Source organism: Chrysemys picta, chromosome 4 (assembly GCF_011386835.1).
Source record: "Chrysemys picta bellii isolate R12L10 chromosome 4, ASM1138683v2, whole genome shotgun sequence".
In the NCBI taxonomy this organism is placed as follows: Eukaryota; Metazoa; Chordata; order Testudines; family Emydidae; genus Chrysemys; species Chrysemys picta.
Genome location: NC_088794.1, coordinates 7,666,290 through 7,734,573, shown reverse-complemented (window position 1 = coordinate 7,734,573; position 68,284 = coordinate 7,666,290). Strand labels below are relative to the sequence as shown.

At 50.8% G+C, this 68,284-nt stretch overlaps 1 pseudogene; it reads right to left on the bottom strand.

The window, feature by feature from the left end:
- Positions 1–27,409: 27,409 nt before the first annotated feature.
- Positions 27,410–64,078, bottom strand: LOC101942358 (integrin alpha-D-like; annotated as a pseudogene).
- Between the last annotated feature and the right edge of the window lie 4,206 nt (positions 64,079–68,284).

Sequence of the window (68,284 nt, the reverse complement as noted above, 5' to 3'; positions counted from 1 at the left end):
AATGCCGAGGTGCTGGACCTCATCGGCATTTGGGGAGAGGAGGCTGTCCTGTCCCAGCTGCGCTCCAGCCGTAGGAATTATGATACCTATCAAGGGCCATGACCGAAAGGGGCCATGACCGGGACACAGTACAGTGCAGAGTTAAAGTGAAGGAGCTGCGGAATGCCTACCACAAGGTGCGGGAGACAAACCGCCACTCCGGTGCTGCCCCCACGACCTGCCGGTTCTACAAAGAGCTGGATGTGATACTTGGGGGCGACCCCACCTCCATTCCGAAGAGCACCAGAAGAGCATTTCAGAAGACATGGCAGCCCAGAGTGCAACAAGCCAGGAGGAGGAAAGGGGGAGCGAGGGTGCTGAGGAGGAAGGGGGCCCAGAGGCAGAGGACGGCCTGGCATCCCTAGATGCATGCAGCCAGGAGCTGTTTTCAAGCCCAGAGGAAGCTTACCAATCACAGTATCCAGTGCTTAGGGAAGAGCAAACAGCAGAGGGGGCGCCCGGTAAGCGGCTTTGATTTTGTGAAGGGAGTTGTTGGGTGTGGGTTGTTGGGGCGAGGAGGGTGGCAGAAAGAAGGCTTGGCTGTGTGCATGCCTAGATGCGGAATAGGACGTTGATTTACTCTCTCACAACGCGGTAATCGGCATCAGTGATCTCATCGAAGGTCTCATGCAGAAGCTGGGCACTTCGCTTATGCAGGTTCCTTGGCAGAGTTACTGTGCTCCTTGTCCCAGTCAGGCTAACATGTCCGCACCACTGTGCTGTGAGGGGCGGGGGGACCATTGCTGCACACAGGCAAGCCACATAAGGGCCAGGGCGGAAGCCGCATTCTTGCAGAAGACCCTTCCTTGCTTCCAAGGTCACCCTCAGCAGTGAGATATCTTCCAGGACGAACCCAGCCTGTTGAAAAATGGGGGGACAGTGTTGAGTGTAGGGGCCCCCTGCATCCGTTGGCTCTCCCCAAGACACAGGACTCCAGGGGACAGTACAGCCCTGGAACAATCGGTTCCCCCTGCCCCCATGGTTACTCACCATTTTGGGGCTCTTGTGGGTTATGTGCGCTCGCCTTGGGACAGGCAGTTTGTGCTATTGTGTGAACTGTGCTTGTCTTTAAGTTCAGTCGAATCATTGCTCTGTCTAGCATTAACAATACTGCCTCTGTAAAATGTTGCATTTTGGCCTCACAGATGCAACCTTGAGATCCCAGCCCTGCTTGTTATCAACGGCCGAAAGGCTGCGCAGCCTCAGGAAGTGGCCGCGAAGAAGCCAAGAGGACCTTCTGCATGAAGTCATGCAGCAGTCCCTTGCTGAAAATCAAAGATTAAAGGAGTGGTGGGAGAACGAAAGGAGAGTCTGCCAGGAGAATGAGGCTTGCCGGCAAGAAATCCACCCCTGCAAACGCCAACCCTTATCCACTGCACTCAACCCCCATCCCCATGAAGTTTAGCCAGCCTGAAGTGCAGCACCCATTGCACGGCACTCCAGACAGCAAGGCTGCATATGATACCTGGACATTGGCAAATCTGTGAATGTTCTGTCTCCACCCTGCCCTTCCCTCCTCCCACACAGCACAGAGGTGTCAGGCCATGTGTGTTTCTCCAGCAGTTGTGTTTCTTTTCAATAAATGGATTTTTTTGTTTTGGAAACATTTTTTATTGCATGAAGTAAAAGTGAGCACAGCCCAGGAAAGCAGCAGGCAGCCCGATTTAGGGACAGCACTGCTTTCTTTGAAAGAAGAGGGGGAGAGAAAACAATCCCCAAACACAGCTTGTTCCAGTTGACTCCTGTCGGTTAACCATGACCAACTTGATATCCAGTTTTGCAGTCACAAGAGAAAACCAACGACTAAACAGAAACTATGCTTTGCATGCTGGTATGTACGCACACTTCTTGACAGAGATGATCTCCATGAACTCAGGTCAGCAATGATTGGTAGAGAACTTGCACATTATAACATAGATGTCACAGCCTTAAGTGAAACACACATCTCTGGTATCAGCCAGTTTACAGAGGTTGGAGAAGGTTATTCAAATTATTGCGTGGGTCATCCTGAGGGGCGTCCAAGACAAGCAGGAGTTGGCTTTGCCATCAAGACGTTACTAATTCCCCAGCTTGAATCTCAGCCACACACGCCATCAGTCCTCGCCTCATGACTGCAAAGCTTAGACTGACTGGAGCATGGACAGTGCCTTGTACTTGTTAGCACATACGCACCCACATTGCCTGCTGCAGACAATGAAAAGGAGACTTTCTACGAGAGCCTGAATTCAGTGATCTCATCATTACCTTTTAATTCCAAGCTATATATACTCGGCGATTTAATGCTAGAGTTGGTCAAGACTCCACCACATGGCACAAGGTGCTTGGACATCATGGCATTGGAAGTGCGAACTCAAATGGTTCCCTCCTTCTTCAAACTTGTGCGCACCATGAGCTTGCTATTGCAAGCATGTTCTTCCAACAAGCAAACAAATACAAAGCGACTTGGATGCACCCTCAGTCTAAGCATTGGCCTATGATTTCATTTAATTACAAAACAAAGAGACATCTCTGATGTTAAGCTGACTCTGCAATGTGTGTCACTGGCTCGCAGTCTGACCATTGTATGGTACGCCATGTCATCTCCTTGAGCCTCTTTCCACCAAAACATCATCATTCTGCTGTGTGCCAGAAGGAGTTGGATGTAGGTAAACTTGAAATGCCCAAGACATGAGCATTGTTTCAACTCAGTCTTGATGCCTCCTTAGTCATCAACAATGAAGGTCCAGAGCAGCGAGTCACTATTGAGGAGGACTGGATCAACATCAACGAAACAACCTATAACACTGCTGTCGAAGTACTGGGTTTCCAAACACGCAAACACAAGGACTGGTTTGACGACAAGGACAAAGATGCCTGTTCTCTTTTTGACGAGATCCATGTGACGTACCTGGCTTGGATTAATGATAAAGAGAAAGCCTCCAGGAAATCAGCATACATTTGAGCTAAGCAGAAGGCACAAATCAAATTACAGGAAATGAAAGAGGACTGGTGGAAATATAAAGCAGTCAAACTTCAAGATGCACCTGACAGACAGGATTTTAAAGCATTCTATGATGAGCTGTAGGCAGTCTCTGGGCTGTCCGATGCTGGCTCGACACCAATGCGCTCTGCTGAGGACAGCACTCTGATTACAGATAGTACTGAAATCCTTGACTGCTGGGCCCAAAACATTTTCACAATGTATTAAACCAGATACCAACTCTTGACATCAGCGTTCTTGAAGAGATTCCTCGGTGGGCTAATGATTCACAGCTGGTTACACCCCCAACTCTCGACGAGGTACAAAAAACTGCCAAGCAGATGAAATCTGGAAAGGCACCTGACGGTGATGCGACCCCATCAGAGATTTACAAAGCTGGTGGTGGCCAATCGATGCGCCATCTCACCCATTTATTCATCGTCATTTGGGAGAAAGAGCAAGTTCCACAGGACTTCAAAGATGCACTGATTGTACAGATATACAAAAGCAAAGGTGAGTGTGCATGCTGTGATCACCACCGAGGCATCTCACTGCTGTCTCTAGCTGGTAAGATCCTGGCCCGCATCCTCTACAATGGGCTCTTATTACATGTGTTCACAAATGGCATCATTCCTTAAAGTCAGTGCAGAGTTCGTGCTGGTTGGGGTACTGCTGATATGATATTCACTGCCAAGCAGAGCTAAGAAAAATGCAGAGAGCAACATCAGAATCTCTACATGATTTTCATCGACCTGACCAAGGCGTTCGACATGGTCAACAGACACCGGCTTTGGAAGGTACTTGGGCGAATGGGCTGCCCTGAAAAATTAATCAATATAGTTCGGTCCGTTCATGATGGTATGTTGGGTCATTTCCTTGACAATGGAGAGACATGGGTACCTTTTGAAGTATCAAATAGTACAAAGCAAGGATGTGTCCTTGCTCCTCTCCTGTTCAGCATCTAGTTTTCGATGATGCTGTTCATTGCTTTCAAGGATTGCAAGTTGGGCATACCCATTCAGTTCCAAACTGATGGCAGCATCTTCAACCTCCGAAGACTTCAGGCTCACACCGAAGTGTTCACTACAACCATCCGTGACCTCCTCTTTGCTGATGACTGGGCTTTGTTGACTCATTCAGTCGAGGATGCACAGAAACTTTTTGGAAAAACAACAAGGAGTCCTTGTGACACTTTAGAGACTAACACATTTATTTGTGCATAAGCTTTTGTGGGCTATAACCCACTTCATCAGATGCGTGGAGTGAAAAATACAGGAGGCAGGTATAAATACACAGCACATGAAAAGATGGGAGTTGCCTTACCAAGTGTGTGTGTGGGGGTCAGTACTAATGAGGCTAATTCAATCAGGGTGGAAGTGGCCCATTCCCAACAGTTGACAACAAGGTCTGCTGATACAGACTAACATGGTTACCCCTCAGAAACTTTTTGATCGTTTTGCTACCTTTGTTCACTGTTTTGAACTCACTGTGACCATCAAGAAGACAGAGATTATAGAATCATAGAAGATTAGGGCTGGAAGAGACCTCAGGAGGTCATCTAGTCCAACCCCCTGCTCAAAGCAGGACCAACACCAACTAAATTATCCCAGCCAGGGCTTTGTCAAGCCTTACAAACCTCTCAGGATGGAGATTCCACCACCTCCCTAGGTAACTCATTCCAGTGCTTCACTACCCTCCTAGTGAAATAATGTTTCCTAATATCCAACCTAGACCTCCCCCACTGCAACTTGAGAGCATTACTCCTTGTTCTGTCATCTGCCACCACTGAGAACAGCCGAGCTCCATCCTCTTTGGAACCCCCCTTCAGGTAGTTGAAGGCTGCTATCAAATCCCCCCTCACTCTTCTCTTCTGCAGACTAAATAAGCCCAGTTCCCTCAGCCTCTCCTCATAAGTCATGTATCCCGCCCCCTAATCATTTTCATTGCCCCCACGCTGGACTCTCACCAATTTTTCCACATCCTTTCTGTAGTGGGGGTCCAAAACTGGACGCAGTACTCTAGGTGTGGCCTCACCAGTGCCAAATAGAGGGGAATAATCACTTCCCTTGATCCTACTAATGAAGCCCAATATGCCGTTGGCCTTCTTGGTAACAAGAGCACACTGCTGACTCATATCCAGCTTCTTGTCCACTGTAATTCCCAGGTCCTTTTCTGCAGAATTATATCTCAGTCTGTTTGGAAAGAGCCCAGCACCCCAGTGTTCACTGCTGTTGATACTGTGCTTAAGGCTGGTGACAAGTTCTGCTACCGTGGAAGTGAACTGGAGCTCAGCAGTTTCTCTTTGGAGTCTGGACACCAAATTTGACACCATCGGATCAGGATTAAACAAAGACTGTGAATGGCTATCCAACTACAGAAGCAGTTTCTCCTCCCTTGGTGTTCACACCTCAACTGCTAGCAGAGCACCTCACCCTCCCTGATTGAACTAACCGCGTTATCTCCATACTGATTTATACCTGCCTCTGGAAATTTCCATTACTTGTGTCTGATGAAGTGGTCATTCACCCAGTTCATTTGCAAATTTGACACCATCAGATCAGGATTAAACAAAGACTGTGAGCTGATTGGGAAGGAGCTGCACCTGGGCCATGCCCCAATCCGGGCAGCTGGGCCTTATAAGAAGGCCAGGGCAGCTCAGAAGCTGAGCAGGGTCTCTCCTCTAGCTGTGGAGGGAGAGCGGCCTGGCTGCAGGGGAGGAAGAGTGTACCTGGGAGTGAAGCAGTGTGGGGGAAGAGCCAATGGAGCAGGGGAGCTCCAGGCTGCAGAGCCTGGTTCCAGGCCCATGGAGGTACTGGGTGGTAGAAGGAGGCAGCAGGTCAAACCCCCTTGCCTGTGAGGAGTGGCTTTTATACAGTGAGCGGGGGCTAGGTGAGGACTGGCAGTAGCCCAGACTGAGGTGAGGTGGGGGTAGTGGGTGGGGGTTCCCTGGGGAAGGGAGACCCACAGAGATTGTTGAGGTATTGCCGGGGCAGCACCTCTGGGAGAACAGGCACCGGGGTCTGGGAGGGACACGGGGGCCAGCTGTGGCGGATCACTGGCCTGCAGAGGTTGCTCCAGGCTGGAAATTGAGCTAATTCCCTGACAGACCAGCAGGAGGCGCTGCAGGGGTGTGTCCGCCTGCTTACATGCAAGTTATGGGGAGAGAGGAGACAGCCATTTCTTCCTAACCACACCCATCCCCCTTGGACACCAATTCTTTGCTCTCTGCTTGGGGCAGTGTTTGCAGTTCACATCTCAACAAAGCCATCTAGCCATGCGCCCAGGCCTGCGTGTGATTGTGCTGGGTTGGGCATATGAAGGAGTGAAGGGGCATGGATACAGGAAGGCTAATGGTAGGTAGTTGATTACAGCAGGGCAACCAGACTTGGGCAAATATCTCATTTTTGATTGAGAGCAATGCAGTTTATTTGGACTGATTAGTGTGTGTGTGGGGGGGTGTTTGGTATTCAAAAGGTACAAAGGCAAGCATGAGGTATGCGTACCATAGAGGGGACATTTGGGTTTTAAATGCTCGATAGAAGCCCCTGGGCATTCTGAAGGAAAGGTTTGGGTACTGTGTGGTTACTTTGTAAAAATTAACCCTGCATAGCCCTGACGACTCAGAGCCCACAAAAAGCCCCTGAGCATCCCAGGAAGCATAACCTTGGGCTGGATAATTGCATTTGTGTGTGTCCAGCCTTGGGACTGTGTCTAATACATTGGTCAAAGCCTGGTATTCCCCTCTATCTCTTTACAAGCCTGTCCAAAACCCAGTGTTTGTTTATGGTCCCACTATTCACAGCTCTTAATTCCTGGAAATCCTGCCCCAGCTGGCAAGAAAAATGAAACCTAAAATGTACTTTCATTGTTCTCCTTTTTTATTCATAGATTAGATCTCCTTCTTTGCTTTTCACCAACCGGAGCTGCATCAAGAAAAAAACAGCTGGCTGAATTAATCACAGTTGCCTGTAGCCATGTTGTAATTAGTGTTTAAAAAAATGACCTTTTATTTCCTAGGACACGTTAGGAAGATCATGGCAAAGCTCCTTGGAAACCAATAGGATTTTTGCCTGAATACGGATTGTAGGATTTGTCCCTGAGTGAGAAAGACTTGGCAGGGCCGTCAGTTACATTAGAAAACTGATTGTCTTTCTTTTATTTGTAGAGGCTCAGGGCACCTGTTTCTAGAGATTGATGGGCAGCTGGGACAGCAGAGGATGGAAAGACACCTGAGTCTCAGGCTATTGCACTGAGAATATTATAGCAACAGGTGCCTAGAAGATTGTCAGTTTGGCCCCAGCTTCCAGTATCTAATCTGTGTCTGGAACGTTAGACTCTCCCTCTCTGCCTCAGGTAAGTAAAGACTTAATAAGGTGCAAAACAAACCATGATTTACTGAGGGAAGTGTACAGAAAGTAGGGAAACCCAGTGGAAAAGATAAATAGCAAACGCCTCAGTGGTTTCACCATACAGGCATGAAGCCTGGATCCCAACTACCCTTGGTGACACTCTGGGTTTTATACTTGCAGCTCCTGATGGCCGAGGCAAGCAGAAGATGGACGGCAGCTGATGACGACTGGAACCAGTCCCCAGGCAATCCATGGGCTCCACTTCTACTGTCCCAATGTAGCTTGAGCAGGAGGAACACGGAACCAGAGCAGATGTTGTGGCTCAGGATCGCTCTTGGATCTTCTCCAGAAAAGTGATGCTGGTGTTGATGGTCTTCGATGCCCACACAAAGTGACTGTTCTCTGGTTGCCTCTGTGACGGACAGCGATAGTTGCTGTGCCCAGCGCCCTTAAGTTGTCTCAGTGGCGCAAAAGTTCTGAGGCTCTGGATCTTTCTGGAACCTTCTTCCCTTTTCCCGCCTTTCAGGGAACAGAGCGCCAAAGTCCATAGTGGTAGACTACCACGATGGGGTCCAAGCCATAAATGTGTTCCACAGTACACATGAATAATCCTGATATTAATTAGAATAACAATGACTTTAACAACAGCATTAACATATTATAACAGATGCATGAAAAATACCCTGACAAGGCCTTGTCCACACTACACGGTTGTGTCCGCAAAAGGCAGCTTTTGCTGACAAAACAGGGGAGGTGTGCACACTACAAAGCTGCTTTTGTCGGCAAAACTCGGCTGCTTTGCTGACGAAATAAAACCACCTCGACGAGAGGCATAGACCTTTTTGCGGCAAAGCGTCAGTGCAGATGCTGCCATTCGTTATATCACCAGAACTGGCCTCCCTCTGTATCCCACAATGCCCACCGTGACCGCTCTGCTCACTGTTCTGAACTCGGCTGCCCTGCAGGCATGGGCCCCTCCCCTTTCAGAGCTCTGGGAAGCTTTGACATTCCCCAGCGTGGGGAGCTCCCAGAGCTGCTGGGATGGCTGTGGGAGAACTGGAAGGGACTCACAGCACCATTACTGTGAAACATGGCTCTCCCCTGCCATAGGAACCCAGCAGCAGGCAGAGCAGGTTACTGCTGCTGGGAATGTGGGGGGAGGGAGGAAGAAACCATTCAGCCGGTTCTCTGAACTTAGAGACAGCATGCCAGCTCTCCCCCCACACACACTCTGTCTCTCTCACAGAGACACTCCCTCACAATGAGATGCCGACTTTCTAATCAGCTGGAGGGGGCTCGACTCCTGCTCTGCCCCAGGCCCTGCCCCCAATCCACCCCTTCCCCCCAAGGCCCCACCCCACCCCACCCTGTTCTACCCTCTACCCCAGCACGCCCTGCCCTCACTTCTCCCCCTCCTCACAGTGCCTCCTGCATTCTGCAGAACAGCTGATGATGGCGGGATGGAGGGGGAGGAGTTGATTAGTGGGGCTGCCAGCAGGCAGGAGGCACTGGGGAAAGGGGGAGGAGCTGATGGGGGGGGCTGCGATTGGGTGCCAAGCACCCACCATTTTTTTCCCATAGGTGCTCCAGCCCCAGAGCACCCACAGAGTTGGTGCCTATGCCCCCCATCACATACTTCCCCAACACACACACTCTTCCCCACCCCACAAACTCCCTATCTCACACACTCCCACCTTCCCCCCCACATACACTTCAGTTGAAAAGCAGCTGTCAATCTAGTAGGATGTCCATGGAACAATGGGATTGAGAAACCTCATCATGTGACGCTGTACCTGCCCCACGAGGCACTGCAAGCCCTTCCCAAAGCACCCTGTGGCCAGTTCCATTGTGGGATAGCTACCCATGGTGCACTGCTTTGTATCAATGCAAGAGCTGCTAGTGTCAGCAGAGCGCATCCCCACAAGGAGCATTGTGTGGACATGCAACGTCGGTTTAATTAAAGCGGCATAACTTCTGTCAACAAAATTCTGTAGTGTAGACATAGCCTCAGACTGTTCCTGCCTTTCCCCAGGGAGAAAAATCCATTGGCTTGAATGTTGTTCCTATGCAGGAGTTTTTCTTTTTGTAGCTTTCCCACAGCCCCTGTTGTATATACATATGTCCCTACATAGACACATCTCCTTACCCCTTTCCTTTTTATTTATTTTTCAATTCCACGTTTAGGCAGACTGCTAGGGCCAGATTTTCATAGAATTCAAGCACATGTTACCACAATTACACACGCAGGTGTGTTAAATGCAAGTACACATTGCCAATTCTGTTGTTCCTTTATGCAAATGGAGCTCTAGGGCTACATATACTGTGATGGGGCAAGAGTAGATGGCTATAGGAAAATAGTGAGAAACAGGTATGTTAGCCCCAGGCTAAACAAATCCCTGGTACCATGGTAACCAAACGGCAGTTGCTCCAGGTTAATCAAGACACCTGGGGCCAATTAAGATCCTTCTAGAAAGCAGTGGAAATAGCTAGGTTGATTGGGACACCTGAAGCCAATCAAGGGCTGGCTGGAACTAGTTAAAAGCCTCCCAGTTAGTCGGTGAGGCGCACGCCAGGAGCTGGAAGAGGAAGTTGTGCTGTTGGAGAGACTGAGCAGTACACACCATATCAGGCACAAAGAAGGAGCCCCTGAGATAAGGGTGAAGTGGAATTTGAGGAAGTGGGGGCTGCTGTGGGGAAGTAGCACAGGGAATTGTACGTGTCCTATTTCTAAAAAGTCAGCTACCATAGCTGCTAATTTTAGGGTCCCTGGGCTGGAGCCCAGAGTAAAAGGCGGGCCCAGAATCCCCCCTTTGTCCCCTGATGAATCACTGAAACTGGGAGACAACAGAGACTGTGCAAGGGAGGATAGCTTCTCCTCACCTCCCTCGCTGGCTTATGATGAATATGGCTCAGTAGGCTGTGACCCTTGCCTCTAGAGAGAAGGGCTGCGTGGAGGGTCACAGTGAGCCTCTAAGGCTAGCGAAATCCGCCTGAAAATGTGGGACTCACGGAGCCAAGGACAGAGCTTTGTCACATACCTTCTGAAATACAAGACCCAACACCAGATTTCTTAACGTGGTCTGCATATGTAGTTCCCACGTGGACTCTTATTGCTTTAGTTAACTTCCACTGACCCAACATGAGAACTGGAAATGCCATCAGAAATTATCTTCTGCACCTTTCAGTTTCCAGGCTGCTTACTGAACATTATATCAGATAAGCCACAGTAGATACTTCCTGTCACTCAGGCCCTCTCTATGATGTAGCATCTTGCCCTAAACGATTTCCAACCTTGATATTATGGGTCACAGCCAGTGAGAGGCGCATCTCTGAGAACTCTAGAGGGGACAAAGCTCCAGGGACTCCAGGCGTTGTTACCACCACATCATCTGAATCTGCTCACAGCAGGATCAAGCTCGGCCACCTCTTCCACCACAGCTGCTGTTGTGGCAGCCACACCAGGGCTAGATCAATTCTCAGTCCAGACACCAGGGCCCCTTTTGAGTGTGGGCCTGGTGCCATGGTGCCAATTGAACCCGATGTTGGTGGCAGTTCAATCATGGGAGGTTTCCCACCAATTGCCAGAGTAAATGCTGCAGACATGAGCTCTCAGCTCACCCCCTATGAATACTGACTTACAGGTTTAGCTCTTTACTTACTCAGCCACTTTCACTGCAAATTTCAACACCAACATCTTGGTGCTCCATCGTGTGGTGTTCCAGCAGATGGGCAGGGGTCGGTACATTACCTGCACTGATTTTTGTTGCACAATTCTTGCAGAGTATGCTGGAAAGAATTTTTCAAAAGCAATTCGTTTACCAGATTTTAAGCTATAGCTATTAACACATCTGTCTGTTAGATGCAGACGTGATCATTCCCACTAGAAGGCTAGGCCAAAATACTCACTGTGGGCAGATCTAGCACCCCTCCCCCCCCACATTCTGTAGCTCTCTTCCTCTGCAGGGAGAGCCATTGGAATGATTCATATTTTTTTTCTTTTTTACAGAAACAATCTGGCAATTCTGACATGATTTCATTAAATGTTGTGTTTGTCATGGGTGCACAGGGTTGATGCTCTGGAACGGCTCTGAATGAAGTTCAGACAGGACCCTCTTGCAGTGCCAGGGCACACTCTCCCTTGGCTTCAGCACCTCCTTGGATCTCTTCCGACCTTGGAGCAGTCAGCACCCCTGTGGTGCCATGAGCGCCCCAGGGTGGGGAAGCCTTACATGCCCCCAAAAGGGCCATGCACCCCAACTTCAGTCAGCAGTGACTCAGCCAGCGAGGTGAAGCAGGAGGGTTTATAGTCGTCTGGAACACGGCGTAGAACAGATCTTGTTAGCACAGAAAGCAGGAAGATTCAGCAAAGTCCATCCATTAAATTGTCAGCTTCAGTCTGGTCATAGCCACAGGAGCTCAAACTTTGTACAGTTTGACTTGTGCAGCAGGCAGGCTGCCCCAGGGCTGCGGCCAGAGAGGACTCCCCCACCTCCCGGCATTCACCCAACCCAGACTCCACTCATCCCACCTGGAGAACCAGAGTGCAGTATCCAGCCTGACTCATAAAAGACCTCCCCTGCCAGCCTCTGCTTGAACCAAAGCCCATCAGAAGAAAGACTTACAAAAAGCAATGAAATGTCAGTGGGAGACACACCTAAGCCCCTCCAGACAAGGGTGACAGGATTAAGGAAACTCCCCTAACCTCATTTGCATCAAAGATGGGACAGGGAGGCATCTCCATTAGCATACAGCAGGGAGACCAGAGATTCCAAGGCAAGAACCACATGGAACTCTGGGAACAGGAAAGAAGGGAAGCACTGCATCATGGGGGATCTCTGCTCCAGATGGTAATGATGCCATGCCTGCACACACCCACTTATCAGACCAATTCTAGTAATAAATCCTCTGTTGGTATCCAAAATACTGAAGCTGCCTAATTGCATTATGAGCTCCCTTGAAGGAGCATCACCAATAGCCAGGAATGATCAGTTCCTGTTGTCTACCCTGAACAAAACAACTTTGGTATTCTCCCTTGAGCCATCAGTTTATCAAACAAATCTAGTGTTATTTCCCTGCAAAAACCTCTACCCACTCTCAAGTATGGGCTCTGATGCCTGGATCCAAATTTTGCATCAGTTCCATTAGGACTTCATCTTCTCCTGACTGATTGTGCTGCGGGCTCTGCCTGTCTCCCGCACTCTAGTCACCACCTGGGAACCCTGATGGATTCATGCTTCACAGAATGGTGAGAACCCACCACCCTCTCTCTAGGTACAGCCTTCTGACCATGACTTGTGTGATCAGTTATAGTTTGCTAAACCTAACTTTGTAATCAAATTTAAGTTAGATTTAATATTATAACTATTTTGTTTGTTTGGCTCCCCTTGTATGGTTACTATGTAGTAGTAGGATTTTATGTTTATATTTTGTATAATGAAGGATAAAAATGTAGTAGGTATTAATGTATAAGAAGATTTGATTGTATTCTGCCAGCCACCCTTTCTGAAAGCAGAAAGGAATGGCCTCTGAGCCATTGGTAAAGATGCATCAGCCAGAATCGTGTGTCTGAAGCTGATTTCAAGGCAGTAATAGACCTTTAGGGTCACCACTTATTTAAGAATGCAAGAATTGGTTTCTCCTGCATTTCAATTAGATGTTCCTGTACGATTATTCAAATATGCTGTCTTGTTTTGTGTGTGAATGAGGAATGTGTGTGTAGGAAAATAAGTGTGAAGGACGTCACCAGACCAGATGTTCTAGAGAGGAACCGAGGACAGACTAAAGGCACCAGGAGATTGCAACATGCCCTTATTGAAATGTCAGAGGAGGGCAGATTGACGACTCTAAAGATGAGGCAGGCACCTATCAATGGGGACAAAGATAGCTATGATCAAAACCAGCATGGGATAACTCCCTGAGAGACTGATGAAAGAGCAAGATAAAGGATGAGAAGAACAACTTGAGAAAACAAATACTGATTACAGCATGAGGATGCAAAACTCATTGGTCCCAATAAAGGAAAATCACTATATAAACCGGGTGCTTTGCCATTGAAATTTGGGTTCGTCCTCCCAGGACTTCCCCTGGAGCATCGTGTCACGACTGACAGAACCTGGCTCCTCCCTGCCCGAGATCAATCTAGCTGGCCACTCGATTGCTCCTGACCCTGGACTGGTAACTATAACATCAACTGTCGGGAGTGAGTGTGTGTGTGTGTGTGTGTGTGTGTGTGTGTGATTGAATGCATCAACGTGACTGAATGTTGTATTGTTAATAAATGTGGCGTATTGCCTTTTCCCCTGAAAAAGATCCCATGTGCTTATAAGCAGAACTACCCAGAAATAGATAACTTTCATGGTTAAGCTGGTTGTTTTCCCCCCTCCTCCTCTCCCTTGTGGGTGTTTTTGGCTGCCCCATTCACTCTGCAGCAACACTCCTCATACCTGAGCTAAAGATCCCTGCAGTGCCCCCCAAAATCCGGTGGGGTTTGTCCCTCAAGTGGGTTAATAACAGAACAATTGTAACATTAAAGTGGGGATAGGGACATGCTGCATCAGAGCATGAGGGTGGCAGCTTGCAAGTGCTGTTCAACGCAGCCTACTGAGTTCAGGGACAGATAAGGGGTCAAGCTTGGGAGTGATGATTAACGCGGTCCTCTCAGATGGGTGTGTGTGTGTGTGTGTGTGTGTGTGTGTGTGTGTGTGTGTGTGTGTGTGTGTGTGATTCTAGGGCTAGAGGAACCCAGGTCCTGCAGGATAGCTCCATTGGGAGAGGACTTGCAGAAGGGAGAAGTAGAGCTCCATATGAGACCACAAGTGACACAAGCAGTACATTGATAGAATTACACAACCCCCCCCCGCCCCGAAGAGTAACCCTGATAAATGAGCGTACCCCAAAGTAATGGGCAAATCTGGTAACATTGGAGCAGCAGCTTCTATGGTTTCAGCTAGATTTTTCATAAAGGAACTTGATGGTTTGTTTCTGACATTGTTGCCAGCCCAAAGGGCCCGAGGAGGCAAACAGCGAGGTTCGTTGCCCGGTGTGCTTGGCGCCAATAAAGACACCGATGGGAGAAAGCAAGCCAAGTTTATTTCAGAGCTCTGAAATGGCACTAGGAGACCAGCATGTCTTAATTTAAGTGCAATCAATATAAACAAATTTTCCCTTTTATATTTTAAGCAATTTTTGTGCAAGCCTTTATTTATTTTACCTTTACCCCCCCCCCCTTTTTTTTTTTTTTTAGACAACAGTTACAGCAGGTACACAGTGTGCATGTTAGAACTTTTTTTTATTTACATGCTTATTTTTTGGCCTTGCAAGGCCTGTGCAGCAGGTTTTTTTTTGTTTTATTTTTATTGTGTTTGTGAGTGAGCAAAACAGCAACGCTTTGCTAGAAAAGCTGACCATTACATATTTTGCTTTAGCATTAAGGCAATTAGCATGAAAGTAGGTGAGAGTTTACAAGATGGAGTTCTGTGGTTCAGGTAGGCCCAGAGCAGAAGAGCTTCATCGGCACTTTTGGCTTCCACTCCCCTGAGTTACCTGGTAGCTATGCCTAGTGACACCAACAGCATGAATCCCGACCAGAGAGCAGTTTGAATTAGGGTTTATCCGATCTGTAACAAAACCCTCCCCTCTCAGAAAGGAAATTATTTAACGAATTACCATTGATACAGTCTTAGGTATTTACATATTGACATAGCACCTTTCTGTCAGGATGGTTTTCACACCAACTCCAATTTGATCTTACAAAATATTGCATAGAAGATGGGAGTTTTCCTGCTGTGCGCAGACAGCGTCCCCTCTCCATACCACAGTAAAAGCTATCTTCCAGGGTGGTTGTGTTTGCCAAATGATTTTCCAGTCATACCCTATGCTGATATCTAGGTTGTTCTGGAGTCCACTCCTGCAACCCTCCCCCCCCCCCGTTCACTGGTTCAACAGATGAGCCTGGAACATTTGCATTTCTGCAAGTTATGAGGAGAGAGAGGAGACAGCCATTTCTTCCTAACCACACCCATCCCCCTGGGGCACCAATTCCTTGCTCTCTGCTTGGGGCAGTATTTGCCGTTCCCATCTCAACAAGGACATGTAGCCGTGTGCCCAGCCCTGCGCGGGATTGTGAAATTGTAGTTCTGCAGTGCTGCTAACCACTGCCCCACCTGCCCCAGCAGTGTCTTACTGAAGATCAGCGTCACCCCCTGCAGGCCCCATCCAAAGAGACACATGGGGAAAGGATCAGCATTGACTGCCAGCGGAGAGTGCCTCCTACTGACCATCTTTCACACTCACTGCAGCACAGCGCCCCCTAGCACTGCTCTAGGGCATTGGGGCCAGCACTGACTGGGAGAGAAGAGCGCCCCTTACTGAGCTTCTACCCTGCCGCGCTGCTACAGAAATGCTAATTGTCACAGCATCACTGTCCCACAGCAATCCAGGCAAACAACAACCCCAGGCCATCCATCTTCCCTCTGGCTTCACTCCTCTTTCTTACCAGCCAGTTCATTGGGCAGTTATAGACCCATCCTCCATTCAGAGATGTGTGGTGCCTGGGGGCTCCAATTAGAACCAGGTCTGTGTTTCCACCTCTGTTGTGGTCCACAGCACACAATGTACCCCTGAAATATGAGCCAATCTGGAGAGGCAGATAAGTCACCTCTTCAATTTAGTCACTTCCTCCTTCTCCCACTGGGACCCTTCTCACCTGATGGGGATAAGGTTTCAGTCCCATCGTTCATTCCATCTTTAGCCTCACCCTCCCTCGGCACATTAGGTGGTGCGATCACTGTAAGTGTTCTTGAATATATAGGCAATTAGCTCTTGGAGGGTCGGGGGTGCTGAATGCTAATAGTGGTGCAATTCTTTTTAGAAGTTGTGCTAGCACGAGTAAAATTTATTCACTGACTGAGCCACTGTTACAAGTTATAAGTTTTGTTTAGCTGGAAGGGATAGGCAGTTGGAGTTTGGAGAAATGCACTTTGTTAGTGTAGTGTGATCCTTTTTAGACTGTTCATATCATTAGTAATGTTATTTTCCTTGCCTGAGTCTCTTTAGGCCAGATCAACAAAGGTACTCATATGCTTAACCACCTAAGACTTGGTGCCTAAGTTTTTGCAGTAGAATTTCCTTATGTTGCATCCTCAAGGGCAGGGCATGTGCACTGCTGTCTTATTCTAAGCATCCAGTTGCCCCCTTTTACACCACATCCCAGCATTATCCACAAACTGTGGGAAGACAGACGTTCCTCCACCTAATTCACTTGCAGGGCCCCTCTGGTACGTCTGATCAGAGGAGAAGGAGTTGAACAGGGGTCTGATATTTCCCATGTCAGAGTCGTAACCCCTAAACTGTATTCTGATGTGGACTCCTCAGTCTCTCCTGTTAACGTTGTTCCACTTTAATTGACTAATTAAGTATCAGTTGGGCCACAGAACATGTGCAAATCACAGCCACCCTACAATCCAGTGGTCAGAGTACTCCTTGAGGGAGGGCAGATCCCTGGTTAAAGCCTTCTTCCTCATCAGGGAAAGCAGGGAATTGAACCAGGGATCGCCCATGTCCTAGTGGAGACTCTAACCCCCAGGCTATAATGGAAACCCTCTCCTGTCTCCTCTGGCTGGTTTGTGAAGATCTAGCATGCCTATTGGATGAGGCCCAACACATGGGCAAGATGGAAGAGTACCTATCATCCCTCTCCCATTCATCGATTGCTGGCAGAGGGAGGTGCCTCCCAGTAGCATCACAATGCCTCAGCCTCTGTCCATATCCATTGTATGAGTTCTGTCTAGACTGCAAGTGAGATATTGGAGAGATGCTGAATGTCAGCTGCGGTGCAGTTCTCTACACCAGTCAAGTTTATTCCCTGCCTGAGGCTCTCTGACCGAATCATTCCTGAGGATGAAGCCAAACACAAATATTACACGATGTCAAAATTTATAAGCTTCCTCTCTCCCTCACACACACACCACTTATAACACTCCCCATACCTGCTCTCTCAACAGCTCTGATCTGGGTGTCCATTGCCCACTCTTGGTATCTCGGCTGAACAGGACGACTTTACCGGTATGTTGGTAGCGAGGGGCCCCCACCACGTAGTTGCTCTGCCCATTGGCTGTGATGACCTGAGATGAATAACCTCAAAGGAAGAGAGAGACATGGGGAGGTAAGATGGGAAACAGCCATACAACAGTGTGATGGGTTAGCCCACCCTGTTCAGGATACCACCTGATGTACTGGGGTTTCACTGAGCCCACCCGCTCCACCAGCCTGGATTCCCTCTCCCTATTTTGCTCTCTGGCCTCATGCAGCACACACACAGGTAGGGTCACACCCAGCTGCAGACTGACTGAAGTCAGCTCTGTGTGAGAGGACTCACCTGGAACTTGTGTGTATACCCCTATTGGGCTATAAAGCCAAAATAATACTGTCTTGCACTGTATAGAAATATCTGCACAGCACAAGCTCCTAAAAATTCGCCCTCTCTCTCAATTTGCAGAGCTTCTTGTCCCCCCTCCCCCGGATACAATTGGGATTATAAGGGGGAGAAAACAGAAAAAAGCAGATTACCTTAGTAAATAAACAAAACCCGCAAACTGAGCTTAACACACTAAGCAAAGAAAAATGTCTGTGAGTGTCCAGGGAGAGGGACCGGACACTGCAGAGAAACATCTCTGGGGAACTGGGGCTGCTGACCGTTACCGGGCGAGGCAAGGTAAAGACTGGCAGAGCTTTGAGGAATTGTCTGGAGAGGTGGACAGACAGGTGGCAGGGAGCTGCCAACCAGTCTAATCTCCAGTAAAGCTCACTCCTTCTAAGACAGAGGGGTGACATGGTGGCGCACAGTTGTGGGTGTCCTGTAAAGAACATCACACTCTGTGCCCCACCCGGAGGCATCTACATCTCTGTGCTGGGCAAGGGATCCCTGTGTAAATTCTCAGCGTGGAAAGTGTGTTGTTGTTGTGCAGGTTTGAAGGCACAAGGAGATGAATGAGAGTCCTGCTGTCTATTTTTGAATGGGGAACAGGGTCCTGGCTCTCGGTGTGGTTTTGCCACTTCCCTTTCTGTCTTGCAATTAGATGCCACAGGCTGGTTCCAGAGAAATTAGAAGTGGTTCCAGAGGGTGAGCCACTAGTTCCCCATTTTTCTGAGTGGCTGACCCTCTGCAGCCTTGCAAGAGAGGATGGGTGACCCTGGGATCCCCTCGGTGCCATGTGGCAGAGGGCCCCCTGTGACGGTACCTCCCATAAGGCTTTATGGAAATATGCTTATGAATGTGTGTATATATATAACATAACTAGAATGTGTTTTATGCTACATATACCATGTAACATATCTCAGTAAAGGTTATGATCTACTGAATGTATGAATCCTATTTGTATGCATGTATCATTTTTGTAATCGAAGTTATGAATGTTGGCTGTGTACTGGCTTGATTTCTAAATAACCTTAGTAGAGCATTTGGTCAGTTCCTGGAGAAAGGGATGTTGAAATTAAGGACCTAATCAAGAAACACTTAAAGGACAATGAATCTTGGAATGCTCCAATCCACATAAGAAGTCTACTTGAGGATGTTCAAGGTAGCATGTGACCCATGGCTGCTACCTGGTAAGAAACTGTGAGTCATGCATGGACATGTGACTTGCCCAGGTGACTCCAGAACTCCATCTTGGAGCTGGACTTTGCATAGGAGGGAGGAGGGGTTTCCACTCACAGGAGAAAGTCTATTTAAGTCCGTGGGAGACCCCCTTCATTTTGTCTTCAGCTGGCTAAAGAGAGAGCCTCTCCACCCCCCAGGATACCTGAAAGAAACTGGAACAAAGGACAATAACTACAGGGGGTCTGAGTGATTGCTGGACCCAGACTAGAAGGAAAGTAGTCTGTAAAAGGAAACTTACTCGGTGAGATTTTTACCTGTATTCAGTTGTATTACTGTATTAGGTTTAGATTGGTGTGGTTTATTTTATTTTACTTGGTAAGTCACTTTGCTCTGTCTCTTACTACTTGAAACCACTTAAATCCTACTTTCTGTATTTAATAAAAATCACTTTTTACTTATTAATTAACTCAGAGTATGTGTTAATATCGGGAGGGGGAGGGGGGCGGCAAACAGCTGTGCATCTCTATCTATCAATGTTATAGAGGGTGAACAATTCATGAGTTTACCCTGCATAAGCGTTATACAGGGTAAAACGGATTTATTTGGGTTTAGACCCCACTGGGAGTTGGGCATCTGAGTGTTAAAGACAGGAATACTTCTGTAAGCTGCTTTCAGTTTAAGCCTACAGCTGTTAGGGGACATGGTTCAGACCTGGGTCTGGGTTTGCAGCAGGCTAGCGGGTCCGGCTCAAACCAGGCAGGGCACTGAAGTCCTAAGCTGCACAGGCAGGAAAGCAGGGGCAGAAGTGGTCTTGGCACATCAGGTGGCAGCTCCCAGGGGGTTTCTGTGGTCTAACCCGTCACAGCCCCCATACTATAACTTAGTGGTTCTCAAACTTTTGTATTGGTGATCCCTTTCACATAGCAAGCCTCTGAGTGTGACCCCCCCTTATAAATTAAAAACACTTTAAAATATATTTAACACCTTTATAAATGCTGGAGACAAAGCAGCGTTTGGGGTGGAGGCTGACAGCTCGCGACCCCCCGTGTAACCTCATGATCCCCTGAGGGGTCCCGACCCCCAGTTTGAACCCCCTGCTGTAACTCATACCAGGCCTGATGCACTCACTGCCCCCAACACACTGTCATAATACCTTACATGACACTTTTTAGGTACGTATTGGATAGAAACTAGTGATGCGTTGGGCACAAAAATCCTTTGTGTGATGTACATAGGGGTTGTGTTCAGAGTTACAGATGTGTGCTGGAAATATGTTCTTGGAATGTGCTTGGGAGGAAGTGCCTGCCCCAAGCCCGCCCTAGACAAAGGAACGTGGATTTACCTGCCTCGCCGGCAAGCCGAGCACAATGAAAATACATTGAAATAGAAGTTAAATGAAGCAATCGAGCTAACAAGCAATGGAGGGAAGAGCTTAGTGAGCTCACCTGGGGACAGAGTCTGGCACTCCTGGGAATCTTCCTGGCTCTGGAGGCAGAGACAATGGGCTTTGGGGAAGTATAAGGGGACCCAAAAGACATTATAGTTTCCAGCACATTGTGCAGAGCACCCTCTGATTCTGTGACCGCTGGGACCCTGGGGCTGGGGAGAGCTAGAGATGCTGGTAACTGGGCATAAGTGAAAAAACGACTCAAGCAAAGATTGTAACTCACTAAGATTAAGTTTTAAGCCCTTGAAAGTGTGTTTGGTTCGTAGCCAGACCTGTCCCTTTTTCTCTTGCTTAGTATCACTTAAAACAATGTTCTGTGTTAATTAACTTAGTTTTACTACAAACCACCTCCATGCTGTTGTATTGACGTATGTAGAAAGTCCTCAGCTAAGCTAACAGGTTGGTGTGTGCACTCTGTCTCTTCGGAGGCAGCAAAGAAAAATGTCTGTGAGTGTCCAGGGAGAGGGACCGGACACTGCAGAGAAACGTCTCTGGGGAACTCGGGAACTGGGGCCGCTGACCGTTACCGGCAAGGCAAGGTAAACACTGGCAGAGCTTTGAGGAGTTGTCTGGAGGGGTGGACAGACGCGTGGCAGGGAGCTGCCACCCAGTCTAATCTCCAGTAAAGCTCACTCCTTCTAAGACAGAAGGGTGACATGGTGGTGCACAGTTCTGGGTGTCCTGTAAAGAACGTCACACTCTGTGCCCCACCCTGAGGCAGCTACATCTCAGTGCTGGGCAAGGGATCCCTGTATAAATGCTCAGCCTGGAAAGCCCATTGTTGTTGTGCAGGTTTGAAGGCACGAGGTGATGGACGAGGGGCCCGCTGTCTATTTCTGAATGGGGAACAGGGTCATGGCTCTCGGTGTGGTTTTGCCACTTCCCCTTCTGTCGTGCGATCAGATGCCACAGGCTGATTCCAGATAAGAACTGGGGAAATTAAAAGCCAGGTTGCCTCATTAGTTCCCCATTTTTCTGAAATGACCAACCCCCCTCCGTGTTTTTCTTTCCATTTCTGCATGTTCAGACAAAATATGTCAGACAAAAAAGAACGATCAAAGACGGTGTGGGTCCACTGCTCAGTGGAGAAGCTGAGCTGGTAACGGAAGACGATAAGAAGGCAGAGTTGCTCAGTGCCTACCTTGCTTCAGTCTTCCCAGAAAAAATAACATGTGACCAGATGACTAGCGAAGTTACCACAGGCAATAAAGGGGAAGGGATGCCGATCGGGATAAGTAAAGAGCACATCAGAGCTCTTCTGACCAATGTCAATGAATTCAAATCAGCAGAGCCGGATGCTATTCACTGGAGGGTACTGAAGCGATATTGCCAACCCCAACTGTTCAAAAATCATGAGGCAGGCTCACCAAAAATCATGAGATTGTTTTTTAAAATCATGAGATTATGTAAAAACAGTAAATTTTGAGTTGTTTTGATTTGCCTTTTGCGTTTTGAGCCTTTAGGCTGCACTGGGGTCACATTTTGAAGCTTTCTCCACAGCCACAAGGGCTAGAAACATAATTTTTTTGTTAAGAATGAAGGCTGAAATCATCACCTATCCACTTGACTCCAGGAGCTGGGGCTATAAGGAAAACAATAATTATCATGAACCTTATGACAAAGTCATGAGAGTTGGCAATTCTGCTGAAGGAATTAGCTGAAGAAACCTCAGTGCCACTAGCAATAATATATACAAATTCGTGGATGACAGGAGAGGTCCTGGAAGACTTGGGAAGGGCTAATGTGGTGCCCATCCTTAAAGAGGGGAAAAGGGAGGAGCTGGGAAACCATAGACCAATCAGTCTGACTTCGATACCTGGGAAGGTACTAGAGCAATATATAAAACATTCAATTTACGAATACCTGGAGAATGACGGGGTAACCGCCAGCAGCCGGCATGGAGTTACCAAGCACAAATCATGCCAAACCAGCTTGATTTCCTTCTTTGACAGGGTAGCTGGTTTGGTGAATAGGGGGAATGCGGTGGACATAATATACCTGAATTTCAGCAAGGCTTTGACACAGTCCCACATGACATTCTCATAAGTAAGTTGGAGCAATGCAGGCTGGGCAGAACTACCATTGTGTGGATAGTCTGTTTGTGGTTTTTTAACCAATTTTGTAACTATTAATGGAATGATATCAGATTGGAGGGAGGTCTCAAGTGGGGTTCCACAAGGATCTGTTCTGGACCCGGTGTTGTTTAACATCTTTATTAATGACCTGGAAGTACGAATAGAGAGCTTACTGATCAAGTCTGCAGATGACACAAAGCTTGGGGTCGGAAGATGCCAACACTTTGAAGGGTAGAGCTAAAATTCAGAGGGATCTTGATAAATTGGAGAACTGGGCTATAGACAACCAAATGAAATTCAACAAAGACAAATATAAGGTGCTACACATAGGAAAGAAAAACCAAATGCACAAATACAGAATGGGGGAAAACTGGCTTGGCAGCAGCAGTGCTGAGAAGGATCTGGGAGTTGCGGTGGGTCACAACCTCAACATGAGTCGGCAAAGCGATGCTGTTGCAAAAAAAGCAAATGCTATTTGAGGTTACATTAATAGTGGCATAGCATGCAAGTCACGGGCAGTGATAGTACCACTCTACTCAGCGCTGATTAGGCCTCAGCTGGAGAACTGCGTCCAATATTGGTCACTGCTGTATAGAATGGATACAGAGAAACTGGAAAGGATCCAGAGACTAGCAAGAAAGATGATGTACCTAGTGGAAAGCAAGTCATATGAGCAAAGGCTGAAGGAACTGGGTATGTTTAAGCTTAGAAAAGAGGAGATTATGGGGAGACATGATAGTGGTCTTCAAATACTTGAAAGGCTGCTATAAAAAAGGTGGAGAAAAGTTGTTCTCTCTTGCCACAGAGGGCAGGACAAGAGGCAGTGGGTTCAAACTACAGCATAGCAGAATTAGATTAAATCTCAGGAAAAGCTTCCAAACTGTAAGAGCAGCAGGACAATGGAACAGACCTGTCTAGTGTTACCAGATTTTCCCATTACTTTGGGGTACGCTCATTTATTAGCTTTATTCTTCTGGGGGGGGCAGTTCTGTAATTCTATCAGTGTTCTGCTTGTGTCACTTGTGTTCTCATACGGAGCTCTACTTCTACCTTCTGCAAGTCCCCTCCCAATGGAGCTATCCTGCAGGACCCAGGTTCCTCAGGGCTGGGTACTTCCAGCTCCAGAATCAGACGACCACGAACACAGACAACACCAGAGTGCATCTGAGAGGACCAGGTTAATCAGCACTCCCAAGCTGACCCCTTATATGCCCCTGAACTCAGCAGACTGGGTCAAGCAACACTTCCAAGGTGCCACCTTCATATGTCCCATGTTCAGCACATCCCTATCCCTAGTTTCATGTTACAATTGTTCTGATAGTGACCCACTTGATGAGCAAACCCCACGGGATTTTTGGGTGCTGCAGGGATATTTAGCTTAGGTACGAGGAGCTTTGCTGCAGAGCGAATGAGGAAGCCAAAAAACACCCACGAGGGGGAGAGAGAGAGAGAGAGAGGGGCAATCAGCTTAACCATGAAAGTTATTTATTGCCAGGTAATAACCATGCAAGGGGAGCCAAACAAACAAAACAGCTATAATATTAAATCTAACTTAAATTTGATTATAAAAGTCAGGTTTAGAAAACTATCACTGAGCACACAAGTCAGGGTCAGAAGGCTACACCGAGAGAGAGAAAGAGAGAGAGATGGGTTCTCACCAGTCTGTGGAGCTTGAATCGATCAGGGATCGCAAGTGGTGGTGGTAGCTGAGGGTCTGAGTGCTGGAGACAGGCAGCATGATCAGTCAGGAGAAGATGAAGTCCCAGTGGAACTGATGCAGATTTTGGATCCAGGCATCGGAACACTTACTTGAGCGTGGGTAGGGGTTTTTGTAAGGAAACAACAATGGTTTAAGGGAGAACACTGGATTTGTTTATGGGTAAACTGACGACTCAAGAGAGTATACCAAAATTGTTTTGTTCAGGCTAGACAATAGGAACAATAGATCAGGCTAGACAATGAATCATTACTGGCTATGGGCGGTGTTCCTTGGAGAGAGCTCACAATGTAATTAGGCAGCTTCAGTAGTTTGGATAACAAAGGATTTATTACTATAATTGGTCTGATCACTGCTGAGCTGGGTGCGTGCAGGCATGGGTGCATTAACATCTGGAGCAGAGATCCCCCATCATGCACTGCTTCCCTGCTTTTCTGGTCCCAGAGTTCTGTGCAGTTCTTGCCTTGGAATCTCTGGTCTCCATTCTGTATGCTAATGCAGATGCCTTCCTGTCCCATCTTTGATGCAAATGAGACTATGGGAGTTTCCTTAATCCTGTCACCTTTACCCTGGGGGTTTAGGGGTGTCTCCATGTCCTTTCCATTGCTTTTTGTAAGTCTTTCTTCTGATTGGTTTTGTTTCAAGCGGGGGGTGAGGGGGGAAAGGTCTTTGATAAGTCAGACAGGCTGGGTCCTGCACCCTGGTTCCCCAAGAAGACAGAGCTTACAGGTAACAAATGGCAACAAAAACTATTAGAGGTATTGAATAGCTTCCATCTGAGGAGAGATTAATAAGACTGGTACTTTTCAGCTTGGAAAAGAGACGACTAAGGGGATACAATAGACGTCTACAAAAACATGACTGCTGAAGAGAAAGTAGATAAGGAAGTGTTATTTACTCCTTCTCATAACACAAGAACTAGGGATCATGAATTAATAGACAGCAGGTTTAAAACAAACAAAAGGAAATATTTCTTCACACAACGCACAGTCAACCCGTGGAACTCTTTGCCAGAGGATGTTGCGAAGGCCAAGACTATCACAGGTTTAAAAAAAGAACTAGATCAGTTCATGGAGGATAGGCCCATCAATGGCTATTAGCCAGGATGGACAGAGATGGTGTCCCTAGCCTCTGTTTGCCAGAAGCTGGGAATGGGCGACAGGGGATGGATCACTTGGTGATTACCTGTTCTGTTCATTCCCTCTGGGGCACCTGGCACTGGCCACTGTCGGAAGACCAGATATTGGGCTAGATGGACCTTTGATCTGACCCATTATGGCCATTCTTATGTTCTCACACTGTTAAAATTTACTCCTTATTTATGGTCTGAATTTGTCTAGCTCCAACTTATAGCTATTGGATCCTGTTAGACTTTGCTAGGCTGAAGAGCCATTATTAAATATTTGTTCCCTAAGTAGATACTTATAGACTGTAATGAAGTGGCCACTTAATTTTCTCTTTGTTAAGCTAAATATATTGAGCAGTTTGAATCGATCAGTATTAGGCATGTTTTCTAATCAGTCTCATGGGAAGGTTCTCTCATGGATTGGTAACTGGTTAAAAGATAGGAAACAAAGGGTGGGAATAAATGGTCAGTTTTCAGAATGGAGAGAGGTAAATAGTGGTGTCTCCCAGGGATCTGTACTGGGCCCAGTCCTATTTAACATATTCATAAACAATCTGGAAAAAGGGGTAAACAGTGAGGTGGCAAAATTTGCAGATGATACAAAACTACTCAAGATAGTTAAGTCCCAGGCAGACTGCGAAGAGCTACAAAAGGATCTCACAAAACTAGGTGACTGGGCAACAAAATAGCAGATGAAATTTAATGTTGATAAATGCAAAGTAATGCACATTGGAAAACATAATCCTAGCTATACATATACAACGATGGGGTCTAGATTAGCTATTACCACTCAAGAAAGAGATCTTGGAGTCATTGTGGATAGTTCTCTGAAATCATCCACTCAATGTGCAGCGGCAGTAAAAAAACGAACAGAATGTTGGGAATCATCAAGAAAGGGATAGATAAGACAGAAAATATCATATTGCCTCTATATAAATCCATGGTACCTTGAATACTGCGTGCAGATGTGGTTGCCCCATCTAAAAAAAGATATTTTGGAATTGGAAAAGGTTCAGAAAAGGGCAACAAAAATGATTGGAGTATAGAACAGCTTCCGGATGAGGCGAGATTAATAAGACTGGGACTTTTCAGCTTGGAAAAGAGGCGACTAAGCGGGGATATGAGAGGTCTATAAAATCATGAGTGGCATAGAGAAAGTAAATAAGGAGGTGTTATTTACTCCTTCTCATAGTACAAGAACAATGGGCCACCAAATGAAATTAATAGGTAGCAAGTATAAACAAACACAAGAAAGCATTTTTTCATGCAACGCACTGTCAACCTCTGGAACTCCTTGCCAGAGGATGTTGTGAAGGCCAAGACTATAACGGGGTTCAAAAGGGAGCTAGATAGATTCATGAAGGATAGATCCATCAATGGCTATTAGCCAGGATGGGCAGGAATGGTATCCCTAGCCTCTGTTTGCCAGAAGCTGGGAATGGGCGACAGGGGATGGATCACTTGATGATTACCTGTTCTGTTCATTCCCTCTGGGGCACCTGCCATTGGCCACTGTCGGTGGACAGGATACTGGGCTAGATGGACCTTTGGCCTGACCCAGTATGGCTGTTTTTATGTTCTTATGTTCTCTGAACCCTCTCCAAGATAGCAACATCTTTCTTGAACTTTAGGCACCAGAACTGGACACCGCATTCCAACAGCAGTCGCACCAGTGCCAAACACAGAGGGACTAGAACCTCTTTACTCCTGCTTGAGATTCCTGTTTATGCATCTGTGACAAACCAGGGTACAATCCAGGCTAATGAGCAGCCGTGTCACCCCTGCCCTGCAGCCTTGGGTGCCTCACAAAGCCTTGGTGAAACAGCTCCCACCTGGACCGCTCACAAACAACCTAAGAACATACAGTTCACACCCTGAGTGTCTGTGTGTAACTGCAGCCTGCCAGCCACACCTGGGTTACATCAGGCTCTCACCAGCCGTGGTTATACAGAAGGGTGACCCCAACACACCCCCAGTGTTAGATTTCAACTTACTCATTGAATCCATGGCGAGATGTGGTGATCAGGCACGATTCTCCCCTGGGATCTTATTCGTGACATCAGATGTTAGAAGAAAAAAGCAGGTTGACCCAAAAGGCAGATTTGAGTACGAGCTTCTTTATTGCAATACTTGTTCTCCTTGACCCAATTGTCGAGTAAGCACTGAATTAGTTACAGTACATTCTTTTTGTCTAAGTTAGTATGTACATACCTACATCCGCTACAACACCCCCAAAACCCTTATTAAGTAATAATTCTGTTATCTATTGTGCACAGCATTACTCATATTACACAGACATTTTTACCTTGAAAATACATTTCTTTGCAACAATCTGTTGCCACAAATCTCCCTGGTCAGCAATTCTCAGGGGAGGGAGAAAGGGGCCATAAGCCAGGGCCGGTTTATATAGCTGGAAAAGGAAGGGACGGGGAAATACTTCTTTTACCTTCTTTACACAAAGGGCATTATTCGACTGCTACATTTCTCATGCAGCTGCATTCTTCTAAATTCTTACAAGCCACGGGGAAAAAATGGCAACTTATTTATTAAACATAAAAACTACAGCCTACATGTTCCTTTGTCCCCTAAAGCCATGTCAGCACATTAGCAGCTTCCCATGTCTGTTAGTTAACTCTAACATAGCCCAACAAATGGAACTTCAACGTTCTCCATAAAAATTATAAAAATATCAAGAGAAGTCTTCCAAGCCTAATTTGAATATCGACTGGCTCTAGTTGGCATTAGGACGTGTTTTGTTGGTGGGAGGGTGGCCAGTGACCAATTTTTCTGCATCTTGGAGGTGGCAACATAATGAGGTGGGGGTGAAGCAGCCCAGACGGAGGTGAAGCTGGGGGCATTGGCACATGGGGGGCTATGGTTGGGGGGCATCGGAAGCAGGGGGGTTTCCAGCGGCAGCGCTCTGGGTCGGGCCAGGCCCCTCACCCTCCACACCATCCTCCATCATCTGCTTGTACTGGCGCTTGAAGAAGCCGAGCTGGAAGGAGACAGAGGGGAGATGGTGAGAACCAGAAGGAGACAGGCTCATGGTGGTGGAGTGGGAAGGACGGGCTGTGGGAACCCACGAAGGAAAAACCGTTGTACCTCCACCACCAGCTGGGAGAGCCACAGGCCACGCCCCCAGGGTGATGGGCTGTGGAGGAGGGGTCCATTACCCAGGGGTGGCTCTAGCTTTTTTGCCGCCCCAAGCACGGCAGGCAGGCTGCCTTCGGCGGCATGCCTGCGGGTGGTCCCAGGTCCCATGGATTCGGCGTACCCGCCGCCGAATTGCCACCAAATCAGCGGGACCGGTGGACCTCCCGCAGGCATGCCGACGAAGGCATTCTGCCTGCCGCCCTCGCAGGGACCGTCAGGGCGCCCCCTATGGCTTGCCGCCCCAGGCACACGCTTGGAGCGCTGGTGCCTGGAGCCGCCGCTGCCATTACCCAGCCCCACTCACCTTGTAGAGGGCTGCGGTGATGAGAGCCAGCAGGACCAGGCCCCCCACGCTGCTCCCCACGATGATGGGCAGGTAATTATAGGCCTCGTAGCGCTCCACCACTGTCTGCACCTGGGGGAGAGGAGCTGTGAGATGGGGACCCAGGAGTCCTGGCACCATCACCCTCCCCTGCTCTAACACACCAGACCCCACTTTTTCCCAGAGCCGGGGCAGGACCCAGGAGTCCTGGCTCCCAGCTCTAACCACTGGCCGATGCTCTCTCTATCCCGGGCGCAGTCACTCTGGTACCTGGCGCTGGACGAATCCCTCCTTCTGGGTGTATTTCTTCTCCTCGTATTCGATCCGGGCCTCGCTCACCAGACTCACTTTCTGCTGCTGAGTCTGGAACAGAGAAATTCACCGTCCCTGACTGGAAACTACACAAACCAGCCCAGAGCATCGTCCCAGAGGGACCCAGAGCAATTTACAGGCCATTCACACAGGGATCCCTTGCCTGGAACTGATATGCAGCCAGCTCTGGGGTGAGGCATGGGGGCAGTTCACGGTGCTAGGAGGCAGAGGCATCTCTCGTACCTGGGAGACCCACTGGAAGCCGATCCTTCCTTTTATCATGAACTCCAGCGGCTGCTGCATTTCCAGGGAGGCGATTTGCACCAGATCTTCTTACAGGTGGCCACGGAGCAGTCCTGGGGGCGGAAGGATATCGCCGGGTGAGCCAGGGGGTGTGCAGGGGCTCAGCATGGCCATGAGGGTCTGTGTCTGTCTATAGCAGGAGTCCCTTCCCCAGCCCAGCCCCCCACTCGCTGTCTGTGTTAGTGAGGAGGGGAAGGGGCTGCTGGGATCCACACCAGCCTGTACTCACCAGCAGGGGGCGCTCGCTCATTTGTGTCACAAAGTTCTTTGAACCGGACATTTCAGCCTCTCTGATGCACTGAGCCAGCTGGGGCTGGAGAGGGAGAGAGACACGGTATTAACGGGAGCGGGAAGGGGATACGGGGCCTTTCCCCTCTAGGGGGCACCGGATACAATCCAGCACCAGGGCAGGGGACAGGCTGGCTGTGGGGGAGGTCGGGGGGAGGGGGTCGGGGGGAACATGTGGCGTATCCCCCCCAGGCAGCCTGTCCCAGCAGAGGGCGCTGTAGGGCAGAGCAGGTGTCACTGGGCCCATCTCTCACACACACAAGGGAGGGAGAGGCAAGTACCTTGGAGGGGACGACCTCAGAGGCGTCCCACACCCGGACCCCGCTCAGCTCCACGGGGAACTGGAACGTGACCGAGATGGGGACACTTCGCTGCCGCAGGTTCTTGACCTGAAGAAACAGACTCGTCATAGGGCACTGCAGGAAGAGAACCCAGGAGCTCTGATCCCCAGCCCCTGCTCTAGCCCTCATACCCCACTGCCCTGCCAGATCTGGGGATAGAACCCAGAAGTCCTGGCTCCCTGCCCATCCCCACCCCTCCGTGCCATAACGCACTAGATCCCATTCAGGCAGTTCTGCCTCTGGGGAGGGGCTCTGGTGATGTACACATGGGGATCCCTCGCCTGGTGTTGGGTGGCGCTAGAGTTGCCAGGCTTCTGTTTTTTGGCTTAAATGCCCGGTCGAAAAGAGACCCTGGTAGTTTGGCAATGCAGCAGGGGACCGGGGCTAAGGCAGGCTCCCTGCCTGCCCTAGCTCCGTGCGGTTCCTGGAAGCGGCCGCCAGGTCCCTACAGCCCCTAGACACATGGATGGCCAGGGAGGCTCCATGCACTGCCTCCGCCCCAAGGTCCGCCTTCACAGCTCCCATTGGTCGGGAACAGTGACCAATGGGATCTCCGGGGGTGGCACCTGTAGGCACGATGGCTGCACATGGAGTCTCCCTGGCTGCCCATTCATCTAGGAGCTGCAGAGAGCTGGTGGCCGCTTTTGAGAGCGCCGTTGGGATCCTGAATCCCTCTACACAACCCTACCCCTCTGCCCCAGCCCTGAGCCCCCTCCGGTATCCCAAACACCTCATCCCCAGCTCTACCCAGATCCTGCACCCCCAGCCAGAGCCCTCATCCCCTCCCACACCCCAACCCCCTGCCTCAGCCCAGTGAAAGAGAGTGAGGGTGTGGGGGAGAGCGAATGATGGAGGGAAAGGGGATGGGATGAGTAGGGGCGGGGCCTCGGGGCAGGGCAGGGGTGTTCAGTTTTGTGCAAGTAGAAATTGGCAATCCTAGGGGGCTCTCGTACCTGGGAGACCCATTGGAAGCTGCTCTGAGACCCCTCCTTGTCCCTTCTCCCGCCCCACACTATGTGCCGCCGGCCTCACCTCGTACCGATGTGTCACTGGCACGCTTGTCCCTGCCTCCTCAGTGGAGAAGTTGACGTACTTGGTCGACTCCTCATGGCTGGGGGAGGAAAAGGATGGAAGGAAGGAGAGAGATGAGAGTGTGATGGATGGGGCTGGAGAGTGGCGGTGGGTGGGGGCACTGTGGTGCAGGGAGCGGGGATGGGGCCCAGTAGGGGACGCTCTCCCCTCTGTCTCCACACTGACCTACCTGGTGAGGATGATGAAGATGCCGTACTTAACTGGCAGGTGAATCATGCGCTCGGTGATGGGGCCGCCATTGTCACTGGGGGGGAGGGGAGGGCAAAGGAGAGAGATGTAAGGGGACGCAGGCAGATAACTGTGCAGGGAGGCTGCACCACAGGCCACAGCCCTGCTCCATGCACGGCCCCCTCCCACTGCCCCCACCCCAGTGGTGGATTAGCCAATAGGGCACATGCCCAGGGGCCCCAGCCAATTGGGGGCCCCCGGAAAAATGGGAGCCCCTGCGTCCTGACCTGCTCTGCCTGCCCGGCTCTCCTGCCGCTCCCTGCACCCTCACCTGCCGGCGGTGGCCATGATCTGCAGCCTGTCCCCCAGGTCAGCCTCAGGGGAGATGTCGAAGGTGGCAATGAAGACGGCCTGGAAGACACAGGTGCGGTGAGAGTCAGGGTCTGCGGAACTGCCAGAGACTGCGGGGATGGGGCAGACACAGGGGATCAGGGGGGACTGTTGTATGAACTTAGATGGAATAAATGGGTCCAGGGAGGCAAAGGTGTTAACATGACCCTGTCCCTGTCCACAGACAGCGCTCATCCGGTTTGGGATCCAGAGACCTCAACCCACTCTGTGCCATGGCAACACCCCATTATCCATCCTTTTAAGGACCCCAAAGGGGTGAGGGAACAGTCCCTCCCCTCTCTCCCCCAGTGAGGCCTGATTTCCAGCCCCGCAAGTCTGGCCCTTGGTTTGCAGCCCCGGAGTGACCTCAGGGCTCTGTTTGCACTGACTCGCCGGGCTCCCCGGGCGCTTTCCCCAGCACATCTCTTGTCATGGGCTGGGCTGACCCCAGGGAACTGCCCCTCTCTGCTCCCAGCTGGGCTCACACTAGGGTTACCAACCTTCTCATTCCACAAAAACCGAACACCCTTGCGCCGCCCCAGCTCCGAGGCCCCTCCCCTACCCCACCCCTTCTCTGAGGCTCCGCCCCCACTCACTCCATCGCCCCTCCCTCAGTGACTCGCTCTCCCCCACCCTCACTCTGTTTCACTGGGCTGGGGCAGGGGGTTGGGTGAGGATACAAGCTGGGGATGTGGGCTCTGGGGTGGGGCCAGAAAAGAGGAGTTCGGGGTGTGGGAGAGGGCTCAGGGCTGGGGCATGGTCTTGAGTTGTGGGAGGATGTCCAAGGCCCATCCCTACCTCAGCTCCACTCCAGAAGATGGGGTGGTTGATGTGGCAGGTGCTGTTCCTTTGAGTCTGTTCCTCGGAGCTCACGGCCGAGCTGCACTTAATGGCCATGGCCCTCCTGTTGGACTGAGCACAGGGACCAGCCAGTGAGAGACGCAGCCCACAGCACCCCTGCCAAGCCCCCACATCCGTTCACCACAGCTTAGCACCCTGGCGAGCACCCCTGGCGAGTCCCCCACCTACTCCCTGCAGCCCAGCGCCCCCACCAAGCCCTCTGCCCGCTCTCTAAAGATCAGCACCCCTCACGAGCCCCCAGCCCACTCTGTGTAGCAGAGCACCTCCTGCTTAGCTCCCTGTACACTCCCTGCAGCATGGCGCCCCCTGCAGAGCCTGCCCCTCATGCCTGGTGTACGTTGGGGTACCTGGAGCAGCAGGACCCGGCGGTAGGACAGCGCGGCCGGGTAGAAGAACTGCACCCTGGTGCTGTAGGAATTCTCCCCGCGGTTCTGGATGGAGACGGTGATGTTGAGTTCAGGGGTGACCCCCACCACCAGGGTGCTCAAGCTAAGGGGGGGAGAAAGGGGTGAGTTTCCTCAAGGCAGCTCCCTGGCCGCTCTGTGAACTTCTAGCAGTGCCCAGCTGGGGAGCCCAGCACTGTGACCTTCCAGGGGTGCATCTTCCTCACAGCAGTGCACCCTGTGACCCTACACTCCATATTCTTTATAAAGATAATGTTGTGATATGAATATGGCATAACTAAGTTGTATTTTATGCAAGATGGGTCATGTGCAGTATCATTGGAAAGGTGATGATTTACTGCACGTGATTGCCCTATTTGTATGCATGTATCATTTCTGTATCTGAAGTTAGGAATATTGACTATGTAACAATTACAAGTGGGTTTGCACCTGGGGAATGCCCACCAGCGAAAATGCAATCAGTCTGGCTGGTTAGTCAATGGGTCATTAGGGAGAATGTTACCGAAATATCGGGTTCACCTAGCTGAGAGCTAATAACAGCCAGACAGGGATAAGGAAGAGTTGCTTTATTTTGCAGAAGAAAGGAGAGCTTTGCACCTTGGTACAAAGAGTTTGTTTTACACATATTTTACAGATTTTTTATACACATTTAGACAAAGGCCCTTGCTGTGTTAACACTTGATTGGTGGTTGTCAGACCCGTGCTTTTGCTATCTGGTTAATGAAAACCGGCTTGGGACCAGCTTCAACTACCTTAAGGCCTTGAAAGGGAAGACAGTTGAAAAGTTCAGGCTACTGTGTACTTGAGGTGTTTGCTTCCCCCTAATGGCCGCTGGCTGACATAACAGCTGCTAGCTGTTACGGGGGGGTCACTAGTAACTTTCACAAGAACAATAGGACTTTGAAGATGCTAATCTCCCACCTTCCTGGAAAGTCTTCTTGAGGATTTATGGCTGCTTTGACACTGCAGGGTCATGTGATCATGTCTCCTGGTACTGGACTCCATCTTGGACTGCTAGTATTTTTCCACAAATAGGGGATGGGGATCAAACAGAGAAACAAAGGATTCCCACCACATGTAAGTCCTATATAAGGCAGGGAAGTGAGTTAATCAGGGCCGGATCTCCACTGAATCCTCGCTCAAGATGACTGCTGAAAATATCTAAGACTGATTTGAGAAAGAAAGGACTGGACCCAGGCTAGGAGGTGTCTGGCCTGTGAAAGGAATATCTGGGATTCTAAACTGCAAGCAAGAGCGGTTTGTCTACAAGAAACTCTGCAACCTGCTTAAAACAACGTTTAGGGTGAGAAATTACTACTTGTAGCCAGTTTCTTTCGTGTATTAAGCTTAGTCTGCATGTCTGTTTATTTGCTCAGTAATCTGCTTTGATCTGTTTGCTATCCCTTATAATCACTTAAAATCTATCCTTTGTAGTTATTAAACTTGTGTTTGTTTTTTCTAAACCAGTTTGTGCAATTCATAACTGGGGGGCAAAAAGCTGTGCATATCTTCCTCCCCATTGAGGGAGGGGGTGATTTTCATGAGCTTATGCTGTACAGATTTCTGTGCAGCGCAAGACAATACCATTTTGGGTTTACACTTCTGAGGTTGTGTACTTGAGTGCTGGGCTATTCCTGAGCTGGGTCTTTCCATGCAGAGCTGATTTCAGAGTCTGTGTCTTTCTGCAGCTGGGTGTGTCCCCACCTGGGTGTGTGCTGGAGGAGGCTTGAGGGCCTGGCCCAGCAGAACAGTATAAGGGAGCCCAGGCTGGTGGAACCGGCTGGCTCAGTGGTACCCCAGTACATCAGGGGAAAGCCCGGAGCGGGGGGAGGCAACCGTTCACACCCCCCACCCAGGATCCATCAGAACTGGAAATCTGACAAGATCTCCAGCTGGACGTTGAAGATCCGAGGTGTGATCAAGCCAGACACGTCCCACCGTGGTAGGTGTTTTGGGGGCAGGATTCAGTCACTTACCCAGAGAAATTGAAGGACATTTCTAACTGGTCATCACAGCGGCCATCCATGCCACAGTCCTTCTGAAACGGGAGCTGGGGGAGACGCAGGAGAGCAGGATCAGAGTGGGTGGGGAGGGGGCTGCAGCACCACCTGCCGAAGCGACACTGCAGGGACCCAGGGACCCTCCTGTTACCCCAGCACCTGCCAGTCCCTTGCACAGGGGGACAGCTAAGCCTATCATCAGTCCCCCTCTCCCCCCGACACACTCTTCCTCCTCACCCTCTGCCCAGCAGCGGTTTCACACTTATAGTGGTGCCATGGCTAGAGGACTGGCTGGCTCAGGGGGATGGGGACCAGGACATGGTGTCTGTCCCCTCTAGGGGGCCCTGGCCAAAATAAGTATTGAAAATTGTCCAGCAAAAATCATTTTTTTTAGCCAAAATATTTTGTGTTTTGGACAGAAATTTTGGGAGCTTTGAGGAGAGGTTGGAGTGTTCCCAGGGAGGAGAGATGCCAAGGCAAACTCAGCATCCATCTTTGTTGCCCTCTAGTGGCTGCACTGAGTACAGGGGTTTGGGAGGCTGCTGCTGCCTCTTAATTTTCCAGACTCTTGTTTTCAAACCCCGCGGTCACTGGTTCGATCCCTGCAGCAGACCCACTGCGGGGCCTGGCTCTGGCACCTTACCGAGCCTGCAGACACCGGCGCAGAGTCCTCACTCAGGATGGGTCTGAGGCGGCCGGCAGCAGCGATGGGCTCCCCCGTCAGGGTGTAGGTGAGACGCAGGGTGATGGGGGTCACGGTGTCCTCTGGGCAGAGCTGGGGAAACAGAGAGACACTTCGGTCCCCTGACGGAAAAGGGGGACTGGGGGTTGTGTGGGACCCAGAGAGAGATTTGTTCTCTGGGTGATTTGGGAGCAAGGGGCAGACACAGTGGGAGGGGAAAGAGCCAGGCCCCCCCCCCACACTCACAGGTAACGTTATCCGGTACGTCTCACATTTCTTCTCGATGCCGAGCCGCAGCTCCCTGCTCAGGACGGGGCCGGTGGCGTCGAAGGCGGCTCGGATCTTCGTCCGCCCGGGGTCCAGGGCCAGGCTGTACTGGATGGTGCTGGAGATCCTGTCGCCTACGGGGGAGGGGAAACGAGGGACAGAGAGACACTGAGAGCGGGAACCTCAAGGGGAAATGGGACATGGGGCCTTTCCCCTCTAGGGGGCGCTGGTTCCGATCGATCCCCGGGGCAGGGGACTGGCTCGGGGGGGAGGCGAGCCAGTGGTGGGTTTGGTCTGACCTAGGCTGTCCAGGGTGATCTTAGTGACGGTGAAGCAGACCTCTGCCCTGCTGGCCTCTGTGTTGAGCTGCTCTTGCCCCTGGCAGTCGAAGGCCGAGGTGGGGATCGTGGGGGGCTGGAAGCTGATGGAGACCCCGACTCTGAGTACCGGCCGGGACCTGCCATGGGGGGAACAGAACCATCACCCAGCTGCTCTCTGCAATGGGGCCAGACTTCATCCCACCCTCCCTCCCCAGAGCCTCCCACCCAGCCTGGATGTGCTCACAGCACCCCAGGGAGATTGGTTATGGACACGCAGCTCTGCTAGAGGAGATGCTGCGGGGCAGAGAAGGGAACAGCAAAGTGGTCATTATGCCATTCTCCAGCAGGGGGCAGCAGTCACACTCAAACAGTATACTATGGTCTTGTCTACACTATCGTGTTTTTTTTCTACAAAAGGCAGCTTTTGTCCACAAAACAGTGGAGGTTTACACAGTAGAATGCGACTTTTGGCGATAAAACTCTCCTGTTTTGCCAACAACATAAAACCACCTCGACGAGAGTCATGGTGCTTTTTGCGGCAAAGTTTTGTTGACAAAGTGCCAGTGTAAAGACTGTGTTTGGTTATGTCGCTATAATTTGCCTCCCGGAGGTTTCCCACAATGCCCTTCCTGATAGGGTGACCTGGTATCCAGTTTTTGACTGGAACAACTGGTGGAAAAGGGACCCTGGCGGCTCCGGTCAGCACTGCCGACCGGGCCGTTATAGTCCAGTCGGCAGTACTGCGGCTCTAAGGCGGGCCAGTCCTTACCTGTCCTAGGTGGGGGCCACGGGGCTCTGTGCAGTGCCTCTGCCCCAAACACCAGCTCCAGCATTGCTGAGGGGGCAGTGCCCGTGGGCGAGAGCAGCGTGGGGAGCCTGGTAGCCCCGCTCACCTAGGAACCAGACCTGCTTCTTGTTTCCGAGCAGGAGCTGCCTAAGGTAAGTCCACGCCCCAGCCCCTGCCCCCCCCCCCAACCCGGAGCCACCGCTTGTACCCCAAACCCCTCATCAACAGCTCAACCCCAGAGCTAGCAAACTCAGCCCAGAGCCCTCATCCCCTCCTGCACGCCAACCCTCTGCCTCAACCCACAGCCCCCTCCCTCATGCCAAATCCTTTGACCCAACCCCCCAGCCTGGAGTCCCCTCCTGCACCCCAAACCTCTCATCCCCAGCCCCACCTCAGAGCCCATACCTGAGCCACAGCCCTCACCCCTTAACCCCCTCACACACCCCAACTCCCTGCCCCAGCCTGGAGCCCCCTTCTGCATCCTGAATCCCTCATTTCTGGCCCCACCCTGGAGCCTGCACTCCCAGTTAGAGCCTTCACCCCCTCCCGCACCCCAACCCCTGCCCCACCCCAGTGAAAGTTAGTGAGGGTGGAGGAGAGTGAGACACTGAGGGAGGGGGAATGTAGTGATGGGTGGTGGGGCTGCGGAGAAGGGGCAGGTGTTTGGTTCTGTGCGACTAGAAAGTTGGGAACCCTACGTCCAGACTGCTCTAATCAGCAGTTCGAACCCCGCTGCTCTGCGGCCACATAAACAAGCATCCACCCTCCTCCTTTAAAGACCCAGGAATTTTTGAAGTTCCACTTGCTGTTTGCTCAGTGTGGAGAGCTCACATGGCATCTCCCCAGCTGACCGTGGCAGTTCCACGCGGCAAACACTCTCCCACTTGGACCACTGTGGAGCTGTAGGATCTGCTGAGTATATTGTGAGAGGAGATTGTCCAGTCCTAGCTCCGCTCCAGCCATAGGAACTTCAAGACCTAGGGGCACATTTCTCATGGCTTCTGTGAGAAGGGCTACAAATCTGGACACGGTGCAGTGCAGAGCGAAGATAAAGGAGCTGAGGCAGGTGTACCAAAAGGCAAGAGAGGCAAACCCTCACTCCGGTGTTGCGCCCAAGAGCAGCTGCTTCTACAAGGAGTTGGACACCATCCTCGGTGATGACCCCACCTCCACTGCTAAGAGCTAAGGACACTTTGGTGGGGTGGGAGAAAACGGAAAGTGGACCTAACCCTGAGGACGAAGTCGTGGATGAGGAGGTCAAGTTGCAGGATATTGTGGATCCCACGTTAGGGTCCGGTACCACGGTGAGTCAGGAGCTCTTTTCCACTCAGGAGGGGTGTAGACAGTCCAGGCAGTCCGTCTCTGGTGAGTACGATGCAGGAGAGGAGACCCCTGGTAAGTGATCCTTTTGAGCAGCTACTGCTCGATTACCTGGCGAACAGCTGCCCTTTGCTCTGAATACTGTCGTAGTCAGCAAAGAAAGAGATAGAAATGTGCAAGACTTGCTGTGTTCTGTGTGCTGCGCATTTCCCTGTGCAGCTAAGCAGTGCAGCAGAACAGGGTGTTGATGCACACCCTGATTTCATGGGAATCCTCCAGAGAGATCTCTAGCAAACTACCCTGGAGGTACGGCAATTGGAAAAAAAAAAAGCCGCGATCGGCGGCGGCAGTTCAGCGGCAAGTCCTTTGCTCCTAGAGGGAGTGAGGGACCTGCTGCCCCCGAATTGCTGCAGGTGCCACCCCTCTCCCTTGGCCGCCCCTTGTTAAGCTGGTGCCTGGAGCCAGCCCTGACTCTTATCTCCCTTCCCACCAAGCCTTTTGTGTGTTAATTGGCATTTAATAAAAACAAACTCTCTGAAAGATAACCGCACTTTATTTGTGTCCTACAGACATGGGCAGCGGGTATCAAGGCTGGTGAAGGCTGAGCCACCCCAAGCAGCCCTGCATGGCCCTGCCCACGCTTCACCCGCAGGTCCCCTCTTGCTTCCCACCGCACTCTGCTGTGACTCTTCCCCCTTGGCCGGGGCCCAGCCTGGGGCTGGGGCAAGTGGGGGCGGCCTCCGGCCAGAGATGCCAGGCACCTGGAGCTGGTGCTTGTATCACCCGCCCAGTGCTCAGGGGCTGGGAGCTGCACTGCCCGCCAGGTGCTCTGGGATGGGGGGGACACACTGCCCGCCCACCTGGTGCTCCGGGGATAGGGGGCGGAAAGCACTGCCTGTCCACCTGGTGCTCCAGGGCTTAGGAGGGGAACCCACTGCCCACCCGCATGGTGCTCCGGTGGGGCTCTCTACCCATTCACCTGCTGCTCCAGGCCTGGGGGTGCTCATTCGCCTATTACTCCTGGTCTGGGGAGGGGACGTGTTGGCTGCTCATCTGCTGCTCCTGGGCTGGGGGGCCAGGGATGTGCTGTCCACCCACCCAGTGCTCTGAGGTTTGGGGGGTTCCACCCGGTGTTCCGGGTCTGGAGGCAGTCAGGCAGACCAGGGCTTGTGGGGGGAGGGAGGGGCGGGCCTCTGGGCTCTGTTGGGGAAGTTGGGGATTGGAGGGGTAGGGCCCTGAGCAGACGGGGCAGGCTGGGCAGGGGCTAGCCTCCCCAAGCCTGCAGTTCACCAACCGCCCATGCCTACACACAGTGATTGTTGCTGCTAGTAATGTATATATGCATTCTAATCATTTGCTTACTACAAATCCCAGTCAGGAATCACAAGTGCGAGGCCAAATAAGATAACTGAGTTAAATGAAGCATGGCATATTGCTGTATAGAAATACACATTACTGGTTCGCAGTCTCAAAATCTTGCCTCAAAGCCTCCCTGATTGAAATTGACCCCCTGACCCCATAGTGCCCCTCTAATAGCCCTGGTACCAGGCTTCTCAAAATCAGCAGCCAGGTGATCTGCTTCAGCACTCCACCCCAGGGGAAAATTTTCACTCTTAGCCTCACAAAGATTATGGAGGGTGCAGTAGTGCAGCAGTCAGCTATGACCATTGAAATGGCCATCTCACTTAGATCTAACCTGCCATAAAGGCATCGCCAGCGCACTTTTAATCGCCAAAGCACTTTCCAGGGTCATTCTCCATCTACTCAGCCTATTGTTGAAGCACTCCTTGCTGCTGTCCAGGTTTCCCGTGTAAGGCTTCATGAGCCATGGGAGTAAGGGGTGAGCTGGGTCTCCCAGGATCACTATGGGTATTTCAAGATCCCCCACTGGGATCTTCTGGTGGGGAAAGGAAGTCCCTGCTTGCAGCTTTCTGTACAGACCAGTGTTCTTCAAGATGTGTGTGTCATGCACGTTCCTGGACCACCCTGTCCTGATGTCAGTGAAATGCCTGCAGTGATCAACAAGTGCCCGCAATACCATGGAGAAGTGCCCTTTTCTATTGATATACTCCATCGCGAGATGGTCCTGGGCCAAACTGGAATATGCGCCGCGCTGCAGTTTGGGAATCCCACATCCATAAAGCCATCCACTATTTCACGCACATGGCCAAGAGTGACGGTTCTTCATAGCAGGATGCGATTAATGACCCTGCACACTTGGGTTAACACAGCACCCATGGTCGACTTCCTGACTCCAAACTGATTCGCGAGTGAGTGGTAGCAGCCTGGAGTTGTCAGTTTCCACACAACAATCACCACGCGCTTCTCCACTGAGAGGGCTGTTCTCATTTTGGTGTCCTTGCACCACAGTGCTTGGGCAAGCTCTGCCCACAGTTCCAGGAAGGGGATTTCTGCATCTGGAAGTTCTGCAGCCACTGCTCGTCAACCCAGATCTGTATAACAATGTGATCCCACCACTCAGTGCTTCTTTCCTGAGCCCCAAAGCGATGATCCACCTTGTTCAGCTGCTCCATGAATGCCAAAAGTAACCTGGTGTTGCTTCTTTCCCTGGCACACAGCAGGTCAGGCAACACTGATTCCTGTGCAGATTAAGTGCTCATGATATACTGCATGACCAGCTGTGATATGTTCACAACAGTGACCACAACAGTAGAGAGCATTGCAGGATCCATACTTTCACACAGAGATGGCGGGCACACAATCAACAAGGGGTGTTAAAAATGCCGCTAAAAGTGGTTGGAAGACCATGGAATGCTGGGACAGAAAATAATGCATCATGGGACATTGAGCTAGCACCCATGAGGTGCTGCGATCCACTCCGCCTTCCCATAACTTCTAGTAGCAGTATGTGGCGAGTCGCATACTAGGATAGATACCCACACAGTGCACTACTCTCACTGTCAATCCTAGCGCACCAAGTGTGGACGTGCTCTGCCGACACTAGGAGCATAGTGTGAACATGGAATAGCGATGAAATTATAGCGCTTCTTGCTCATTGACATAACCTCTCTCAAAACAACTCTGTAGTGTAGACAAGGCCTGAGACTGTCATGTGGAGCAGTGCAACAACAGAGTAACTCACCTCAGCAGCAGGACCTGCCCTTGTGCTCCCACCGCGATGTCTGGCAGCCCATCCCCTGTGAGGTCTGTCCCGCCACTGATGGCCTGGCCAAAGTAGTGCAGCCTGCTGGGAAACAGCGACCCCTCGATGCGCTGTGGAGCAGAGAGAGCAGTAAGGGATGGGGAAAGGGGCGGCTGTACTGTATAATGGGCACTAGGGGGCAGTGGAGGGTGAGGGATGGGGAAGGGGCAGCTGTACTGTATAATGGGGACTAGGGGGCAGTGGAGGGTGAGGGATGGGAAAGGGGACGCTGTACTGTATAATGGGCACTAGGGGGCAGCGGAGGGTGAGGGATGGGAAAGGGGAAGCTGTACTGTATAATGGGCACTAGGGGGCACTGGAGGGGGAGGGATGGGAAAGGAGCGGCTGTACTGTATAATGGGCACTAGGGGGCAGCGGAGGGTGAAGGATGGCGAAGGGGTGGCTGTACTGTATAATGGGCACTAGGGGGCAGCGGAGGGTGAGGGGTGGGAAAGGGGCGGCTGTACTGTATAATGGGTAGTAGGGGCAGAGGAGGGTGAGGGATGGGAAAGGGGCGGCTATACTGTATAATGGGCACTAGGGGGCACTGGAGGGGGAGGGCTGGGAAAGGAGCGGCTGTACTGTATAATGGGCACTAGGGGGCAGCGGAGGGTGAGGGAAGGGAAAACAGCAGCTACAGGCTAATAGGTATTAGGGGGCTCTGGGGACCCATTATGTCTCTTCGGGGCTCTGTGGTGACCCCTCCCCGCAGGAGCTGGGCTCACCTGTCTGTAATGGGGACTGAGGCCTCCCTTTTCCCCATGGAAGATGTACAAGGCCCCATGATTGCTGTTCTCCAGCGGGGCCCCGATGGCTACATCTGTCCGTCCTTCCCCACTGATGTCCCCGATTTCGGACATGCTGGCCCCGAAGCGACCGAACGCCTGCCCTGTCTGTCCTTGCAGTGTCTTGCTGCAGTTCAGTGTCATCCCCTGCAGGCCCCATCCAAAGAGACACATGGGGAAAGGATCAGCACTGATGCCCAGCAGAGAGTATCCCTGCCCCTACTGACCCCCGCTTCCCTCTCTCCAGCACAGAGTTCCTTGGTGCCGCTCTGGGGCATTGGGGCCAGCACTGACTAGCAGGGAAGAGTGTCCCCTAAGGATCCCCCCCACGCCTGCTACTCCCATGCTAATTTTCCCAGCATCACAACCCCCTGGCTACACACTCAACCCAGCAGAACAGTCTGTCCTATCTCGGGGACTCTCTTTTTGCCCCAGCACCCCCACGAACCTGATACAGTTCTGTGGTGATCTGGAAGCCTACTTTCGCCGCCTTTGACTCAAAGAATACTTTCAACATAACACTGAACAGTGCACTGATACACAGATACCCTCCCACCAACAACACAGGAAGAAGAACTCCACATGGACTCCTCCTGAGGGTCGAAATGACAGTCTGGACCTATACATAGAATGCTTCCGCCGACGTGCACAGGCAGAAATTGTGGAAAATCAACACCGCTTGCCTCATAACCTAAGTCGTGCAGAACGCAATGCCATCCACAGCCTCAGAAACCACACTGACATTATCATCAAAGAGGCTGATAAAGGAGGTGCTGTTGTCATCATGAGCAGGTCTGACTACCAGAAGGAGGCTGCCAGACAACTCTCCAATACCAAATTCTACAGGCCACTTCCCTCAGATCCCACTGAGGAATACACTAAGAAACTGCACCATCTACTCAGGACACTCCCTACACTAACACAGGAACAAATCAACATACCCTTAGAGCCCCAACAGGGGTTATTCTATCTACTACCCAAGATCCACAAACCTGGAAACCCTGGACGCCCCATCATTTCGGGCATTGGCACTCTCACTGAAGGACTATCTGGATATGTGGACTCCCTACTCAGACCCTACGCCACCAGCACTCCCAGTTATCTCCATGACACCACGGATTTCCTGAGAAAACTACAATGCATTGGTGACCTCCCAGAAAACACCATCCTAGCCACCACGGATGTAGAGGCTCTCTACACAAACATCCCACACACAGATGGAATACAAGCTGTCAGGAACAATATCCCTGATGATGACACAGCACAGCTTGTTGCTGAGCTCTGTGACTTTATCCTCACGCACAAATATATACCTCCAGACCAGTGGCACCGCTATGGGCACCCACATGGCCCCACAATATGCCAACATTTTTATGGCTGACCTGGAACAACGCTTCCTCAGCTCTCGTCCACTGACGCCCCTTCTCTACCTACGCTACATTGATGACATCTTCATCATCTGGACCCATGGGAAGGAGACCCTGGAAGAATTCCACCATGATTTCAACAGCTTCCACCCCACCATCAACCTCAGCCTGGCCCAATCTACACGGGAGATCCACTTCCTAGACACCACGATACAAATAAGCGATGGCCACGTTAACACCACCATATACCGAAAACCCACCGACCGTTACGCCTACCTTCATGCCTCCAGCTTCCACCCCGGACACACCACACGATCCATCGTCTACAGCCAAGCGCTGAGGTACAACCGCATCTGCTCCAACCCCTCAGACAGAGACCAACACCTACAAGATCTTCACCAAGCATTCTCAAAACTATGATACCCACACAAGGAAATAAAGAAACAAATCAACAGAGCCAGACGTGTACCGAGAAGCCTCCTGCTACAAGACAGGCCCAAAAAGGAAACCAACAGAACTCCACTGGCCATCATCTACAGTCCTCAGCTTAAACCTCTCCAACGCATCATCAGTGATCTACAACTGGACAATGATCCCTCACTTTCACAGACCTTGGGAGGCAGGCCAGTCCTCGCCCACAGACAACCCGCCAACTTTAAGCATATTCTCACCAGCAACCACGCACCGCACCATAACAACTCTAACTCAGGAACCAACCCATGCAACAAACCTCAATGCCAACTCTGCCCACATATCTACACCAGCAACACCATCACAGGACCTAATCAGATCAGCTACAACATCACCGGCTCATTCACCTGCACGTCAACCAATGTTATATATGCCATCATGTGCCAGCAATGCCCCTCTGCTATGTACATTGGCCAAACTGGACAGTCACTACGCAAAAGGATAAATGGACACAAGTCAGATATCAGGACTGGCAATATACAAAAACCTGTTGGAGAACACTTCAACCTCCCTGGCCACACAATAGCAGATTTAAAGGTAGCCATCTTACAGCAAAAAAAACTTCAGGACCAGAGTCCAAAGAGAAACTGCTGAGCTCCAGTTCATTTGCAAATTTGACACCATCAGATCAGGATTAAACAAAGACTGTGAATGGCTATCCAACTACAGAAGCAGTTTCTCCTCCCGTGGTGTTCACACCTCAACTGCTAGCAGAGCACCTCACCCTCCCTGATTGAACTAACCTCATTATCTCCATACTGATTTATACCTGCCTCTGGAAATTTCCATTACTTGCGTCTGATGAAGTGGGCATTCACCCATGAAAGCTTATGCTCCAATACTTCTGTTAGTCTTAAACGTGCCACAGGACCCTCTGTTGCTTTTTACAGATTCAGACTAACACGGCTACCCCTCTGATACTTAACCCCATGGCAGTGCAGGAAAAGTAGAACCCCCAGGCCATCCATCTTCCCCCTGGCTCCATCCTGTTTCTTACCGGCCAGTTAATCAGGCAGATGTAGACTCGTCCTCCATTCAGGGGTGTATAGTACATGGGGGCTCCGATTAGAACCAGGTCCGTGTTCCCATCTCTGTCGAGGTCCACAGCACACAGTGTACCCCCAAAATATGAGCCAATCTGAAAAGGCAGATAAGTCACCCCTTCAATTTAGGCACCTCCTGCTTCTTCTCCCACTGGGACCCTTCTCACCCTATGGGGATACGGATTCAGTCCCAATACTCATTCCATCCTTAATCTCACCCTCCCGCTGCACAGCAGGTGGCGCTATCGCTGGAAGTGTTCTTGAACATATAGGCAGTTAGATCTTGGAGAGATGCTGAATGCTAATTGTGGTGCAATTCTTTTTAGAGATTGTACTAACACGAGTAAAGTTTATTCACTGACTGAGTCACTGTTATAAGTTCTGTTCAGCTGGAATGTATAGGCAGTTAGATCTTGGAGAAATTCACTTTGTTACTGTAGTGTGATCCTTTTCAGACACTGTTAATATCACTAGTAATATTATTTTCCTTGCCAGAGTATCTCTAGCCCAGATCCACAAAGGTGCTTATGTGCCTAACCCCCAGACTTAGGTGCCACTGTGATCCACAAAACCTCTGCATGGCTGCTGCTGACCCCGATAGGTGCCTAACCTGACTTGGCGCCTACATTTTTGCAGTACAAGCTCCTTATGTTGCTGCCTCAAGGGCAGGGCATGTGCACTGCTGTCTTACTCTAAGCAGCCAGTTGCCCATTTCACACCACACCCCAGCATGATCCACAAACTGGGGGAAGATAGGCGCTCCTCCACCTGCAGGGCACCATCTAGTATGTGTGGTCAGAGGAGAACTTGAACAGGGGTCTGCTATTTCTTAGGTTAGTACTCTAATCCCTCAGCTGTGGGCTCCCTCAGTCACTCCTGTTAAAGTTGTTCCACTTTAATTGACTAATTAAATATCATTTGGGCTGCAGATTGTGTGCAAATCACAACCACCCTATGGCCCAATGGTCAGGGCACTCCATGAGAGATGGCAGAGCCCTGGTTAAAGCTTTCTTCCTCATCAGGCAAAGCAGGGACTCAAACTAGGGGTTGCTCTATGTCCTAGGTGAAGACTCTAACCCCCAGGCTACAAGGGAGGGCCTCCCTTTTCTTCTATGGCTGGTTTGTGAAGATCTTGGTGGCTCTGAGCGTGCCTACTGGATGAGGCCCGACATGTGGGATAGGTAGAAGAGCACCTATTTTCCCCCCCTTCACTGGCAGGGATAGGAGCCTCTCTACAGCATCACAACACCCAAGTCCCTTGGTGGGTCTGGGCCTCTGTCTATATCAGTCTCATGAGTTCTATCTAGACTGTAAGTGAAGGTAACAGCAGTGTGATATTGGAGAGATGCTGAATGTCAGCTGTGGTGCAATTCCCTAAACCAGTCAAGTTTTTCCCCTGCCTGTGGCTCTCTGACTGAATCGTTCCTGAAGATGAATCCAAACACAAATATTACATGATGTCAAAATCTTACAGGCTTCCTCCCGCCCCCTCTCTCTCACATCAAACACGGCACTTTACCTGTAACATCCCCATACCTGCTCTCCCAAATGCTCCGATCTGCGTTTCCATTTTCTGCCCTTGGTATCTCGGCTGAACAGGACGACTTTGCCGGCGTGTTGGTAGCGAGGGGCCCCGACCACGTAGCTGCTCTGCCCATTGGCTGTGATGACCTGAGATGAATAACCTCAAAGGAAGAGAGGGACGTGGGGAGGTGACATGGGAAACAGCCATACAACAGTGCTGCACAGACCTTTCAGAGAACTGAGATACAGCCACCTCTGGGGTGGGGCACGGGGGCTGTTTAAATAGGTAAGGGAAGCTCGGTGGGTTTGTTCTTACCGAGGTAAGCATCATTCATGTCAGTGGAGGTTTTGGATACGTTGATGAAGCTCGGCTCCCCGCCGCTCCTGTACAGGTATATCCCACCGGACCAGTCATAGGCTCCCAACGCTCCCAGCACAGGCCCGTCCTAAACCGACACGCACGGAAAAGGGGACTGATTACAGGAAACGCAGCACAGAATGTATTTACTAGACAAGGCCACCACCTAGCATCGTGCTGGGACACTGGCGTCGGTGCTGATGGCCAGGGGAGTGAGCACCCCCTACTGGGTCCCCACACCACATGCTGCAGCATAGAGCCCCCCTAGTGCCTGCCCTGAGTGGGAGGGGAGGGTGTCCCCTGCATAGCTCCCGCAGCACTCTGGGCTAGTAAAGGGTTGTCTCCCCTGCAAGCACTAAGTCAACCAGCTCCTTCTTAGCTTGAAAGCGCTGTCAGGGCCCCAGAGCACGGCAGTGTGGGACACGTCTTGGGGCCAGGCATCACTCACAGGGGACAGCAGGGAGCTGAATCCTTCTTGAGACATTTCCAGCTGGAAGGAGCTGCCGCTCTGGGACTGGGTGCCTGGGGGGAGAGACAGACAGACAGACATGGGAGAGACCATCATAGACGGTAAAGGCCCCGTCTCCCATTCCCTGAGCCAGCCCTTCTCCCCACCTCGAGGCTGGATTGGATCCAGCACCCCCTAGAGAGAAGTCCCCGTATCCCCTTCCTCAACCCCTGGAGCCAGCAAGTCCCCTGCTCATGGGCTCCTGGATGAGAAAAGCATTTGGGGGATATATGGAGGTAGATCAGGAGATAGATGTTGGATGGGGAAAGAGAGAATATTTGGGGCCTATTTGAGCTCTAGATTCCCAGCTGCTCCCCGTCCCATCTCGGCCTTTAAAACCCATTTCTAGAGCCCCGGGGCCAGTGCAGCCCCTCCCCTGGCTCTGGTACCTTCAATGGCAAAGATCTTCTTCTGCAGCTGGTTCTGGATGCCCTTGAGGGCGTCGAAATTGTCCACCCGCAAGACGTGCTCGTTGCTGGGCTTAGAGGCGATCTCCTGGAGCTCCTGTTGGGCAGCAGCACTGGAGAAGGCCTCGCCGACCTTCACAGAGTAGAGGGAGGAGACCAGGGCATTGGCGTCAGTCACAGCCGAGAGCCCTGGACCAGCATACACCCGCGCCAAGCCCTGCTGGGCCCTAGAGAGGCACGGCTCAGCCAGCATCATGTGCCGCTCCGGTGAGTGGGGGTTGCGGGGCCGCTGGAGCCTGGAGTTATGGAGCCTGCCTCATTTCAGCACTGAGTTGTGTCGGTTGTATCAGCAGCAGGGCACAGGGGGCTTCTTGCCATGGGGATTGTCAGCACTCTGGGGCCCTGCATGACTCGATTTCCAGGGTGTAGTGAGGGGTGAGTGTGGGCAATGTCTCTGGGGGATGCTTCAGGGCGAGGGGTGAAGGGCTGGGACCACCGCACTAGTCTGGGTGGGTTGCGTGAAGTCAGTTCAGAGGTAGAGTCAGGCACCTCCCGGTCGCTGGACCCGAGACAAGCAGCAGACAAAGGTCAAATAAGATCCAGTGGCTAGAAGCGGAATTTACACCCATTCAGATTGGAAAGAAGGTGTCAGGTTTAACCATGAGGGGAATTAACCATTGGAGCAGCTCACCACGGGCCGCAGTGGATTCTCCATCCCTGGCAATATTTAACACAGGACCGGCTGGTTTTCTAAGAGATCTGCTCTGGTTCCAAACTTCCAGCAGGGATTATTTGGGGCAGTTCTCTGGCCTGTGCTGCACAGGAGCTGAGACTAGATGATTGCAAAAGTCCCTTCTGGCCTGGGAATCTATGACTCTAAACCCGAGTTTGTTGATGTAGGCTTAAGTCGACCTAACTCTGTAAGTGGCCTTGCTAAAATGTAGCTCCCACCCATGTAACTCGTCCACCACACGGACTTCATAACTCCACTTCTGTAAGAGCTGGTGCACTTAGCTGAATGGAGACAGGTTGGTGTAGTGTCCGTATAGGCACTGCGTTGCTTATATTGACTTCAGCTGTCAGTGCCCCACCATGCCCCATACTGACAGTTAAGTCGGTACAAGCGCCCCTGGTGAGGACGCGCACCACCGACAGAAGGAGGAGAGTGTGGACATGAAAAAACGATTTAATTACTGTGGTGGCTGTGTGACAATGTAACTTAAGTCAACTTAAGTTTGCCGCGTAGACTTGCCCTTTATCTTCCTGCTGATGCTCATTTCAATCTGTTCGGCTCAGCAGTTTCACGGAGATAAATGTCAAGTGACCTACACCAGTTTGGGGAGGATCAGAGCCGTTGTTTGAGCCCCAGGTGTGTGCAGAAAAGACTGCACGGGTAATTTTGCTGTTTAACTGGGGGGGCTGTATCTCAGGAACCGCTTGTTCAAGTGACCCCAAATTTGGACCACTAATCCTAACCACAAGGAATACTAAATTTCATGGCAATATGAGTCAGCACGTGGACCATAGGGCAGGCAGAAAACCCAACCTCTAACTAGAGAGATCTGCTCAACCTGAACAACAGAAGAGATCCAGCTCTCCTATAATGTCACACGTTGACCCAGTTACAACCCTGGGTCAGTTCTTCTCCCTTATCTGATGGGAACCTAGACACTGGCTCAGATCCAAACTAGTTCTCCACACAGCCGCGGCTCACCCCGATGGCGTAGCGGATGATTCCAGCTCTCTCAGCCTCAGGTATGACGTCCGAATAAGAAAGCGGGTCTCTAGTTTTCTCCCCATCTGTGATCACAATGAGAACCTTGGTGGCCTCATCCCGAGCGCCTCTCCCAGAGGGGAACAGCTCCCGCCTAGAAAAGGGGGGTGGGGAAGGCATGGGAGGGTTATTGATATGAAATAACACCTAGCGCTCGTCCACTGCTTTGGCATTGCCGATCTCAAAGTCCTTTACAAAGGAGGTCACTATCACATCCCCGTTTTACCAACGGGGACACTGAGGCACAGGGAGCAGACATTCCTTGCTTAAAGTCACACAGCAACAGAGACTCAGAGCTTTCAATAGAACTCCGGAGTCCTGGCTCCCAGCATCCCCACCCCACTTTAACCTGCTAGTGCCCACTCCCCTCCCAGAGGTGGGGACAGAGCCCAGGAGTCCTGATGCTCCCTGCTCTACCCACTAGTCCCCTCCCACAGCTGGAGATATAACCCAGGAGTCCTGAGGTCCCTGTCCCTTAGCTTGTATGTCCGTACAGCCCATTCCCTGTGGAGTCAGCACGGGGAGCAGGGCAATACCTACACCACTTTCCGGATGGCTGTGGCCGTGTACGTCGTCCCATGAAGCTGCACAACCCCCTGGAGAAGGTGATCAGGGTCACGACTCCCCCTGTACTTCATGAAGTCGAAGTGCAATTCAAATTTATTGGAGTACTGCATGAGGGCGAACTGCAAGGGGAGGCAGAGGAGAAGAGAGAAAAACAACCCCAGGAGTGGAGGTTAAGAAAAGCAGGAATCAGACTCAGTTAAGGGCTGAGGATGTAGCTGGTTCTGTTGGAATTTTTTCCTGGTTTTGGATGCAAAATCCTTTACTGCTCCCCCTGCAGCACAGCGCCCTCTAGGGCCACACTGGAGTATGGGGGTCAGCACTGACTGCGAGGGGCAGGGTACGTAGTCAGGGTTCAGCCTCTGCCTGTTACCTGCGTGTCGGTGCTGTGGAAGCACTTCATGATCTCAGAGAGAAACGTCTTCATCTTTCCGAAGTCCACAGGTGCGATGCTGCCCGAGCCGTCGATGAGGATCGCTATGTCTGTGACATGTTTGGGGCACTCTGAGAGGGACAGGAAAGAAATACATCCAACTCCTGACTCAACTCCACAAACATGGAGAAAACCCAGTAGAAAGAGCTAGACCAGACCAATGGGTCCATCTAACCTGGTACCCTGCCCCCTTCCTGCAACCCCGGATCAGAGCAGTGGGCCCCTCTGTCTCAATATCATCCCATCCCTGCCACTGAGGGGTCCTGAGCATAGACCATGACATGCACTGGGATGAAAAAAATACTCCCCACCCCCCTTCCCCAGAGCTGTGACAGAACCCAGGAGTCCTGACTCCCAGCTCCTACTGACATCCTGAATCAAACCAATGGGCCCACCTAGCCTGCTATCTGAACCCCTATCAGGCCCATGGGCCCATCTAGACCCATCTCCCCTCCACCTTCCTATGGCCCTTGTACGCACCCGTGACCCCAGAGCGTAGGTCCCACACACACAGCCCTGTGTCACCCCTCACCTGCCAAGGTGTCCGGGATGCGCCGGAGCTGCTGGAGGCTCTGGTCCAGGAGGAAGCAGTAGCCATTGACATACATGTTCTCCCCGCAGGCCCGATGCACCGTGGGGCCGCACACCTGGGGCACGAGAAGGCACGGAGTCAGTAGGTGCCCCTCTGAAGAGCGCACTGAGGGTGGGGGATAGATCCAGGGGTCTGCTCCTCCCATGGATACGCAGGGAAAGGCCCTGCCAGGGCGGAGGACCCACTTGGGACAGATGGGACCCACATGGGGGCATCCTCTGGTTCCCACACTCTCTGCTATGACAGCACCCAATCACTGTTGCCATTTCAATGTTACCCGGTTGTCACGCTCCCTGCTACATTCATTCTCAGTCACGGTTGCCATAGCGACAACCCAGTTACAATGATTCCTGCTACATCAGCTTCCTGCTTCCTTCCAGTCACTGTCACCATGGCAACATCAGTCAGTTGCCTTCATCCCTCACAACATCCTCTCACGGTCACTGTTGCCAAAGCAAGGGTACCTGGCTACCACCATTCTCCAGTGCATCCTTTTGCTCCCCCTCCAGTTACAGGAGTTACCAACAGCCCTCGCACAATTATCGTATCAAGTATCAGAGGGGTAGCCGTGTTAGTCTGAATCTGTAAAAAGCAACAGAGGGTCCTGTGGCATTTTTAAGACTAACAGAAGTATTGGAGCGTAAGCTCACCCACGAAAGCTTATGCTCCAATACTTCTGTTAGTCTTAAAGGTGCCACAGGACCCTCGGTTGCTTTTTACAATTATCGTATAGTCATGATGACATCACCCAAATGCCCCTCTGCACCATTGCTCCAGTCACGCTGACACTGACAAGTCACCATCATCCATGAGTAGTGGGGCTTGGTGGGGGGGAGCTGTCCCCTGGAATGATGAGGGAGCAAATGTCGGACCCCAGTCCCAGCACCCATCTGCCCTGGGTGTGGTACCTACCAGGAACTCGGAGCCTCGGGCAGCCAGAGACAAACCGAGGGACATGTTCATGGCATCGGGGGGCCCTGAGAGGGGAGAGATGCACACCAGGCTGAGCAAATAAACTCCACTCCTGTCCCAGAGCGGAGGATAGAACTGAGAATTCCTGACTCCCATCTCCCCCAGCTCTAACCACTAGACCCCACCCCACCCCAACACCCCCACTCCCTCCCAGAGCTGGTTACAGAACCCAGGAGTCCTGACTCCCACCCCAATCCTATTGCTGCCCCCCACAGCACAGGGTGCCCCTACTCTGGATGGGGATCTCCTGGCAGAGTCTGGAGCCCAGGTCGCACTTGTAGACTTTGCCGGTTTCATTCACGTTTCCTGTCTGCAGTGGGGCCCCGACAATCAGCCTGTGGGGGAGAGAGAAGAGGGGGGCTAGGGGGATGCCCCATCACAACGAGAAGAGTGGGTTCCAGGAGGGGCAGCCCAGCCAGACAAGCCCCTCAGCGTTGGGCATGAGTCATATGGGGCCCTGAGCCCACGTTCAGCCCTTACCCCCCAGCGCTGGCACTCCCGAACTGCACCACACTCTGCCCAAAGCCCACTGCTGCCGCCTGGAAGGTGATGGGTCCCTCCACCTCCACACTGAATCCATGGCTCGGTGCCAGCACTGCAGGGGTTAAACAGTCACCAGTTAGAGCTTCCCCTATGGAGAATGGGCCAATAGTTGGGTCTGAAGGGCCGGCTCCTTTTGGCTATGGGACTGAATTCCACACACACACACCCCGCCCGATTTAACCCACCAAATCCCACTCCTCTCCCAAAGCCAGGGATAGAACCCAGGCATCCTGACTCCCAGCTCCTCACCACCTGCTCCCTGTTTGTTAGCCCTCAAGGGCTATATTATGCAAATCATTCCCTGTATTCATTTGCATAGTGCCAGACTAAAAATAAATATCTTAAAAATCACTTAAAAATAAATATCATAAGTGGAGCTAGCGCTGGTAAATGAAGCCCTAGATTTATCTCCATCCACTTTTCTGATGCTGATCCGTAGCAGGTGCACTTCCTGTAGGGGTAGAAGGGTCAGATCAGACTTCATAGACTGAGAGACTCCAAGGCCAGAAGGGACCATTGTGATTGTCTAGTCTGACCTCCTGAATAACACAGGCCAGAGAACTTCCCTGCATTAACATTCCTGATTGAACTATGGCAGATCTTTCAGAAAAACGTCCAATAACGATTTAAAATGTCTAGTGATGGAGAATCCACCACAACTCTTGGCAAACTGTTTCAATGGTGAATTAGGCTTCCTGTTAAAAAGGTAGGCTTTATTTGCAGTCACAGGCCATGTCTGCACTACCACTTATGGAGGCAAAACTTATGTCACTCAGGGGTATGAAAAAACCACACACAAAAAAAGTTTCGCTGGCATAGTTGGTATTGTGCAGAATGCTATGTCAGCTGGAGAGCTTCTCCCACTGACATAGCTACCACCGCTCACTGAGGTTGTTTGATTACGTTGACTGGAGAGCTCTTTCCTGTCAGCATAGAGTAGCTACACGAGTGATCTTACATCGGTACATCTGCATCGGTAGAGCTGTGCCGCTGTATGCTCCCTAGTGTAGACACGGCCTTTGTTTGTCTAGCATCAACTTTCAGCCATTGGATCGTTTTAGCCCTTTATCTGCTAGATTGAAGAGACCAATATTAAATATTTGTCCTCCTCATAAGTACTCATAGACTGGGGTCAAGTCACCCCTTAACCTTCCCTTAACTAGATTGATCTCTTTGAGTCTATCACTATGAGGCAGGTTTTCCAATCCTTTCATTAGTCTCATGGCTCTTCTCTGACCCCTCTCCAATTTATCAACATCCTTCGTGAATTGTGGGCACCAGAACTGGATTCACTATTCCAGCAGGGGTCGCACCAGGGCCAAATACAGAGGTAAAATGCAATAGAACCTCAGAGTTATGAACACCTTGGGAATGAAGGTTGTTCGTAACTCTGAAATGTAAGTAACTCGAACAAAACATGATGGTTGTTCTTTCAAAAGTTTACAACTGAACATTGATACAATACAACTTTGAAACTTTACTATTGTGACAAAGTTCCTCCTCTGCCTTGGTGGGTCCTGCGCTTTTTGGCGGATTTGCTCGCCTCAGAGGTTCACAGCAGCCCTCAGTTTGGCCACTTTTGTGCTCAAATCTGCCATTCACTCAGCTCACCTCATCACTGGCCAGCATGGGGGAAAATGGAGAACAATCCCCGCAGTCTCTGTGTCCCACCTAGTGGGTCTGGGACAGGACAGGTTCCTTTCCAAATTAGACCTTCCCTTTTGGTGTGTCTCACAGACCAGGTCAACTCCTTCTGTGTCCGATCAGGAGTTGGGGGGGATGGGGGAACCCAGGCCCACCCTCTACACCGGGTTCCGGCCCAGGGCCCTGTGGATAGAAGCTGTCTACAATGTCCCCTGTATCAGCTGAGTGACAGCTACAACTCCCTGGGCTACTTCCCCTTGGCCTCCTCCCAGCACCTTCTTTATCCTCACCGCAGGATGTTCCTCCTGGTGTCTGATCATGCTTATACTCCTCAGTCCTCCAGCAGCAAATCCCCTCACTCCCTGCTCCTTGCACACTCCCCACTAACTGAGGGGAGGTCCTTTTTAAACCAGGTGTCCTGATTAGTCTGCCTGCCATAACTGATTCTAGTATGTTCTTAATTGGCTCCATGTGTCTTAATTAGCTTGCCTGGCTTAATTGATTCTAGCAGGTTCCTGATTGCTCTAGGGCAGCCCCTGCTCTGGTCACTCAGGGAACAGAAAACTATTCATCCAGTGGCCAGTATATTTGTCTTCTACCAGACTCCTGTACCCCACTGGTCTGGGTCTGTTACGCTATGCAGAAGAAAAATGCAGCTTCCTCTTCATATTTTTAGTAGTTTACTTTTAACACAGCACTGTACGATAGTTGATTTTTTTCGGTCTCTGCTGCTGCCTGGGTGTGTACTTCTGATTTAAATGAGGTGTGTGGTTGACTGGTCAGTTCATAACTTTGAGGTTCAACTGTAACCTCACGATTCCTGCTTGAGATTCCCTTAACTCATGTCACACAAGAAACAGGCAGTGGATGGCAACACTGAATCCCTAATGCATAGGGGAGCTAACTAACTCCCCACCTCCGCCCGCGGGACTGGCTGAGGGAAATGGGTGAGTGGGAAAACCCACTCTCCAATTGGATGATCTTCCCCACCTCCTCCACCTCCTGGGGTAGGGTAGCCAATCAGGGCTGCCACAGGAGGCAAGCAGGGCTGAGAGGAATTGTGGGAGAGAATTAGGGAATGTAATAATCTCTCAGGGTGGCTCTGTTCTCCTCTCCATCACTGCAAGCCCAGACCTGGGAAGGAGAATCCCCTTGGAGCTGTCCCCTCCAGGCTGGGAGGAGGTAAAGACCCTCCAGATTTGCAGGAGGAGCAGATGTGGGGCAAGGTGAGGTGCAGAATTGTGGGGCTGGAGGGTGGTGTTGGAAAATTGTGGGGATCGTTGGACAAAGGGGGTGCTGAGAGGGTGGGGGCAGGCTCCCCCAGTCTTTCCTTCATCCCTTTTTCGGACCCATTTCCAAATGTGCCTCAAACTCCACAGTCCCATGCTCAAGTCTGTCAACCTTATTCTCAGCCAACGTGTGACCTCCCCCCATGCCCTGAGAGGTCACAGCTTCACAGACAGAGGAGACATGCCAACCATGTCCGCTTCCTGCTCACCAACTGCAGCCCAAGCCCACATCTTACCAAGCCCACGTGCCTCACAGAGAGGGAGTCACACCTCCCCCCATCCCCTCCCTGAGTCACCCAACAAGTGGCCACATCTCAGTGCTGGGTGAGGGAATTCTTGTACAAACAGCTCCCATGCCCCACCCCATAGGTGGCTGCATCTCAGTGCCGGGCAAATAACTTCAGGGATTCCATGCCTGCAAAATATGGATTTCATGTGCATTATAACATGTTTTTGGTGCAGTATTTTCAAATAAAACAACTCCCAGAGAATGATAGTTATAATCCAGTGTAAAAACAGAGCCCTCGCCTCTGTATGCAAATAGATTCACATCAACTTTAGATAATGCCCTTAACTGTTCATTGCTTATCAACATAGCCTCTTTTACCCTGTTTAGGTTGGCACTGGGGGCCTGTTGCACACATTTTAACAATTTCGCTATCTCACTGTTCATTTGTGGCCACTACAGTCTCTCTCTGGCTCTGCATTGACATTTCTCCAGGTCCAAGTGTCCTTCATGTCCTCCTGTGAGCATGTCAGCTTGTAACATCTTCGGCGCTACTATTCTATTTCCTCCGCCATCACCAACAGACAGTTCTGCCTTGAACTGAAAATGTGGAGCTGATCTGGAACGTCCTGACCATTGCTAGGCAGAGATGGGCTCCACCTAACGAAGAGAGGGAAGAGCATCTTCGCAAGCAGGCTGGCTAACCTAGAGAGGAGGCTTTAAACTAGGTTCACCGGGGGAAGGAGACCAAAGCCCTGAGGTAAGTGGGGAAATGGGATACCAGGAGGAAGCACGAACAGGAGAGCGCAAGAGGGGAGGACTCCTGTCTCAGACTGAGAAAGCGGGACAATCAGTGAGTTATCTTAAGTGCCTATACACAAATGCAAGAAGCCTGGGAAACAAGCAGGGAGAACTGGAAGTCCTGGCACAGTCAAGGAACTATGATGTGATTGGAATAACAGAGACTTGGTGGGATAACTCGCATGACTGGAGTACTGTCATGGATGGATATAAACTGTTCAGGAAGGACAGGCAGGGCAGAAAAGGTGGGGGAGTTGCATTGTATGTAAGAGAGGAGTATAACTGCTCAGAGCTCCAGTATGAAACTGCAGAAAAACCTGAGAGTCTCTGGATTAAGTTTAGAAGTGTGAGCAACAAGGGTGATGTCGTGGTGGGAGTCTGCTATAGACCACCAGACCAGGGGGATGAGGTGGACGAGGCTTTCTTCAGACAACTAACAGAAGTTACTAGATCACAGGCCCTGGTTCTCATGGGGGACTTCAATCACCCTGATATCTGCTGGGAGAGCAATACAGTGGTGCACAGACAATCCAGGAGGTTTTTGGAAAGTGTAGGGGACAATTTCCTGGTGTAAGTGCTGAAGGAACCAACCAAGCAGCACTGTCTCGACCTGTTGCTCACAAACAGGGAAGAATTGATAGGGGAAGCAAAAGTGGATGGGAACCTGGGAGGCAGTGACCATGAGGTGGTCGAGTTCAGGATCCTGACACAAGGAAGAAAGGAGAGCAGCAAAATACGGACCCTGGACTTCAGAAAAGCAGACTTTGACTCCCTCAGGGAACTGATGGGCAGGATCTCCTGGGAGAATAACATGAGGGGGAAAGGAGTCCAGGAGAGCTGGCTGTATTTTAAAGAATCCTTATTGAGGTTGCAGGAAAAAAACATCCCAATGTGTAGAAAGAATAGTAAATATGGCAGGCGACCAACTTGGCTTAACAGTGAAATCCTTGCTGATCTTAAACACAAGAAGTGGAAGATTGGACAAATGATCAAAGAGGAGTATACAAATATTGCTCAGGCATGCAGGAGTGAAATCAGGAAGGCCAAATCACACTTGGAGTTGCAGCTAGCAAGGGATGTTAAGAGTAACAAGAAGGGTTTCTACAGGTATGTTAGCAACAAGAAGGTCAGGGAAAGTGTGGATCCCCTTACTGAATGGGGGAGGCAACCCAGTGACAGAGGGTGTGGAAAAAGCTAATGTACTCAATGCCTTTTCGCCTCTGTCTTCACGAACGAGGTCAACTCCCAGACTGCTGCACTGGGCAGCACAGCATGGGGAGGAGGTGACCAGCCTCTGTGGAGAAAGAAGAGGTTCGGGACTATTTAGAAAAACTGGACGAGCACAAGTCCATGGGGCCGGATGCGCTGCATCTGAGGGTGCTAAAGGAGTTGGTGGATGTGATTGCAGAGCCATTGGCCATTATCTTTGAAAACTCATGGCAATCCGGAAAGATCCCGGATGACTGGAAAAAGGCTAATGTGGTGCCCATCTTTAAAAAAGGGAAGGAGGAGGATCCGGGGAACTACAGGCCAGTCAGCCTCACCTCAGTCCCTGGAAAAATCATGGAGCAGGTCCTCAAGGAATCAATTTTGAAGCACTTAGAGGAGAGGAAAGTGATCAGGAACAGTCAGCATGGATTCACCAAGGGCAAGTCATGCCTGACTAACCTAATTGACTTCTATGATGAGATAACTGGCTCTGTGAATGAGGGATGTGAGCAGTGGACATGATATAGCTTGACTTTAGCAAAGCTTTTGATACGGTCTCGTACAGTATTCTTGCCAGCAAGTTAAAGAAGTATGGGCTGGATGATTGGACTGTAAGGTGGATAGAAAGCTGGCTAAATCGTCAGGCTCAGTGGGTAGTGATCAATGGCTCCATGTCTAGTTGGCAGCCGGTATCAAGCGGAATGCCCTAAGGGTCGGTCCTGGGGCCGGTTTTATTCAATATCTTCATTAATGATCTGGAAGATGGCGTAGATTGCACCCTCAGCAAGTTTGCAGATGACACTAAACTGGGAGGAGTGGTAGATATGCTGGAGGGTAGGGATAGGATACAAAGGGACCTAGACAAATTAGAGGATTGGGCCAAAAGAAACCTGATGAGGTTCAACAGAGTCCTGCACTTAGGAAGGAAGAACCCCATGCACTGCTACAGACTAGGGACCGAGTCACTAGGCAGCAGTTCTGCAGAAAAGGACCTAGGGGTTATGGTGGAAGAGAAGCTGGATATGAGTCAACAGTGTGCCCTTGTTGCCGAGAAGGCTAACAGCATTTTGGGCTGTATAAGTGGGAGCATTGCTATCAGATCGAGGGACGTGATCATTCCCTTCTATTCGGCATTGGTGAGGCCTCATCTGGAGTACTGTATCCAGTTTTGGGCCCCACACTACAATGAGGATGTGAAAAAATTGGAAAGAGTCCAGCTGAGGGCAGCAGAAATCATTAGGGGGCTGGAGCACCTGACTTATGAGGAGAGGCTGAGGGAACTGGGATTGTTTAGTCTCCAGAAGAGAAGAATGAGGGGGGATTTGATAGCTGGTTTCAACTACCTGAAGGGGGGTTCCAAAGAGGACGGAGCTAGGTTGTTCTCAGACTCGATGACCTCCTGAGGTCCCTTCCAACCCTGATATTCTATGACCACCCAACAGTAACAGCCTTAATTACCCTCTGTAAAGTCTCATCATTAGCTGTAGCCTCAGCAAGTTCATTCCAACTAATCAGGAAAGAGATCTTGGAGTCATCGTGGATAGTTCTCTGAAGACGTCCATGCAGTGTGCAGCCCAGTCAAAAAAAGCAAACCTGATGTTAGGAATCATTAAAAAATGGATAGAGAATAAGACAGAGAATATCTTATTGCCATGGTACACCCATATCTTGAATACTGCATACATCTCAAAAAAGATATACTGGCATTAGAAAAGGTTCGGAGAAGGGCAACTAAAATGATTAGGGGTTTGGAACAGGTCCCATATGAGGAAAGATTAAAGAGGCTAGGACTTTTCAGCTTGGAATGAGGAGACTAAGGGTACGTCTACACTACCCGCCGGATCGGCAGGTAGCGACTGATCTATCGTGGATTGATTTATCTCATGTAGTGTAGACACGAAAAATTTGATCCCCGATCCCTCTCCTGTTGACTGCTGAACTCTAGCTCGGCGAGAGGCAGAAGCAAAGTCGACAGGGGAGCCGCAACAATCGAACCCGCACCGTGAAGACGTGAGGTAAGTCGAATTAAGATACATCGACTTCAGCTACGCTATTTTCATAGCTGAAGTTGCATGTCTTAGGTTGATTGCCCCCTCCCCCCAGCGTAGACCAGGCCTAAGGGGGGATATGATAGAGGTATATAAAATCATGAGTGGTGTGGAGAAATTGAATAAGGAAAAGTTATTTACTTGTTCCCATAATATAAAAACTAGGGGCCATGAAATGAAATTAATAGGCAGCAGGTTTAAAACAAATAAGAGGAAGTTCTTCTTCATACAGCGCACAGTCAACCTGTGGAACTCCTTGCCTGAAGAAGTTGTGAAGGCTAGGACTATAACAGGGTTTAAAAGAGAACTAGATAAATTCATAGAGGTTAAGTCCATTAATGGCTATTAGCCAGGATGGGTAAGGAATGGTGTCCCTAGCCTCTGTTTGTCATAGGGTGGAGATGGATGGCAGGAGAGCGATCACTTGATCATTACCTGTTAGGTTCACTCCCTCTGGGGCACCTGGCATTGGCCACTGTCGGTAGACAGGATACTGGGCTGGATGGACCTTTGATCTGACCCAGTATGGCCGTTCTGATGTTCTTATGTTCAGGGCCGGCTCTAGGGCTGGGGCAGCAGGGGGGTGCCCCAAGCAAAAAACATTTTGGCTGCCCCCCACTGCACCCTCCTGCCGCCCCAGCCCTGGGTCACTGGTAACTCGCTCCCAGGGCGGGTCATTCAGCAGGAATTTGGGATGTGCACAGAACACAGACAGGATTGGTTCCCATATGGTTACAGAACTGCAGTGAAGTGGAACAATTTTCAGCTTGTGTGATTGGAGGATGTCTGGATGCATATTATAAGACTGTCCTACATAAATGAGGAAAAGTTGAGGTGCCTTTATTATTCTTTTGTTCCACTCTTTGTTTCTATGGGGAATTTGCCAATGCAATATTACTGTCTTCCTTTTAAACAAATAAAACTAAAACTTAATAATAATAATAATAATAATAAAAGCAATGGCTGTTGAAAATAGCAATTCCAGTCCTAATAACCACTGGGGAGCATTTCTTGCTCAATTTATTCTACTTTTTCTACAGCAAGTTACAGTGGATCAGTATATTTGATTTGGGGGAAATGAAATAACAGCTGCCCAAATTGAGCGTGAGCACTCCTGAATTTTGAGGTGTTCAAATCTGGAAGGCAGGTGCTGGATTCCCTTTCGGAATATTAGCTATATCTGGAAAGGAAAAGTCAATTTCTGCTTCCATGGCTCAGAAGTGGAAATCCTCCTACGTGCCTGGTACTGTATCTAAAGCTGCCCAGTGTAGTAGAGCCTCCCCTCCCTTACTTTTCATTTTAAATTCTAGTGGGATCCACGTACCTCCCTTGCTAGGCTTCAGATAGAGAGGGGCACCGTCCATTTAGTCCACCCAATTTTTTCTTTGGGGGAGAGCTCAGGGCTGGGGCGGCAGGGGGTGCAGGTGGGGGCCAGAGCTGGGGTGGCAGGGGGTGCAGGGGGGGAGAGCCCAGGGATGGGGCAGCAGGGGGGCGCAGGTGGGGGTCAGAGCTGGGGTGGCAGGGGGTGTGGGTGGGGGAGAGTCCAGGGCTGGGGCAACACAGGGGTGCGGGGGGAGCCCAGGGCTGGGCTGGGGGGCGGCAAAAAAACTAGAGCTGGCTCTGTTCCTACCATTCACAGCAAGCTGCAGCATGAGGTTTCAGTTCCACAATCCTTCCCCCTCCCTTTCCTGTTAATTGTGGCAGAGGGAATGCTGGGAAATGTAGTTCTTTCCCTGCTCCAGGGCTGGCTCTATAGGCAGGGAGCTAACCAAGGAACTACAGCTCCCAGGGCTCCCTGTGGGTTCTCAGTTCTCACACTAGATTCTTGCGCCCCTGCAAATTTGCTGCCTCAAGCACCTGCTTGCTTTGCTGGTGGCTAGAGCCGGCGCTGCTTATGTTCAAAACCTTTCTGAGACTGAGCACCAGACCTAACTCTCCTCCCAAAGCTGGGGATAGAACCCAGGAGTCCTGACTCCCAGCCCCTCCCCACCAGCTCATTCAAGCTTCCCTTGTGTCTAGCCCTGGATGGTCATTTTATGCAAATTGTTTCATGCCTTCATTTGCATAGCAGCAGAAACTCCCACATGAAGAATAAATATAGTGAGTGCATTTAGCACTGGTGAATGAAGCCTTTGATTTCTCTCTTGCTGATCTGTGGATTCATGTCGGGAGAGGGACCTTCTGTAGGGTCGCAGGGGCAGATCAGCCTTCATAAAATTACAGAATAGAACGCCAGAAGGAACCGCTGTGTTCATCAAGCCTGACTTCCTGTGTAACACGAGCCAGGGAGCGTCTCAGAATTAATCCCTGTTTGAACTAGACTGGAACATTTAGAAAAAGTTCCAATCTTGATGTAAAATTGCCAGTGACGGGGAATCCACCACGACCCCTGGTAAATTGTTCCAGTGGTTAATTACTGTCACTGTTAGAAATGTTACACCTCATTTCCAGTCTGGATTTGCCTTGCTTCAGCTCCCAGCCATTGGATCCTTTCTCTGCTAGACTGAAGAGCTCATCATCAAATATTTGTTCCCCACGCAGGTACTTATAGACCGAGATCATCTCCCCTTGGCCTTCGCTTTGTTAATCTAAATAGTGATAGACTCAAGGAGCTCAATCTATCTGGCAGGTTTTCTAATGCTTTGATCATTCCCATGGCTGTTCTCCGAGCCCTCTCCAATTTATCAACATCCTTCTTCGACTGAGGGCACCAGAGCTGGCCACAGGAGTCCAGCAGCACTTGCACCACTGGCAAATACAGAGGTAAAATAACCTCTCTGCTCCTACTCCAGTTTCCCCTTCTTACGCATCCAAGGATTGGCCGCAGCATCGCACTGGGAGCTCCTTGGCCCAGGCACTTCTCGGTCTCTCTGCTGAGTCTATCAGTTAATGCAGGGTCTCCTGGTAAGCTTGTGCCGGGGGAGCAAGAGCTGAGACCCACCAAACTCATGTCACACAAGAAATACCAAACAGCCCCTCAGTGGCAACAGTGAATCCCTAAGGCACAGCGTGGCCATTTCTCCCCAAGAATCCCCTGGGAGCTGCCCCCTCCAGGCCTGGGAAGTAGTAAAGACCCCCCAGAGTTGTAGGAGGAGCAAATATGGGGCAAAGTGGGGTGCAGAATTGTGGAGCTGGGTGGATGGTTCCTGTGGATGAAGGAGCTGAGGGTGGGGGAGGAGCTGAGGTGGCCTCCCCCATTCTTCCCTTCATCCCTTTTCAGACCCCATCTTCCAGTCTGTCCCCCCTTCCCAGGTCATCCCCCTCACTGTCAGCCACCCCAAAGCCGGCCCCCTCCATTCCCTGATAGGTCCAGGCCTCACAGACAAGAGACATGATGTTGAAGCGGCTGTGGTTTTACAGCAGGATTGCGGAGTTGCAAACACTGCATCCACTTCGCACCTGCCGGACCTTCCCTCCCCCTTCACAATGAGGACACACGCCCCACAGAGAAGGGGAGTCTCACCTGTGACCCTCTCCCATCCCAGAGAGTCTGGGGGAACAAAACACAGAGGGAACAGAACCCAGGAGTCCTGATTATCAGCCCCCCATCCCTCCTCTAAGCCCCTAGAGCCCCATTCCTCTCCCAAATCTGGGGAGAGAACCAAGGACTCCTAATGCAGAGGCCCCTGCTGTAACCCACTAGATCCCACTTCCCCCCCACCAGAGCCAGCCAGAGATAGGACCCAGGAGTCCCGACCGTGCAGCTGCTCCCATCCCCCTGCCAGAGGGGTACTCGCTGGGCACCCATGTGGAGGAGCCCAGCTTTTCCCAGTCCCTCTGGCTGGCACTTACCTGCGCACAGGTAGAGGAGCAGAGGCAGGGGGTCCATCCTGTGCTGGGTGAGGGGTGTGTGTGGAGAGGGGAGTGAGAGGTTCAAGGACGCTGCCTGGAGAGGAGGCAGCAGAGTGCAGAGGAAAGAGAAGTGATACCGAAAAGAGAGAAACACTAATGGGAGGGACAGGGGGGACTCAGAGGTGTTATAGGGAGGGAGCAGAATGGAGAAAAGAAAAAGTCAAGAACACTGAGACACCCAACTAGTCAGACACACACGCAGCTACATGGAGACTGACGAAAAAACAAAAAAGACCAACCATGTACACCCTGAACTCCTCTTCTCCACTCCTGTCAGTGGTCAACTAGTTACATGTGATGTTGCTAATTTAGTCATTTTCCATCCCCCAGCGCCCTTTGTAAATTCAAACACCCTCTAATTTCAATTCTTGGGGAAAATATTGCAAACACACCTACCCTGAGACAAACACACACAACTAGACAGCCACCCATACAACTACCCTGAGACAGACAGACACACAACCAGAGAGACAAACACCCCTACTCTGAGACAGACAGACACACAACTACACTGAGATAGACAGATACACAATTAGACACACAACTGCAGTGAGAGACACATACAGCTAAACAGACAGACACACAGACTACTCTGAGACAGAGACAGACATATGACAATATTGAAACACACAAATCACACACACAAAACAACACTAAGTCCCCCCAATATGACACTGAGACAACCAGACATGGACAGTCACAATCCAGCGCTCCGCTGACAGACAGTCAGACACACAAAAACCACACAGACACCCACTCACACACCCCTGCACAGAGACAACCACACACTTTTCTTACACCCTTGACTGATTACATATAGTTAGTATGGCAACACCCATTTTTTCATGTCCTCTGTGTATATATATCTTCCTACTGTATTTTCCACTGCATGCATCTGATGAAGTGGGTTTTAGCCCACAAAAGCTTATGCCCAAATAAATTTGTTTGTCTCTAAGGTGCCACAAGTATTCCTCGTTCTTTTTGCTGATACAGACTAACACGGCTACCACTCTGAACCCTATAGAAAAGGCATCATGCCCTACTGATCACTGTAGGCTGCATATTTCTGTTGCTTGTGTCTCGATTACATTTGACAGACCAGCGAGCCCACTACAGAGACAGGCTGGGCTTGTGGTTCAGGAATTAAACTGGACTCAGGAACCTAGGTCCTGCTACAGACTCCCTGTATGAGATCGCACAAGTTACTGAATCTCTCTGGGGCTCAGTTTTCCCCAACTAAGGATAAAAAGCCTTCCTTCGTCTACTTCGACTGAATTCTTTAGGGCAATGGTCGTCTCTCACTGTGCGTCTGCACAGCACCCACACAGTTTGGACCCGGACCTTGGTCGGGCTCTATGCAGCACCCCAGCCCCACGGGGGTCCCCAGCTGTCAGCTGGGCTCCGTGCAGCATCCAGCCCCATGGGGGTCCCCAATTCTCGGCCGGGCTCCATGCTGCGCCTGGCCCCACAGGGGTCCCCAGCTCTCGGCCGGGCTCCGTGTAGCGCCTGGCATCAGGAGTGGCGCCAGGATTTTTGCTGCCCTAGGCGGCAGTGCTCCTCCTTTGAGCAGTCGGCGGTGGGGGTCCTTCCGCTCTCGTCTTCGGGGCACTTCAGCGGCGGGCCCCAGAGCAAGTGAAGGACCTTCCGCCAAATTTCCGCCAAAGACCCAGAGCGGAAGGACCCCCACTGCTGAATTTCCGCCGAGGACGGCAAAATGCCACCCCCCAAATCCTGCTGCCCTAGGAGACCGCCTAGGGTCGCCTAGTGGAAGTGCCAGCCCTGCCTGGCATGACAGGGGGCCACTTTGACCCAGGAGAGAGGCACAAAGTGGTTTCAAGACAGAGCAGGAGACAACTTGGAGCGGGCTGGGGGAGGATAAATAAGGTTTATAGTGAGGATGCACAGACACCTAATGCTAACTGGGATATCTCTAGCTCTCCCCATCTCTCTCTCACACACGAGTCATATCCGTCCTCAATCTAATTAAAAACCTAGCTTCCTCATGCCCAGCCTTTGAGTGAGGGGGCTGAGCTGAGAAATTCACACATCAATTTCACATCCTTTTTAGGCTGTAGATTTGCAAGCTGTGCAGGACCGACACCTTTCTGAGATCAATTCCTCCCTCCCCTACACGCTGACAGATCTAAAAATCTATATGTACATGGTGCCCTGTTTACACAAAGCTGGTGTTTGGGTGAGACGGCTCTGTAAAGCACAGACAGGCCGGAAAGGGTTTTCAGGATCACATGGACACTGACCCAGCTGGGATAAAGGCAGTGCCATAGAAAGAGGTAGGAACACAGGACTCCCCAGACCAGAGCACCCTGAGGTCCATTTACCCAGTGCTGCAGTGTTAAAGAAAGAAGTGCTGGAACGCCAGGTAGGGGGATGTCCTGGGAAAGGAGCTAGGGTAGTGGGGTTGCTGGGAGGAAAATGATTCCTGGTGGCTCTGGCCCCCGCATTTCCCTGCAAGGTCCCAGTTGCAGTGTCCTCAGAAGACATCCTGGCTGGCCCATAGGACATTCTGCAGCCAGAAAGGGAAAGGATCCACCTGGCATGGGGCTGACAGGAGTTCTGGAACAGCTGTAAGACAGAGACACCCAGGCACCTATATTACCACTAGGGTGACCAGATAGCAAGTGTGAAAAATCAGGACACTTTGGGGGGAGGGCTATAGTTGCATGTATAAGACAAAGCCCCTGATGTCCCATGTCAGAACATCTCACTGAAAGGCGTCGTGGGGGGTCTCTGCCGAAAGGTAAGAATTCACCAGTTGTTGTGAGATGTTTGTATAGGAAGCAATTTTAGAGCTATGGGATAGCTAAGCTATTGTGTCCCCAATCTACCTGGAGTGAAACCCCCCACAGGAGACGGGGGAGGCTGAGAGCGGATCCAATCAACATGAGAACAATGGACGCCTGTGGCAACAGACGATGTTTACTATCTGGACTAGATGCAAGCTGGAGAATTCCAAATACAAACACACACACACACCGGGAGAGCACTCAGAAGAGAGCCCCCCCCCAGCTAAGTCACAGAGATTGTGACTGCATAAAAGCAGAAAAAATGACCCAAGAGGTTATCCAATATGGAAGAAAGACTCCATCAGTCTCATGACAGTTGGATCCCAGCTTTTTGAACTGGACAAGAGCTGCAAGATCTAACCAGTGGGAAGAGCCACCATATTCGATGGGAAGTCACCTGTCAATAAGCACAGGCTGTTGTCACCTTCTGGGCTGCAATTCAGACCAGCGAGAAGTTGTGTCGTCGCTTGTCCTGTAACCGCGAGAGCCTGAAAACGCTCCACTGCCGTAGCTCCCTGTCTGGATGCATCCAGCCAGCAACTCTGACTCCAGCCCCCCTGCGGGTTACAATACAGCCACACTCTGGTCTCCACCAGCCGGGGTCACCGCTAGCCAAGTGACCCCAACATACCCCCAGTCCCGAATTTCCCCCAAACCTTCCGCTGTGAAATGCCCAGCACTGCCCTGGCACAGTCAGAGGAGTGATACAGACCACGGATGCCGACTTTCTTCTTCCCAGGTGGGTGCTCCACCCCACCCCACCTCTTCCCACCCCCCACGCCCCCAAGCATGCCCCATCCTCGCTCTGCCCCTTCCCCCAGTGCCTCCCACCAAGCAACTGATTGGCGGGTGGCGGCTGAGCACCCACTTTTTTTTTTAACACCCACGGAGTTGGCACCTATGATACAGGCCATGGCTCCTTTAAAGAGACGAATCTCAGCAGTTTGTTCCTTTAACTGGAGTGAATATTCACTTCTAGACAAATCCAGCACGCGGCTGATTTAGAATAAAAGCAAAACAAATGTATTTCATCAAAATGAGTTCAGGGGTCAGGGATGAACTGAAAAGCCCTTTCTAGTGACTGAGGTTTAACAAAACTACAGTCTTGGTTCAAGGTAAGATTCTTACCACAGCTAGACGGCTGCCCAGCCCCTAGTCAGGATCTCCCACAAAGTCCAACGTGCTCAGCTCCTTTGGCATCTGAGGTGAAAAATCCCTTGGGGGTTTGCCCCTCTCCTTTATGGTCTAGTGCAGTTTTGAGATGTATCCCCGTGAGAGACCGATGCCCCAGCTGTGGGGGCAGGTGCCAGGAAGTCTGATGAAGAACTTTCCAGCCTCCTCTCTTCCCTGCGGGTGCTTTCCACAATGCAAAGTGGACTGATCCGTCCCTGCAGCCTCAGATATGCTCATGAGTGGCCAATTGACTTCGATTGCACTCGGATGGAGGCATCGGCCTTTCTTTTGTCCAGAAAAATCCTGTTTCCTTCACTGTCCATTTTAAAACCAAAATTGGAAGTTTTTCTGAAAGTTCAGCTCCAAAAATTATTTTGGGGACATTCTCTGGCCTATCTGATACAGGAGGTCTGACG